The 72,089-nt window shown below is 31.2% G+C and overlaps 1 protein-coding gene, 2 long non-coding RNA genes and 1 pseudogene across 5 annotated transcripts; 1 reads left to right on the forward strand and 3 right to left on the reverse strand.

The window, feature by feature from the left end:
* Positions 1-5,371: 5,371 nt before the first annotated feature.
* LOC142222204 (uncharacterized) lies at positions 5,372-7,142 on the reverse strand. 2 transcript variants are annotated; one of them, XR_012718276.1, is made up of 5 exons: positions 7,087-7,142; positions 6,808-6,958; positions 6,328-6,742; positions 5,935-6,263; positions 5,372-5,870 (listed from the first exon to the last, which is right to left on the reverse strand). It is a non-coding gene; the product is annotated as an uncharacterized LOC142222204 (long non-coding RNA). The 2 variants fall into 2 exon arrangements; XR_012718275.1 differs by having other exon boundaries at positions 6,808-7,122.
* A 3,289-nt stretch (positions 7,143-10,431) lies between these two features.
* On the reverse strand, positions 10,432-24,228 carry bcd (bicoid). Of its 2 annotated transcripts, none has more exons than XM_075292219.1 (4): positions 23,637-24,228; positions 18,769-18,865; positions 17,692-18,695; positions 10,432-12,100 (listed from the first exon to the last, which is right to left on the reverse strand). In XM_075292219.1, exons 1-4 carry the CDS (start codon positions 23,751-23,753, stop codon positions 11,843-11,845), a joined length of 1,476 nt encoding a protein of 491 aa, XP_075148334.1. In that variant the 5' UTR covers positions 23,754-24,228; the 3' UTR covers positions 10,432-11,842. The 2 variants fall into 2 exon arrangements, with proteins under 2 accessions (XP_075148334.1, XP_075148335.1); XM_075292220.1 differs by having other exon boundaries at positions 18,769-18,844; positions 23,637-24,225.
* Positions 24,229-28,093: 3,865 nt separating this feature from the next.
* LOC142242929 (uncharacterized) lies at positions 28,094-28,459 on the forward strand. The gene is made up of 2 exons (XR_012724255.1): positions 28,094-28,188; positions 28,257-28,459. It is a non-coding gene; the product is annotated as an uncharacterized LOC142242929 (long non-coding RNA).
* A 12,504-nt stretch (positions 28,460-40,963) lies between these two features.
* LOC142233391 (large ribosomal subunit protein P1-like) lies at positions 40,964-42,605 on the reverse strand (annotated as a pseudogene).
* Between the last annotated feature and the right edge of the window lie 29,484 nt (positions 42,606-72,089).

A 72,089-nucleotide genomic window follows, 5' to 3' on the forward strand; every position in this document is an offset into this window, starting at 1 on the left:
TATATAAGTTAATTTAAAGACGATTTGTTTAAATGGAAAATGTTTGTTTTTACTATAAGGAAAATTTGGCTTACTTCAAAGACATACAACTTTAGCGAAGGGACGAACATTTCCAAGATTCGTGTCCTAAATTTAATGAAAAATGTTAATTAGTTTAAAGAAATTTGTCCTTAAAGGTGAGTCTTAAGTTCATACAACTTTAGCGAAGGGACGAACATTTCCAAGATTCGTGTCCTAAATTTAATGAAAAAAATGTTAATTAGTTTAAAGAAATTTGTCCTTAATGGTGAGTATTAAGTTCGAACTTTGTCACAAAAATTGCCAATTTTCACGGTTACTTTTCTTTAATAATTAATTTTAAATACATTTTTAAATTGTTGCTTTGGACGATTCTCAATCAAATTATAAAAAAAACTTGCCCAAAAAAGTTATAATTTTATCCTGCTTTTACAGATTAATTTTTGTGGCTAAACTCGAACTTAATAACCACCTTAATATTGTATAAGCTGAGTATTAAAAAATTTAGGTTGCATAAACTTTTTCAGTAGGCCAATATTATTTTCAGTGTATCTCCCTAAAAAATGTCTCTATTTTAAAGAAACAGCATCTTTGGATCGGCAACAATATCAAAATCCTTAAAGTAAAATTTTTTAAATTCAAATAAACTTTCTGTTTTGAATATGAGCGTGGGTCAGTAAACGTTTTCCATACACACACACAAATAATTGTTGAATTCAATAACTAAATTAATTAATTCAATTATTTTTTAATTGAAATCTCTTCACAGAAATGATGGTATCAATCACCGAAGTCAATTAAAAAAATAATGTGTCCAATTAAAAAAATTAATTCATACCATTTATTTTTGTTTTAATTAAAAAATTGAAATCAATTAAAAGTTTAATTGAATATTTTTGAAAATTCAATTACCAAATATTTTAATTGAAAATATTTTGGTGAAAATTTTTTCTGTGTAGGAAATTCGCGTAAGCGTGAGTGAAATTCAACTCAAGCGAAATCTTTAATTTGTATCCTAGTTTCAATTTAGATTTAAAATTAGACTGCTTCCATAACATATCTTTATTATTTTTCAGAAACAACGCCATGGTGGCTCGGAATAAATACCAAAATCCTTAAGTGAAGGTCTTCGTCTATAAGAAAAATTCCCATACGATTGGGCTAAACATGGTATCGAACATCACTAATTAGAATCCATAGCTTAAAATCAAATATTAATTTAATTTTTATTAATTCACTTATATCCAAAAAAACTGCCTAACAAGTGGGAAAACCCCCCTAACCAAATACACAATATAATTGCGGTAGTACTAATAAACTTCTTACTTCCTTTTTCCTATTGTCCTAAAAGTCAACATGGGCGTTTGTTTAGTATGAGTGACTTTGTATCCTTTTTAGTTGAACTCACTAAAAATCTAATTTTGGATTGGATTATCGTTGAGATTGTAGGACATCATTTCAATTCATACCACATCGGGAAATTCCCAATTTTATATCAAAGAAGAAAACCAATTGGCCTGAACGCACCATCAAGAGCAACACCATAAACTCTAGCCAATTTACACGAAAAGAACCCAGCCATGCACTTAACATTCGAACAAAAAATATCCTTCGACAAGCCTACCTAACTAGAGTATCAGCAATACAATAGGATACCATAACCGTTACAGGTACATATCGAGTTTGGGGGGATCATAAAAACAGATTTAAATACCAGTTTTAGTGGTATTATAAAACGATTTCTACTCGCGATTCGTAGAATTTGTACGCCAAACAGGTAGATTAGTTACAAAGAAATCCGCGAAACCTATTGAAAAAATTTTAAATTCATAAGATTTTCGGAAAACCCAGAATTCTCCATGAACGAACGAACAAAAGATGAACGTTTTTATGGCTGGGACTTTTATGCCTAGAACAAAATCACACGTGTTGTTGATGACGCTTGGAAATCTCAAGTAGGTTAACGTTTCTCTGCCATTTGAATATCCATCATAGTACATATGATGTGCATGGATGCATATGCGAAGATTGTTAATATGGTTTTTGGTATAATCAGGTATGGATTTTTAAACAATTCCACATGAAATTTTAGTTAAAAAAGTACAGTTATTGTGCGAAATATATTCCGAAAAATAAAATAAGTGAATGTCTTTAGGGATACACTGAAAGAAATATTGTGCATCACTTTGCCATTTTGTCAAAATTTTATTTCTATTGAAAATTTTGTTAAAATTTTATTTCTATTTCTGGATGATTATCGTTGACCTTTTTATTTATCTTTAAGAATTATTTTTTATATGAAAAATAATTCTTAAAAATTTTATTTCTATAGAAAATTTTGTCAAAATTTTATTTTTATAGAAACTTTTCTCAACATTTTATTTCTAAAGTAAATTTAGTCAAAATTTTATTTCTATCGAAAATTTTGTTAAAATTTTATTTCTTTAGAAATTTTATCGAAATTTTATTTCTTTAGAAAATTTTATCGAAATTTTATTTCTTGTTTTCCTTGATTTTCTTCGACCTTTTTTATGTTATAATAATAAATTAATGATTTTTTTCCTCCTCGAGACATCGAGCTTGAAAAAATCATTAATTTATTATTATGAAATTTTATTTCTATAGAAAATTTTGACAAAATTCTATTTCTTAGAAAATATTGTCAAAATTTTATTTCTATCAAAATGCTTGTCTAAATTTTATTTTTATAGATTTTTTTCAAAATTTTATTTCTATAGAAAATGTTGTCAAAATTTTATTTCTATAGAAAATTTGGTTAAAATTTTATTTCTTTAGAAAATTTTATTTCTATAGAAAATTTTGTCAACATTTTATTTCTATAGAAAATTTTGCCAAAATTTTATTTCTATAAAAAATTTTGTCAAAATTGTATTTGTATAGAAATATTGTCAAAATTTTATTTCTATAAAAATGTTTGCCTAAATTTTATTGCTATAGAATTTTTTTTTTTTTTAATTTATTTCTATAGAAAATTTTGTCAAAATTTTATTTCTATAGAAAATTTTGTCAAAATTTTATTTCTATAGAAAATTTTGTCAAAATTTTATTTCTATAGAAAATTTAGTCAAAATTTAATTTCTATAAAAAATTTTGTCAAAATTTTATTTCTATCGAAAATTTTGTCACAATTTTAGTTCTATAGAAAATTTTGTCAACATTTTATCGAAATTTTATTTCTATAGAAAATTTTGACAAAATTCTATTTCTTAGAAAATATTGTCAAAATTTTATTTCTATAAAAATGTTTGTCTAAATTTTATTTCTATGGATTTTTTTTCAAAATTTTATTTCTATAGAAAATTTGGTTAAAATTTTTTTTCTTTAGAAATTTTTGTTAAAATTTTATTTTCATGGAATATTTTGTCAAAATTTTATTTCTATAGAAAATTTTGTCAAAATTGTATTTGTATAGAAATATTGTCAAAATTTTATTTCTATAGAAAATTTTGTCAAAATTTTGTCAATATTTTATTTCTATAGAAAATTTTATCAAAATTTTATTTCTATAGCAAATATTTACAAAATTTTATTTCTATTGAAAATTTTGCCAAAATTTTATTTTTATAGAAAATTTTGTCAAAATTTTATTTCTATCGAAAATTTTGTCAAAATTTTAGTTCTATAGAAAATTTTATGTCTATAGAAAATTTTGTCAACATTTTTTTTCTTTATAGAATTTTATCGAAATTTTACTTCTATAGAAAATTTGGTTAAAATTTTATTTCTATAGAAAATTTGGTTAAAATTTTATTTCTTTAGAAAATTTGGTTAAAATTTTATTTCTTTAGAAAATTTAGTCAAAATTTTATTTCTATAGAAAATTTTGTTAAAATTTTATTTCTATAGAAAATTTTGTCAATATATTATTTCTGTAGAAAATTTTGTCGAAATTTTATTTCTATAGAAAATTTTGTCGCATTTTTTTCTATAGAAAATTTTCTAAAATTTCATTTCTATAGAAAATTTTGTCTTAATTTTATTTCTATAATAACTTTTGTCAAAATTTTATTTTTATAGAAAAATTTGTCAAAATTTTATTTCTGTAGAAAATTTTGTGAAAATTTTATTTATTATTGTTGTTTTTTTTTTTTTTTTTGTTTTTTGATCTCAGCTTAAAGCCATGCATTGACTAAACTACAAGTGTAGCTTAACCAACAGAGGAAAAGTATGCTTGTCAAATTTATTTGGGCAAAGCCCTATAGACTGCAAGATGGTTGGATGTACAGCTGTTTCGGAATTACCACATTCCTCATCAGCATCCTCTACTTGCAGCAAAACTATCAACCAATTATCAGAATAAATTCGGGTAATTCACTCAACCCAACGTGAACTACACTTGAACCTCCCGAAAAAGGGTTTGATAGTCGACTACTGCCTAAACAAATTTGCCAGCATATCTCTTTTCCTTTGCCAAACTCAAATCATCGATTTGTATGTATTTGGCTGGGTTTGTTTTTGAGCGTGCTTCCTCTATCTTCATTCGTTTTGTTTGTTATTGTTGGCTTCTCTTCAATCGTTATTGTTGTTTTTTTTTTTTGTTTTTTGATCTCAGCTTAAAGCCATGCATTGACTAAACTACAAGTGTAGCTTAACCAACAGAGGAAAAGTATGCTTGTCAAATTTATTTGGGCAAAGCCCTATAGACTGCAAGATGGTTGGATGTACAGCTGTTTCGGAATTACCACATTCCTCATCAGCATCCTCTACTTGCAGCAAAACTATCAACCAATTATCAGAATAAATTCGGGTAATTCACTCAACCCAACGTGAACTACACTTGAACCTCCCGAAAAAGGGTTTGATAGTCGACTACTGCCTAAACAAATTTGCCAGCATATCTCTTTTCCTTTGCCAAACTCAAATCATCGATTTGTATGTATTTGGCTGGGTTTGTTTTTGAGCGTGCTTCCTCTATCTTCATTCGTTTTGTTTGTTATTGTTGGCTTCTCTTCAATCGTTATTGTTGTTTTTTTTTTTTTTTGTTTTTTGATCTCAGCTTAAAGCCACCCAATAAACACAAACGTTTGAAAAATACTAAAATTCAATAATTTTTCAAACATTTTTTCAAAGGATTAGGGTAATATTCAAGTTGAGAAATTGTTGAGAAAATCGCGTTCTCAACAAAAAACAGACATTACCCTCAACAGTAAAATTCAACACAATAGCAATAATTTCTCAATTGTAATCCTCAAATTGAAATGCATCGCTACTCAATAATTTCTCAAACAGTTTTCAATGTGAGAAAAATAAAAAATTACCATTGTTGCGAATACTTTCCAACCACAATTTGTATGAAAGTCAATCCTAGTTCTAACTGAAAGTCAATACTAAATTTCTAGGGATTTTGTAAATTTTATTATTTTTTTCGTTAACAAATATAATAATCTTAAAAATAACATTAATAATATATAAAAATAATAATATAATACCAATCAAAATGTAATTATCTTATTAAAAGTATTAATAAATAAAACTATGAATACAACTTTAAATATCTTAAACATTTTTACATGTATAATTCCATTTCCTCCATAATGTTGGTGTCATTAATATGCTGGCAATTTGAAATAATTACTATCGAGGAACTTGCTGGCTTGTGTGTTAGAATAGATTCCAGCAAGAGGAAATCACAAAATATCAAACTGATGACGGGATGTAAATTGATGTAATGCACATTTTCATCCAGAAGTTCTTGATATAGGAATTGTTGCACTTTGGTTTAATTGATTGCACTTTGTAAGTTTTCTGAAAACTTTTCTTTGTTGTTCCCTTCATCGGTTTTTCATCGGCCAACATCTTCCAAGAATATACCATCCAATGATTTTAGTTTTCTGCAAAACAATCGAGTTTTGTGATTTCCATTATGTTTTCATTTCACTTTTTATTTTGACTTACCAATTTTTATTTCTTCCAACTGACCACGTACTTCGTGATTTCCTCAAGAACGTTGGTGTTACAAAATTGTTATTAAAATACTGGCAATTTTCAGGAACTTGATGACCAGATAATTTGAATAAATTTCCAGCAATTTCAATTCACAAAATAACAAATTAAACCGATGATGCACATTTTCATCCAGAAGTTCTTGATATAGGAATTGTTGCACTTTGGTTTAATTGATTGCACTTTGTAAGTTTTCTGAAAACTTTTCTTTATTGTTCCCTTCATCGGTTTTTCATCGGCCAACATCTTCCAAGAATATACCATCCAATGATTTTAGTTTTCTGCAAAACAATCGAGTTTTGTGATTTCCATTATGTTTTCATTTCACTTTTTATTTTGACTTACCAATTTTTATTTCTTCCAACTGACCACGTACTTCGTGATTTCCTCAAGAACGTTGGTGTTACAAAATTGTTGTTATTAAAATACTGGCAATTTTCAGGAACTTGATGTCCAGATAATTGGAATAAATTTCCAGCAATTTCAATTCACAAAATAACAAATTAAACCGATGATGCGATATAAATTAAACTATATCACATCGATAGTTTAATTTATATCGCATCATCGGTTTAATTTGTTATTTTGTGAATTGCGAATTATCATCCAGTAGTTGTTGATATGGAAAAGCATAAATACCAAGTTTTTTTTGGTTGCACTTTGATTTATGGAAACTTTCTCTTCTCGATAAGCCACTACCATTTTTCATCGGCCAGCCTCTTAATGTGTCCAAGAATCAGCATCCAAATATTTTAGTTGTCTGCAAAGAGATTTGAGTTTAGTGACTTCCTTAAAGTTTTCATTTCGTGTTTTAGTTTTACTTACCAATTATTATAAGCAATTTCAATTGATTATTAAAAATTTCCACATTTTTGTATTTCTTCCACGAACTTTGTTGTCCAAAGTAGTATTGAAAACCATGTGGTTTTTTCGTTGCATTTCAGGGTAGTGTTTTGTCAAAGTTTTCTCCAATTATCTTCAACACATTTTCAAAGTTTTCGTCAACATTTTGCCAAATTGGTTGTAATTCGCAAACAGTTTGAAGATTTATTGAAGATGAGCTATTTCAAGTCAAGTTGAATTTATGTTGAAAATTATATTTACCCTCAAACTGAAAAGTTTTTGCATTTGAAAAACGCTCATCCTGTGTTTATTGGGCATGCATTGACTAAACTACAAGTGTAGCTTAACCAACAGAGGAAAAGTATGCTTGTCAAATTTATTTGGGCAAAGCCCTATAGACTGCAAGATGGTTGGATGTACAGCTGTTTCGGAATTACCACATTCCTCATCAGCATCCTCTACTTGCAGCAAAACTATCAACCAATTATCAGAATAAATTCGGGTAATTCACTCAACCCAACGTGAACTACACTTGAACCTCCCGAAAAAGGGTTTGATAGTCGACTACTGCCTAAACAAAATATTTAGAATATTTTGTCAAAATTGTATTTATTTAGAAATTTTGTCAAAATTTTATTTCTACAGAAAAATTTTGTCGCAATTTTTTTTCTATAGAAAATTTTGTTAAAGTTTTATTTCTATAGGAAATTTTGTTAAAATTTTATTTCTATAGAAAATTTTGTCAACATTTACAAAATGTTATTTCTATTGAAAATTTTGTCTTAATTTTATTTCTATAGAAATTTTTGCTAAAATGTTATTTCTATAGAAAATTTTGTCAAAATTTTATTTTTATAGAAAATTTTATTTATTTAGCAAATTGTGGCAAAATTTTATTTATTTAGCAAATTGTGGCAAAATTTTATTTATTTAGAAAATTTTGTCAAAATTTTATTTCTATAGAAAATTTGGTCAAAATTTGAAAACTCTAAATTTTTATACCCACCACCATAGAATGGTGACGGGGGTATAATAAGTTTGTCATTCCGTTTGTAACACATCGAAATATCGATTTCCGACTATATAAAGTATATATATTCTTGATCAGGGAGAAATTCTAAGACGATATAACGATGTCCGTCTGTCCGTCTGTCTGTCTGTCTGTCTGTTGTAATCACGCTACAGTCTTCAATAATAAAGCAATCGTGTTGAAATTTTGCACAAACTCGTCTTTTGTCTGCAGGCAGGTCAAGTTCGAAGATGGGCTATATCGGTCCAGGTTTTGATATAGTCCCCATATAAACCGACCTCCCGATTTGGGGTCTTAGGCTTATAGAAATCGTAGTTTTTATCCAATTTGCCTGAAATTGGAAATCTAGAGGTATTGTAGGACCACAAACACGTGTGCCAAAAATTGTGAGTATCGATCCATATTTTGGTATAGCCCCCATATAGACCGATCTCCCGATTTTACTTCTTGGGCTTATAGAAACTGCAGTTTTTATCCAACTTGCCTGAAATTTGAAATCTAGAGGTATTTTATGACCATAAAGAGGTGTGCCAAAAATGGTGAGTATCGGTCCATGTTTTGGTATAGCCCCCATATAGACCGATCTCCCGATTTTACTTCTTGGGCTTATAGAAACCGCAGTTTTCATCCAATTTGCCTGAAATTTGAAATCTAGAGGTATTTTATGACCATAAAGAGGTGTGCCAAAAATGGTGAGTATCGGTCCATGTTTTGGTATAGCCCCCATATAGACCGATCTCCCGATTTTACTTCTTGGGCTTATAGAAACCGCAGTTTTCATCCAATTTGCCTGAAATTTGAAATCTAGAGGTATTTTATGACCATAAAAAGGTGTGCCAAAAATGGTGAGTATCGGTCCATGTTTTGGTATAGCCCCCATATAGACCGATCTCCCGATTTTACTTCTTGGGCTTATAGAAACCGCAGTTTTCATCCAATTTGCCTGAAATTTGAAATCTAGAGGTATTTTATGGCCATAAAGAGGTGTGCCAAAAATGGTGAGTATCGGTCCATGTTTTGGTATAGCCCCCATATAGACCGATCTCCCGATTTTACTTCTTGGGCTTATAGAAACCGCAGTTTTTATCCAATTTATCTGAATTTGGAAATCAAAAGGTACTTTAGAACCGTAAAGAGGTGTGCCAAAATTGGTGAGCATCGGTCCATGTTTTGGTATGGTGCCCATATAAACCGACCTCCCGATTTGGGGGCTTGGGCTTATAGAAACCGTAGATTATATCCAATTTGCCTGAAATTGGAAATCTAGATGTATTTTAGGAACATAAATAGGTGTGCCTAAAATGATGAGTATCGGTCCATATTTTGGTATAGCCCCCATATAGACCGATTTCCCAATTTTACTTCTTGGGCTTCTAGAATCCAAAGTTTTTATCCAATTTGCCTGAAATTGGAAATCTAGAGGTATTTTCGGGCCATAAAGAGGTGTGCCGAAAACGGTGAGTATCGGTCCATATTTTAGTATAGCCCCCATAAGAACGATTTCCAGATTTAAATCCTTGGGTTTCTAGAAACCGTAGTTTTTTTCTGATTTGCCTGAAATTCTAAATATTCTGGTATTTGAGGCTCACAAAAACGTGTACCGGATTAAGTTTTTATCGGTCCATTTGGTAATGCCTCCATATAGACCGACTTCACTTCGTGAGGGTGTAGAAGGCCAACTGATCATGAAAATTGCTTGAAACTCAATGTAAAATTTCCAAATTTTACTTCTCGGGTGAAAATCTACAGATTCAAGATTTCATCTCAAGACGTTATTTTATACTTTTCTTGTACACTTACAAGAGATGTTAATAATTCCTCTAAAACTAAAACAAAAATGGTTCTTATAAATCCAGAATCTGATATAGTCCTCATAGGTGAAATCTTTAAATTTATCTTCCGGAAGTGTCCTCAAGCCCTCCTGAAATTTCAAATGAAACTCTAATATTTGGTTCATGGTGGTGGGTATTTAAGATTCGGCCCGGCCGAACTTACTGCTGTATATACTTGTTTTTAGTTTTCATAGGACTGTTTGATATATGATTCATGTATTTAAGATTTGGCCCGGCGAAATATAAGGCTGTTTGTTCTTATTTTTCTTATTGGACGCAATGCATCCAGAACACCTCTTACACGTAGGAGTGAAATCTCACGAAAGCAATACCGTTACGACTAATTTTTTTGTTTTGCTTTCAAAAAGATCGTTTCGATATCGCATTTCTTTTGTTAGGTTAGCTTAGGTGGCAGCCCGATGTATCAGGCTCACTTAGACCATTCAGTCCATTGTGATACCACAGTGGTGTTTCTCTCTTATCACTGAGTGCTGCCCGATTCCACGTCAAGCTCAATGACAAGGGACCTCGTTTTTATAGCCAAGTTCGAACGGCGTTCCACATTGCAGTGAAACCACTTAGAAAAGCTTTGAAACACTCAGAAATGTCATCAGCATTACTGAGGTGGGATAAACCACCGCTGAAAAATTTTTGATGTTCGGGTGAAGCAGGAATCGAACCAACGACCTTGTGCATTAAATCACATGAAGATCTGATAAAGGGCGAAAAAATTAATTAAAATAATTATACAGTTAATACAAGCTTTATTAAAAATGCTTAAACTTTAGATATAAAATTATACTTAAAATAACACTGAAATATGCTGAAACAAAGTCATATCAATCGCAACAGTAGCAAACGCTAAAATGATAGCTTTAAGTGACATGTAGAAAAATGTTTTATGGAAAAACAAACTTTGGACAATAGACAATACACGATTTACCAAAAAAAAAAACAAGACACACGAACACAGGTTAAACAATTTTTGATATGCAAAATGTTTCGAAATAATCAAAATTTACTAATTGCCTTTATATGAATATGAATCTACCAAGCCAATTGGACATAAGGAAATTCAATCTAATAGAACATCTCACTAGGAGGTGACAAATTTTGGATTCTCTCAGGTCATCTCAAACCAAATTGAACCAATTTTAATTCACACCCCATTTGTCGAGTTGTAGATAAATAAAACTAAGATTCATCTAAAGCGCAAGATGACTAAAGAACTCCAGTTTGTCCCTATTTGGAGTTTGTATCCAAAGTAGATGCTTCAAAGAAATCGCTGTGATTTTCAAAAATACTCAGCAAATGAATATTTGTTGTCCAAATGTTGGCTCTTTTGTTAAAAACCAAGCAAAATATTCGTTTTTAGCGAGAGCAACATTTTACATTTTGTGGGTCTGTAACAGTTTCAGCATTTCTCCCATTAAAATTGAATGTCCGTCCCCCTTTTGGAGTCATCAAGGACATAGAGGAGTAAATCAATTCAATAAAAGCATTAAAAAAAAAATTAACATCATTAAAATTATGAAATTAAGACTTAAGGCTATGACTTATTGCAAACTATAGACGAGACAAGAATGGATTAAATGATCACAGTAGAAAAAAAAAAACTAACATAATTTAAATTCGAGCCCATACATTCATTCATGGGCAGTGGTGCAAATTCATGGGCTCTGGAATTTGCAGCTCTGCCGAATGAATAACGAATCTAAATTAGGCAAGTTTTTTGTTTAACTAGAGAATACTTAACTTAAATATAATCTTAAACTTATAAACTAAACATTGATTATTTATGAAACAAAGTGCACATCTTTGAAATTGTCTAAAACCATAAGAAGAATATAGTGACCTACTTATAAACATAACAGACAAAAAAAAAAAACACATTACAAACAAACTTATATACTTAAAAAATAATTATGTATATAATACGTGAAGGGGGGGGGTTAATTTTTTTAACAATACAAATTCTATATAACAATTTAAAATTTCTTTTGAACTTTGTACAATCAAGGAACAACAAGGAGTTAATAGCTCTCAATAATAGCACTTAAAATTGCCTTTAATTTTCAATCACAGTCCATCAATGGGTTAGCAGCCATTGGAAGCCAATCCATTCATTCGAGATCATCCATCCATTTATCATCGATTAATTAAAACAATAGGCGAATTGTTGATTATTAGCCGTCGTATTACGATGATTATTATACGCATGCATTATCGTATCCATCGTACACTGATAGTTGGGATCATTGGGATCAGCAGAGGTCATCTTTTGATATTTTGCAAATGCCCCTGTACACTCGTCTATGATGTTAATGGCCGGGGTGCCAGTGGTGTCATTGCCGATAGAATTGGTATTGTTACAACCATCGTCAGTACGGTTTGCATTACTGGATACAATAACCTGTAACGAGAATAGAAACAAAGTATGTTAGTTAGTGAAAATTCCATTTTGATCTATTAGGATGGAATTCAGCTGAAGTGTTTTGGCGACCACATAAACTTGTAGTTTACATTCTTTATGAAAGAAGCAATTAGCGCCTTTGTGGGACCGTGAATCAATGTCGCAGTGATTCAAGAAACTACCCTAAGGGAAATGGATCGACCCCAAGACTGGTACAGGATCAGTTCCTGGTGTGTATGAACCAGTCCCATTTCTAGTCAAAAGGTATAGAAGGGATCGGTCACTTTGACATAGGTTTGTTATTAACGGGAAAATTTACACTTTAAGACACCATATGGACTCATTCCAAAAGACACATCCTGGGATAATTTAGTAGCACCACCCGATCCCTTAAGATTTTAATATTCAGACAGTATTGAAATCAATAATTATATGAAAATTTTAAAATTGCGACAAATCGATGCTTCAGATACCAATCCTGTTATAGGTCCGTCAGTGGCAATTTGCATCAATTTCCCGTAGGGTAGGTTAGGTTACGTTAAAGTGGCAGTCCGATTAAGATTCAGGCTCACTTAGACTATTCAGTCCATTGTGATACCACATTAACTAAAAGTGCCTATTACATATGGGCACTTCTAGTTTTAACCGCTGAACCTTCTTGATTATTTTTCTTCGTTGAACCAACCAGATTGTTTCAAAAACATTAGCAGACTGCTTAAGTTAACGTTTTCCAGATCCGCCAGTAATCTGAAGCTATATGCTCCTAAAAGTTGCTTGCGCTTTACACAAAATGCAGGACACTCATACAAGAGTTGTTTAATTGATTCCTTTTCCTCCGCATCATGGCAGCTCATACAATAGTCAATATACTTCGCGCCAATAGTTTTTGCAAAATCGCCTATCAGGCAGCAACCCGTTATAGCAGATATCAGGAGTGATATCTGGCGTCTCGAGAACACTAGCATATCTAGTGTGCGGTTTATGTTTAAATGGCGCCATATTTGCTTGGTGTCGTTACAACCCTTGCAATTCTCCCATCGAACATTTGCCATCATAACAGCCTTCTCACGCAGCATGAGCTTGCAGATAGCTAGGGGCATATCAACAAATTCTAGTTCCCCTGGAATATGTAAGGTAGTCCCTAGCCTTGCCAACTCATCCGCTTTGCAGTTCCCCGGTATGTTCCTATGGCCATGCACCCATATTAGGTGAATATTGTACTGCTCAGCCATCTCATTGAGAGATTTGCGGCAGTCGATGGCCGTTTTCGAGTTGAGGAACACAGAGTCCAAGGATTTTATTGCAGGTTGACTGTCTGAGTATATATTAATGTCCACATTTTTTGGAACATTACTTCTCAGCCAATTCGCCACCTCTCTTATTGCTAATATTTCAGCCTGAAAAACACTACAGTGATTAGGTAATCTTTTCGCTATTCGAAGTTCCAGATCATTAGAATATACTCCGAACCCCACTTGTCCATCCAATTTGGAGCCATCAGTGTAGAAATCTATATATTCTTTATTCCCCGGGGTCTGTGTGCACCACGCCTCACTGTTGGGGATTAGAATCTCAAACTTTTTGTCGAAAAGTGGACTCTCCAAAGTGTAATCCGCCATCTGGCATTATTTTGAGGACCGAACTGTGACCGTAACTTTTTTCCGACCACAGCGATAGCTCGCGCAACCGCACAGCCGTTGTTGCAGCTGACTTGGCCCAAATGTCTAAAGGCAATAGATGAAGCATGACATTAAGGGCATTTGGTCCTGTCTTGCTGAATGCGCCTGAAATACACAAACACGCCATACGCTGAACTTTATCTAAACAAGTCGGTTTCTGAAGTGCCGGCCACCAGACTATAACACCATATAGCATTATAGGTCTAACCACTACCGTGTATAGCCAATGCACAATTTTTGGTTTTAGTCCCCACTTTTTTCCTATTGCTTTTTGCACGAGTACAAAGCTACCGTTGCCTTTCTCGCCCTTTCTTCAATACCCCCTAAGGAAATAGGCCTAACCGTGGGAGTTTTGCGATCTTTGCAGTACATGACTAATTCTGTCTTTGCAGGATTTACCCCAAGACCATTGTCTTTCGCCCATTTCTCAGTCATCCGGAGGACCCTCTGAATAATATCTCTGATTGTAGATGGGAATTTTCCCCTGACTGCCAGAGCCACATCATCTGCGTATGCCACCACTTTTATCCTTCCTTTTTCTAGAGTAACCAGAAGGCTATTTATAGCAACATTCCAAAGAAGAGGTGATAGAACTCCTCCTTGGGGAGTGCCTCTGTTCACATACCTTTGTATATTTGCTTGTCCTAGTGTGGCTGAAATACGTCTCTTCATTAGCAGTTCGTCTAACACCCTAAGTATACATGGATCAACATTCAGTAGGGTAAGTTGAATTCCACTTAAAACCTGCAGCATTGCTATGGAAAGAACCTGTCCCTAACTCCTGTTGGGGTTAGGTGCCCATATGTAATAGGTACTTTTAGTAAATGTGGTATCACAATGGACTGAATAGTCTAAGTGAGCCTGAAACTTAATCGGGCTGCCACTTTAACCTAACCTAACCCCTATTGGGAGCTGTGTTTTGGATAGGGATACAAGAGGAGAAAGTCGACTTTTCGACCATTTGACTATTTGAGAATAGCGTCAGATCGACTAATTGACTTTTAATGTTGAGCAAGTGGAATTTGAAACGAAAGGGAACGTCATTTGGATATTTTTAAGTCGAAAGTTTGGGACACTAAAAGTAGTGTGGGACATTATATAATTCCAAAATTTTGAGTTCGAGACTTGGGGATTTGATAGGGGAATTTCCATAAATTTTGGGAACGTTTTTCGAATTTGATTCAATATAAAATATCAGGATTTCATGAAATTCTTTTTATTTCTCTAAATCGTCAAAAATTTAAAAAAGGAAACTTTGGTCCTCTTTATTCCACGGCATAAAATAGGGTGCAAATGAAACATTTGGGCTGGAAGCGGACACATAGGATTTTATTATTGATGGCCCAAGTGCTAAGTTATAATTTTACTCAGCTTGGCTAAGACGATTTTATACAATTTGAGAAATCATTTCTTGAGGACTCGGGCCCTGCATAAGTTTTCCTTTTAGACAATGTATCCTATAAATGTAGAAATGATGAAGATGATGCAACCCAGGGATGATAAATGATGTTAACAAAAAAAGTACTGAAAATGTACTTTTAGAAGCCAAAAAGTGCTAAAATTACATAATATCAAATTTAAAGACTATTGTACAAGTATATGTGTATTTAAATCTAGGCCGATTTGGACAATGTTTTTTTTTTTTTGGAATTTAAAAAAAATCTTATTTATTTTTTTTTTCTATAGACATTTTTATTTTATTTCTAAAGAAAATTTTGTCAAATTGTTTTTCTATTGAAAATTTTGTCAAAATTTTATTGCTATAGAAAATTTTGTCAAATTTTTTTTCTATTGAAAATATTGTCAAAATTATATTTCTATAGGAAATATTGTCAAAATGTTATTTCTGTAGAAATTTTTTTGAAAATTTTATTTCTGTAGAAAATGTTGTCCAAATTTTATTTCTATAGAACATTTTCTCAAAATTTTATTTCTATAGAAAATTTTTTCAAAATTTTATTTCTGTAGAAAATTTTCTCAAAATTTTATTTCTATAGACAAGTAAATTTAGAAGTAAATTTTCCTTCATAAATGCATGGCGATCGGAATGCCATTTATATTTCTCGAGCATTTGGACGACCATCACCGCTCTCCTGGCTTTGTGTTTTGAAATCTTGATATTATTGCAGTCTAAATATTTTTTTCAATTTTAAATTATTACTGATTATCTACAGTCTATATTTTCCTTAAAAGCTTGTAAAAAATATTGGGGGGCGTTGGGGGTTGTGAAGAATTTTAATTTTAATTGGGGTTTTTTGGGGACGGAAAATACTGGCAACACTGGTCCGGTCTGAACCGCAATGAAACCACTTAGAGAAGCTTTGAAACACACAGAAATGTCACCAGCATTACTGTGAGTGGTTAAACCACCACTGAAAAGCTTTTTGGGTGTTCGGTAGAAAATGGGATTGAACCCATAACCATTTGTATACAAGGCTGGAATGGTATCCTTAACCTCTTCACTGCACTACCACCCTGTCATAACCATGGACTCGAAGAGGAACAGAGCTGATTCCATAATAAGGGATCTATATCATAAGATCAATGAGAGTCTTCACAATAGGAATGAATGCAAGGGGAAATAAATCGGTGTGAATAATCGTATTAGCGCCTAGGGATCTATAAATCGAAAATGGATTAATCGATTATTCGAATTTTGACATGAAAATCTAAAAAAGTCGAAATCGATTATTATCGATTTATTAATAATCGCAAAACCGATATTGGATTTTCAACTAAAATTTAATTTCGATTTTGGATTTTCAACTATTTTTTCAATTTTGACTATCAAAAATCGGTTTTAATGTTCTATTCATTGATTTCAATTAAATTAAAATGTACCCATTCTCTATTACCAATAAGAATAAAAATAAAAAATTGAACATTGTAAAAATATTTCAAAAACAATTAACATGTTTGGCCAGAACACTAATTTTTGACATTTCTTACCAACTTTTATTGATAGCACTCACAAAAAGGTAAATAGATTTCATAAAAACAAATATTTTTTAGAATCATTATTTCTATGAAATAATCGAAAATCGATTTTTGCTTAAAAGTCAATAATCGAAAAGTCGATAAATCGATTATTGGTTTGTACTACAGATATTAGCGCCATCTATATGTGAAAAAATGTTATATTCGAATATTTGAATAAATTGACCAAACGGTAAAATATGGAAAAGTCAAATTTTAACCAAAGGTTCCAGGTATATGGACGCAATTAGGAGCAATACCACCATTTTTTATAGGTCCTATATTGGGAATCCACATTTCTCTCGAGTATGTCCTACAAAAACCTGGGATTCCCAATGTAGGACATACATTGGGAATCCCAAACAAATTTTGCAATAACAGTTTTTTTTACGGATAGAGGACTATAATCTGGATACCAATATTTTTGCACTTGGCTACAGTGGACATATTTCTCTCTGTTTTGTATATGCTGCATTGCTGCGATTCAAAAGATTTTTGGCAAATGGTTTTTATACCAGTCGAAAACCATCATTTTAGAGAATGTTGTTCAAATATAGGTGGCGCTGAAACGATTATTCATATGCGAATTTATTTTCTCTTACATATGGAACGAGTGGTTAGAATCATGTAACATATGCTCAGGGATAGATAAGTTGTAAAGGATCTATCAAACATGGTAAAAGGAACGACAAAATGTAGGCTACCTGAAGGCGACTTATCCGAAGTGAGATAGGGTTGTCGGTGGCAGCCGTCACATTTCGGTCTTTTCATATTTGGGAAAAGTTTTGTTCGATGGAAATAGACGAGCTCACACCAAGAGTCGCATAGATTTCATTTTCCAACCACATATGGTTACAAAATTTTCTATTCATATATTCTATTAAAAAATGTAATTTTTTCTCCCTTCCAATATCCTCGATTGATATCTGTACTTACCCGTAATTTTGTCTTGGTTTCATCGAGATCGTCACCAACATCGACATTATTACCTCCGGCACCATTGCACATGCTGGAATTGTCATCATTTTTTGGTGTTAGTGGCTCATAGACTTCAGAATTCGGTGACATAGCACTAGATGGCTCCACCACCGTCGTCGTCGTCGTCGCTGGATTACCACCCCCAGTTCCTGGAGGCATACGCATATAATAGGAATTATTATAGTTATAATCTGGATCCTCTTTAATTGCTGTAGCCTGTGGTTTATGTTGCATCTGAAATTGATGAGGATGTGGACTGTGATACTGCTGTTGGTGTGATTGATGCTGATGATGTTGCAGTCTACCGGGTGGTGGTGGTGGAGGATAATACTGAGCTCCAGCTGCATTAGCTGTTCCCGCATATGGATGACTCAATGTAGCATGAGAATGATGTGATTGATGATGATGATGATGGTGGGGATGATGCGAGGGATGAGATGGATGCGATGCATGATGATTGTTATAATAGTAAGGATTAAATCCTGGTTCGCCATAATGGTCCATATGATTTGTTGTTGTTGGTGTTGTAGGTGTGGGCGATGGCGTCAAGGTATTTGGTGTTGTTGCGCCACTACCATTTAAATTCAATGACTGCAAGCTGGGTGGGCCACCCGAAGACGATGAGGATGTAGAACCATTACTGTTGTTGCTGCCACAGCTGCTAGCACTACCATGAGGTTCCGATTTGATTGAATTAGAAACGGATGGTGACATAGGCATACCGTCACAGGAGAATTCTTTCTGCTGATCCGATTGAATTTTGTGACGTCGTCTGCGATTTTTAAACCAAATCTTCACCTGAGCTGTACCCAATGCTAGCTTAGCCGAGAGTTCGGTTAGCCGTGATGATGTCAGATAACGTCCTTGCAGAAAATGTTGTTCCAACTCGGCTATCTGAACACTTGTAAACGTTGTACGGGTACGCCGTGGACGGCGCATAACCAGTGGATCGGAAAGATCATCTGAGGTAATAGAAAAACCAAAATCACAAGTAAGAAGACGTTAAAAGATAAGAAGCTCATTTGATATACTCACCTGGTTTGGGAAGTTGGTTGGGTATGTATGGACGTATATAATTGTAGTTGATTGCACCAGTACGTTCGTCAAAGAGCTGTAACAATAACCATGTTATCTTTAACATTAAAAACTATTTTAAAATTTGTTTGCCAATATGAAATATTAAAAAGAAACCCAAAAGGGATAGATATTGCCTAAATTGGGGCCATATAAAAATGGACTGATATAGGACATTATATGCATATCTCTTGACTTTTTTTTTGGAAATTTTTAGACTCAAAAAAAGTTTACTTGGATCCAAAGATTCTTAACAACAATTAAGGATTGTGGTATTGATTCGAATCCAAAGAGGTGACTTCTTAAAGAATAACATTTTTGGAGCTATCTAGCTTTAAATCTAGGCTCTTTAAAATGAAAATTATCGTTTAACGTTTATAAACCTTAGCCTACATTTGAATCTTTATTATTTTTAATGCAAATAAGCGATGTCCTAGTTTAGTAATGTTTTTCTTTACATTAAAGAAAATTTACCTTACTTTAGAGTATGGCTAAAATATCCTAATTTAATTTAAACATTAAATTGAAAAGGAAAAAAACTTTCTTTTCTCTCAATATTTTCTTCAGAGCAATGAAAGTATGTAAAATTTTGACAAAATTTTATTTCTATAGAAAATTTTGACAAAATTTTATTTCTATAGAAAATTTTGTTAAAATTTCATTTCTATAGAAAATTTTGACAAAATTTTATTTCTATAGAAAATTTTGTTAAAATTTCATTTCTATAGAAAATTTTGACAAAATTTTATTTCTATAGAAAATTTTGACAAAATTTTATTTCTATAGAAAATGTTGACAAAATTTTATTTCTATAGAAAATTTTGTCAAAATTTTATTTCTATAGAAAATTTTGACAAAATTTTATTTCTATATAAGAAAAGCGTAACCCGGCCCGCTTCGCTGCGCCTTCCCAAGCATACGTTAACTTAGTCAACCATATCCTCGAGCTGCGAACAAATTCGAAAAGGTTTAAATTCTTTCAACCAAATCGGACAACTTGCTTTTTCGTTGTCCGTCTTCATAAAAGTCGGAGAGAGGGTGTTCCTTTTCCACCAATTTTTTAAATTATGCTCTGTATTCAAGTCGTTGGCAATCTTCTACATTTATTGTGTGGTTTGTCAAGAAAAGATCCTTCTCCTCGATATACCGGAAAATTAAGCATCATACTTCAACAACAAAAAATAATCTATATTTCCCGTCCTTTACATCGGAAAAAGTAAAAGTACTTAAAAAATTTACCACACCGGAAAATGATGCACCTTCTACGTTGCCTGTCAATTTAATGTAAATTTAAGGTTTTACTTAAAAAAGTCTGGCAGAAGCCTGTACAAAAGTCATAAAATTATGTACGGAGTTCCCATTTACGGACAACCCTCTACTTTCAATTTTCAAAAATTTGCTCCACCCCGACCAGATATCGAAGAAAATCACGTATCTTATATTAATTTCACAAACTACGCAACGTTCCTTATAAATTCCAAGTAAATCGACGAAGTTTATTTCACTATTCCATTCCCCAACCAGATATCGAAAAGCCATGTAACCTGTATTAATTTAATCACCTTCTCTTATGTTCACTGTAAATTTCTAATAAATAGGAGAAGCTTAAATTTTGCTCTATTTTATTTAATGGGACGTCACTTTCCCCGATAAAATATCGACAAATACTGAAGTGGGTAGCATCCTTAACCTTCCCTGAAAATTCAAAGAAAATCTAGAAAATTTTCTTCAAGTGTGGGCAAGGAGAAGATTCCCTCCCCGCCCAAATACCGAAACAACAGGTACAACATATTGATTTCATAACCTTCCCCTACGGTCCTTGTAAATTTCAATAAAACTTTAGAATTTTAGTTTTTTTTCAGTTTTAGAGGAGGTTCCCCCTCACCGACCAAAAGTCGAAAAATGATGTAGTGTATCTTATGTAGACTTTCCAGAAAATGCCAAGCAAATTATAAGCCCAATTTTCAAAAAGCTGGGCAAGGGGAGGCACCCTTCCTCTCCAAATATCACAATATCAGGTATCCAATATTAATTTCATAACGTCTCCCCAAATATTAAAACATCAGGAACCTGATAGAAATTTAGTAACCTCACCCAGTTTTTCAATAAAATTTCAGTAAGAGAACTTTAGTGTGTTGTTTTTTTTTCATTGTACTCAAACGAAGTCGGACAAAGGGGAGGTCCAACTTCTCGACCAGATATCGAAAACTAAAGTAGCTGTTCTGTGTCTAGACGCCCCCCTTCAAACTTTCCTGAAAATTTCAAGCAAATCGGATTGTTTTGTTCGAATTTTCAAAAAGTCGGGAAGCCCCCTTCCCCGTCCAAAAATTGAACACATCAGGTACCCCATAGTAATTTCGTAACCTCACCGCACGTTCTCTGTAAATCTCAAGTAAATCAGAGAATTTTAGTTTATTCACTGTACTGTAAAAAAAGTCGGACAAAGGGGAGGTCCCCCTCCGCGACCAAATATCGAAAAATAAACTAGCGGATCTTTGTCTGGATGCCAACGCCAATCTTCACTGACAATTTCAAGCAAATCGGTCAACTTTGGTCGAATTTTCAAAAAGTCGGGCAAAGGAGAGGTGACCCTCCGCGACCAGGTATCAAAAACTGATGTACTCTATTTTCACCGCATGAGCGCCCTCTACGATCTCTGAAAGTTTCACGATATACGTGAAACTTTCAGCCATTTCCGAACTTACCCGGAACATACAAACAAACAGACAAATAAACAAATATGCTTTGAATTTTATATATATAGATTTTGTCAAAATTTTATTTCTATAGAAAATTTTGTGAACATTTTATTTCTATAGAAAATTTAGTGAAAATTGTATTTCTATAGAAAATTTTGTGAAAATGTTATTTCTATAAAAATTTTGTGAAAATTTTATTTCTATAGAAAATGTTATTTCTATATAAAATTTTGTCAAAATTTTATTTCTATAGAAAATTTAGTGAAAATTGTATTTCTATAGAAAATTTTGTCAAAATTTTATTTCTATATAAAATTTTGTCAAACTTTTATTTCTATATAAAATTTTGTGAAAATTTTATTTCTATAAAAATTTTGTGAAAATTTTATTTCTATAGAAAATGTTATTTCTATATAAAATTTTGTCAAAATTTTATTTCTGTAGAAAATTTTGTGAAAATTTTATTTCTATAAAAATTTTGTGAAAATTTTATTTCTATAGAAAATTTTGTAAAAATTTTATTTCTAAAGAAAGTTTTGTGAAAATTTTATTTCTAAAGAAAATTTTGTGAAAAATTTATTTCTATATAAAATTTTGTCAAAATTTTATTTCTATATAAAATTTTGTCAAAATGTTATTTCTGTAGAAAATTTTGTGAAAATTTTATTTCTATAGAAAATTTTATTTCTATATAAAATTTTGTCAAAATTTTATTTCTATATAAAATTTTATTTCTGTAGAAAATTTTGTGAAAATTGTATTTCTATAGAAAATTTTGTGAAAATTTTATTGCTATATAAAATTTTGTTAAAATTTTATTGCAATATAAAATTTTGTAAACATTTTATTTCTACAAAAAATACTTGATTAAAAAATTTATTGATTTCATCAACAACTAAAAATTTAATTGATGTGATTTGCAAAACTCAATTAATTTTTTAAGTAAAAATTAATAATTTCCATCACTTTTTTAACTGACTTAAACTTCCGAGTTTAATTAAAAAGTTAAATGTATCAACTAATTATTTAATTAAAAATTTTCAATCATTGACATAATTAACTTAATGTTTCTATCTTAATTAAAAAGTTATTTGTATCAATTGATTTATTAATTGAAATGTTTTTCAACTTCAAACAACTTTTTAATTGGAAATATTTTGGTGATATATCTTTCTCTTCAATATATCTGGATTTATTTTTATTCGCGAGCTTACGTGTATTATGAGCTTGTTTATGTAGTTATAAAATCGACAAATGTAGTCTTTCAAATGTATAGAGTTAATGTAATAGTTACGTTCGAATAATCTACACGAAGAGAAGGAATATGATCACCTAAAACATGTTTCAAGAGCAAAATGTTATTTTTGTATGGTGACCATGTAAAATGTTTGTCACTAAAATGTTATTTTCTCGTCAAATATAACCTGCTTGCCGAAATCAGATACATGATTTCCGAGAAAATTACATGGTTGCGAAAACCATGTTACATGGTCACCACCCAAAAATAACATTTTGCTCTTAAAACATGTTTGAGGTGATCATATTCCTTCTCTGGGTGTAGAGGAGGCTTAGCTACGCCCCTGACCCTAAGTAAAAATATATTGGTTCTATTTTCAACACTGCGCGCTTCTATTCTAATGAAGTGTAAACTTAAATTCAAATAAAAAAGTATTTGTAGTGACGGTAAGTGCTTCAAAATTTGAATTTATCTTCACTCACATCATAGTCGCTGGACATGTGTTTGGAGTTAAGAGGAGACTATGTTTAAAACATTTCACAACTTTTTCTACGTACTTATCGGGTCCACTTTGAAATATCTTTCATTTTATTGCCATATATGTTTGAGTTTTTTAATGACCTGAGGGCTCTTACTGGCTCGTAAACAATCCTTTCACTTAAATCAGAAAATCCCTATTTATACATTTTCAATTATAAGTAAATTAAAGGTTTTTTGATTGACTGAAAAGTTCAAAACCCCAAGCTGCTCCCTTAGATTGGATTTTTGTCTATTTTTAATCCATATGAAACTTAAAATCACAATGGTGCACACACTACTACCATTTTTCCCCCAAGTTCAACAAAAAGCTAATAGGAAAAATATCACATAGGATTTAAAACAAAAACACATACCAAATCAAATGGATTCCGAAACTGTGGTGGCAATTGCAACTGTGGATGAGGATGTGGATGCGCATGCGGATGCGGGTGAGGATGATAAAAATTTTGATCAGGTGGCGGTTGCGCCATTTTTATATTGTCGTCGTTACGACTGTTCTCTCCTCCAACTTGTGAGTTTCTTTTTTTGTTTTCTTCTTCTTTGTGCTAAGTTTTATCGTATCATTTATATTTAAGACCTTCGTTAATAAACAATATCGGTATGAATAACCACAAAGTTATCAAGGTTTATTTTCACTTTTCATTCCTGTTTACATATTTGTAACACTTGCGATAATAAACTTCGGGCATTGGCAAACAGCGAATAGCGAACCGAGAAAATTGATTTGATATGAAATCAAATGTCCATGTAAATAAATAGATAATAAATTTACTGTCCTTTTCTCACGGGCTTCGCTTTGCTTTATGCTACTTATAGTTTTTTTTTTGTTATTGCGATATGACAAAAAGAAAAAAAACTCTACGATATACGCAAAAGCTCTCATCCAAGAAATTGTCAAGTTCACGCACAACAAATACTAATAGAGTTAGGTTAGAGTGAGTGTTATGTAGCTGCCGTTACGAGAGAATAGAATATGTCACAACAACAACAACCACATGTGAACATCATGTTCAATGTGAAAGAAGATGTGTGATATTAACTGAACGAGAAAGCAATTCGAAATAAAATGCAATGACAGTTGATCTTAAGAAGAGATTCACATTACGGGTATTATTTGTACCACAAATCGACAATTAATAAAAGAGTTTAAAAATGAATATGGGCGTGTAATTCAATTTATCAAAATTTTATTTCTATAGAAAATTTTGTCAAAATTTTATTTCTATAGAAAATTTTGTCAAAATTTTATTTCTAAAGAAAATTTCGCCAAAATTTTATTTCTATAGTAAAATTTTGTAAAAATTTTACTTCTATAGAAAATTTTGTAAAAATTTTATTTCTATAGAAAATTTTGTCAAAATTTTATTTCTATAGAAAATGTTGTAAAAATTTTATTTCTATAGAAAATTTTGTAAAAATTTTATTTCTTAGAAAATTTTTTAAAAATTTTATTTCTATAGAAAATTTTGTCAAAATTTTCTCAAAATTTTATTTCTATAGAAAATTTTATCAAAATTTTATTTCTATAGAAAATTTTATCAAAATTTTATTTCTATAGAAAATTTTGTCAAAATTTTTTTTCTATAAAAAATTTGTCAAAATTTTATTTCTATAGAAAATTTTGTCAAAATTTTATTTCTATAGAAAATGTTGACAAACTTTTATTTCTATAGAAAATTTTGTCAAAATTTTATTTCTATAGAAAATTTTATCAAAATTTTATTTCTATAGAAAAATTATCTCAAAATTTCGTTTCTATAGAAAAATTTGTCAATATTTTATTTCTATAGAAAATTTTATCAAAATGTTATTTCTATAGAAAATTTTGTCAAAATTTTATTTCTATAGAAAATTTTGTCAAAATTTTATTTCTATAGAAAATTTTGTCAAAATTTTATTTCTATAGTAAAATTTTGTCAAAATTTTATTTCTATAGTAAAATTTTGTAAAAATTTTATTCCTATAGAAAATTTTGCCAACGTTTTGTTTCTATAGAAATTTTGTCAAAATTGTATTTCTATAGAAAATTTTATCAAAATTTTATTTCCATAGAAAAATTTGTCAATTATTTATTTCCATAGAAAAATTTGTCAATATTTTATTTCCGTAGAAAAATTGATCAAAATTTTATTTCTATAAAAAATTTTGACAAAATTTTATTTCTATAAAAAATATTGTCAAAATTTTATTTCTATAGAAAATTTTGTCAAAATTTTATTTCTATAGAAAATTGTTTCAAAATTTTATTTCTATAGTAAAATTTTGTCAAAATTTTGTGAAGTACCCTTTAATTGGAGGGGAATGTTTTACAAAATCTACCAAAGCATCAAGAATTCTACAAATCAACCAAACAATAACAAATCTACCATTTCCAATTGTGACAAATATGATTGACATCAGGAGGTTTTAAATGTATTTCAATGAACAAGTTAGGCGTTGTTGCTGTCCTGAAAAATCCTTTCCTCCAATTTTTTGTGAAAATTGTGTTCGTGGGCTTGAATGTAGGAAAAATATGACGACACAATTAAAGCCCCGTATGTACCTCTAACGAAATACCCGATACCCATAAGAAATGCAATAGTGCCTTTTATACCGAGAATTCAGTGAATCGTTATTATCGATTTTCTACATTTTGCTACAATAAGAAAACATGGTAAAACTATGTTATTGCAAAAGGAATTTTCGTTAGCAAAAGTGTCTATGAAAAATCCATCCATACCCTGCCAACATTTTTTGAATTTGGGGGCGCTTCTGACAATCCCCACTACGTCGAAAACAGCGGTATACGATATCCAAAACTCCTCGGAAAAGCGCCGTCACTATTGAGAAATTACTACAAAAACGTTCGCATGAGTGCAATTATTAAGTGCCCTTCTGGATACATTTAGAAAGACACCAATAAGAGCCCCTTCAAACAATCCGAGAAAGTGCATTTTAAGATAGTTGTAAAAGAATTGTGGTCAAGTAAAACACGATTGTTTATACGATTATTAATTTTATTAAACATTTATAAATTCTCATAAATATAATATTTATACGACTATCACATCACATTTAATATATTTTTATGCATTACTAAAAGATTGGTGTTGAGTTTGAAGTTGCAAGTTACATGTTGTAGCGTCTATCAGCCAGTGCTTTTATTTCCAATGCAGGCAGCGTGTCTGGAAAAATATTTGAAAAACTATCATTTTATTCCATTTGGAAAGTCAAAAATTGTTCACCAATATACCTTTCACAATTTTAAGCGAAATAACTATGTTTTCAGCACTTCATTATCGTTTTTATTTAAATAAATTATAAGAAGCTAGTTGGGCTTGGTGTTTCACAAAATATAAAATGACTCTTGTAACAATAGCGATGGCAAAATACTTTCATGCGAATACCCTGCCAACATTTTTTGAATTTGGGGACTCTTTTGAGAATCCCCACTACGTCGAAAACAATCATATACGACATCAAAAACTCGTCGTAAAAGCGCCGTCACTATTGAGAAGTTGTACCACGCCAAGTTACTACAAAAATGTTTCGCATGAGTGCAATTATTAGGTGCCTTTATAGATCAATTTAGAACGACGCCAATAAGGGACCCTCCAAACAATCAGAAAAAGTGCATTTTAAGATAGTTGTAAAATAATCATTGTGGTCGAGTAAAACACGTTTGTTTAGATATTTATTAATTTGATTAAACATTTACAAATTCTTAAAAATATAACATTTATACCACTATCACATTACATTTAACATAATTTTTGGCATTAATGATGATGTTGAGTTACAAGTAGTGAGTTACATGTTGCTGCGTCTATCAACCAGTGTTTTTATTCCATGGAGGCAGCGTGTCTGTAAAATATCTGAAAAACAATCACTTTATTCCATTTGGAAAATCACCAAATTGTTCACCAATATACCTTTCACAATTTTAAGCGTATAATCTATGTTTTCAGAACATTATTTTCGTTTTTATTTAATTAAAATATAACAAGCTGGTTGCGCTTGGCGTTTCACAAAAAAAAATGGCTTTTTTAACAGTAGGGATGGCAAATTACTTGCATGTACTTTTTGATGTACCTTTTCATGATGGTTGAAGTGACATTTACGAGTCTGTGGTAACGATGAGGTTGAAATGGAACTTTGAAATGCTGGCAGGGTAGTGATGGCAAAATACTGTCACAGTTGGCAATTGTTGCAGTGTCACTTACGAGTCTGTGGTAGCGATGAGGATGAAATGGAACTTTGGTGCTGGCAGGGTAAATCCCAGTGTAGACCTCTAGCAGAAATTTCTGCTACCCATAAGAAATGCCTATAGGCACCCTTACTAATGCGCCATGCAGACTATAAGTTTATCCGGACGACAGTGGTCGTGTCGAACATATCCTATGTATTGGCCCTATTATAAGCTAAGTCCGAAGACATAATCGATACTGCTGCATGTTTATGGGATCGATAACACATTTACCGATTATTTAGTCATCAACGAATTGTACCGATTGGACACACTCTGAGATTCTTTACAAACACAGACATTCCGTCCGGAAAAACTTATAGTCTGTAAGGCGCATAACGAAATTTTATAAAGATATTATCAATTGTTTACATTATTTTCCCATAAGAAATAAGGGTGGTTAAAATTTCAAGGGCCGATCTTGATTTTGAATAAAATACAAACTATTTAGGAAATTATTGTAATTTTATTTTATTATTAGTACCCTGCCAGCATTTCAAAGTTCCATTTCAACCTCATCGTTACCACAGACTCGTAAATGTCACTTCAACCATCATGAAAAGGTACATCAAAAAGTACATGCAAGAAACGCCAAGCGCAACCAGCTTGTTATATTTTAATTAAATAAAAACGAAAATAAAGTTCTGAAAACATAGATTATACGCTTAAAATTGTGAAAGGTATATTGGTGAACAATTTTGTGATTTTCCAAATGGAATAAAGTGATTGTTTTTCAGATATTTTACAGACACGCTGCCTCCATGGAATAAAAACACTGGTTGATAGACGCAGCAACATGTAACTCGCTACTTGTAACTCAACATCATCATTAATGCCAAAAATTATGTTAAATGTAATGTGATAGTGGTATAAATGTTATATTTTTAAGAATTTGTAAATGTTTAATCAAATTAATAAATATCTAAACAAACGTGTTTTACTCGACCACAATGATTCTTTTACAACTATCTTAAAATGCACTTTTTCTGATTGTTTGGAGGGTCCCTTATTGGCGTCGTTCTAAATTGATCTATAAAGGCACCTAATAATTGCACTCATGCGAAACATTTTTGTAGTAACTTGGCGTGGTACAACTTCTCAATAGTGACGGCGCTTTTCCGACGAGTTTTTGATGTCGTATATGATTGTTTTCGACGTAGTGGGGATTCTCAAAAGAGTCCCCAAATTCAAAAAATGTTGGCAGGGTATTACTCAATTATGTATGGAACTAAATATCGGCGAAATGGGCGCGACCTCGGTGGCACACCTTCATCCGATGGTCCAAATTTCCGATGACGCTGAGGCATAATGGAGGTTATATGCCGTTAATGTGCCGAATTATCCCATCCTTTAGCTCTTGAATTGTTGCTGGCTTATCGACGTACACCTTTTCTTTCAAATAACCCCAAAGAAAAAAGTTCAACGGTGTCAAATCACATGATCTTGGCGGCCAATTGACATCGCCATTACGTGAGATAACACGGCCATTGAATTTTTTGCGCAAAAGAGCCATTGTTTCGTTAGCTGTGTGGAAAGGCACCGTCCTGCTGAAACCACATATCGTCCACATCCATATCTTCCAATTCGGGCCATAAAAAGTTCGTTATCATCTCATGATAGCGAACACCATTTACAGTAACTACCAGACCGACCTCATTTTGGAAAAAAATACGGCCCGATGATGCCGCCATCGCATAAACCGCACCAAACAGTCACTCTTTATGGATGCATTGGTTTTTCGACAATCACTCTTGGATTCTCATTCGCCCAAATGCGGCAATTCTGTTCATTGACGAATCCACTGAGGTGAAAATGTTCCTCATCACTGAAGATGATTTTCTTCGAAAATTGATGATCCACTGTTGCCATTTCTTGGAACCATTTAACACGTTGTTGGATTGTGTATCTCTCCATGGTTCAAATTGAGTATGTCTGAAATAGACAAATGTCAAATAAAATTCGGAAAAAACTTGGCGTTTAGGTGTGGTTCACATTCAACATACGCCCTTACTATTTAACCACCCTTTACATACATGTCAACACTGGAAAAATGTTGGTGATAATTTTTTGTGTGTATATAGTTAACATGAAAGAAAATTTTACAGTGTATAATCACATTTGCTCATGAGTGTTGAATTCTTAAATAGTTCTTTTGTACTCCAAGCGGCACGTAGCCCTACTAATAACAGAGTAGATAATACCGTTTCCAGTATAGCTGTATAGGAACTTCCTATTTAATGCAACAACAAAATAGCAATAATCCTATTATCTATATTTTCCCTCAATTACAATGCAAAAAACCAGTATTTACCAAAGACACGAACCTATAGGAGCCTTATTAACATTCATATTTGACTCGGTATTACCTACTCTGCATTATTAACATTTATACTTGCTCGGTATTACCTACTCTGCTATTAGTTGGGCTACGTGCCGCTTGGAGTACAAACGAATCATTTAAGAATTTAACGCTCACGAGCAAATGATAAGATTATACACTGAAAATTTTCTTTCATGTTAACTATATACAGAAAAAATTATCACCAACATTTTTCCAATTGTTTTAGCTCTTTACTTGGCCAACAAAAATGCTGAATATATTAAGTCGGAAAATTTTCATCTTCATGCTAAAAACTGCAAAAATGTCGATAAAATTACTACTTTTATCACCGATTTTTTCGGTTTTTCGACTATAGCTCCTAAACTGTAGAAAATTTTACCAAATGGTCGGTGGAAGAAATGTATCCTATAAAATTATGAACAACTTGGTAGTACATGCAAAACTCATATCACCACTCCATGAACCTTATCGGACCACTGTTAAATATAGCCTCCATAAAGACCGAAATCATAGACATAGAGTCAGAACAGTGCTTGGTATAAACGTAATGGATTGTGAATTTGAATAAAACGTGCATGTACACGCAAAAACACGTTTGGAAAATGGGTGTCGAAAACGTTGTTCTTTTGTTACAGTTTTTTTGAATTTCTTCAAAAAGTTATTGTTGTTTTGATTTTAAAAACTGAAAAGTTCAAATTTTTATTGCCAACAAAATTCTTATTTTTGTTATAGAAATTAATTTTTGTTCCGTACTCACTGTCCATTTTGTGTATATCAAGCACTGTTCTTTTCTGACTTTAATAAGACATATTAAAAATTTAGACGCCGGACATCTTCTCGAACTCTTGCGAACATTTTATGAACACATGTAAAATTACACAAAGAAAAACCGTTTACCGAATACATTTTTCGTTTGTTAGAGTTTTTTGAATTTCTTCAAAAATTTTAAACTTTATCACTTTTTATTACAAAATTTCTATTTTTGCAATAAAAAGTGAAGTGTCATAGTAAAAATTTAATATAATATGTCGAACATCTTTTCGGAAATTTCCGAACATTTTTCGAAAATATGTAAAAGAAAACCTTTTGGTGTTCGGTCGAAGCAGTGATTAAACCCATAGGAGTGATTTCTGGCGACAAATTAATTAATTAACTACTTCGTGCAATCAGTGAGAATCCCCAGTCACTTCATGGTCACTTATATGGTGGACGTTTTGCACACCAAAGGCAAACTCGGATAGGCGACTGACTTAGACTTTGGAAAAAACACTTGCATCTACACGCAAAGAAAAAAAAACGTTTGGAAAACGTGTACCGAAAACGTTTTTCTTTTGTTAGAGTTTTTTGAATTGCTTCGAAAATTTTAAACTTTTATCACCAAAAAAATTCGTTTGTTACAAAATTTTTATTTTTTCAATAAAAAAAATATTTTTGAAACAACAACACAGTCCATTTCGTTTATATCAAACACTGTTCTTTTGTGACTTTAAGTCTTTAATAAGACACATTTTACAGTTCAAAATTTAATATAGTAGAATGTAATGTTCAACATTTTTTCGGAATCTTCCGAACGTATCTAGAATATATGTAAAAAAAAAAACTTTGGTCGAAGCAGGGATCGAACCCACGACCCTTGGCATGCAAGTCAGACGTAGCAACCACTGCTCCACGGTGCCAAACTAACTGTTTGTTTCTGTAAAATAAACTTTGTTTATTCGGCTCGTGGGCGCCGCAAGCTATGCTATATAAATATAACTTATATGGATATTTATCTATTGATGACCATAACAGGTACATAGCTCAGTGGTTAGTGTGTTGGCTTACAAAGTGCATGGTCCGCGGTTCGAAACTCCACCCAGGCGAAAGGTAAAAAAAAATTTAAAAAATTTATAAAATCGTATAATTTCTTCTACATTGTTGGTATTACAGGAAAAGGTGTTAAGAACTAAAAAACCCCGTGGATGTGAGAAAGATGTGAGGGAAAATACAATTAGCAAGAAAACAATGTTTTTTTTTGAGTTTGTCTTTCTGAAATTGTTTTTACATCCTGGAAAAGAATAAAAGTTTATCACAAAAAGTATATACTTTTCTTCCAAATACACTTCCTTACAGCGAAAAGCAAATGAGAAACGAACTTTGTTTGTCTAAAATTTCGTTTGGGAGGAAAGAATTATTTTTTTGCGTGTATTGTATACAGCTAGGTGCGGATCGTGCTACGAGTGGCCGATTGCACATCGTTCCACTCGAAGTGCGGTAATATTTTTTTTGCGTCGTCTGAGGAATACATTCCCAGACGCGAAATAAATATTACTCAGAGACCTTCGGGCCTACTGTTCCGCCACAGAGACCTTCGGGCCGACTTTTCTACCACGAAGACCTTCGGGCCTACTTTTCCACCACAGAGACCTTCGGGCCTATTGTTCCACCACAGATATATTCGGGCCTGCTGTTCGCTCGTAGATTAGCTGTAGCCGTAGTAGTAATAGTTTGCATGATAGCCATCAGCAGGGCTGCCAATTTTGCCGATTTATCGGCATTTTGACGAATTTTTACTCAAAAAATAGCAAATGTCGATTTTCCGATTTTTGCCCCAAAAATGACGATATTAGCTCGGTTCAAAAATTTGGACTAGAAGCAGTTCGTTTACACATTTAGAGCCAGCAAAAGAGAGAATACATTTGACAATAGTCAGATAGAGAAATTGCAAGTTTTTGCTAGAGATTTCATACATATAGGAGCTATACCTAATTTTACATCTACAGTACAGTTCTGGATGAGCTCCTTGAATAGTGGACTGTTAAACGATTGCAGTTTAAGAGTCTCCAGGAATTGTAAAATACCAAAAAGTGAAAATAAAAAGAAAAGGCAAGATTTCATGTTTTGTCTGGAACTTTATTGGGATGGCAGCTTACTAAGCGTGGTCACGGTTGCCACTCGTGCCAAAAATAATCTATCAAAATTTGAAGAAAATTTTTATCAAAAATCTATCAAATTACAAAAATATCTTGAAGTTGTTGATCAAATGTTTGTGGTTAGTATATACAAAAATTTTGTTTTATTCGAAAGAAATATTTTAAATGGAATTTATGGAAAATTTTGTTAAAATTTTATTTCTACAGAAAAAGTTGTCAAAATGTTATTTCTATAGAAAATTTCGGCAAAAATTTATTTCTATAAAAAATTTTGTCAAAATTTTATTTCTACAGAAAATTTCGGCAAAACTTTATTTCTATAGAAAATTTTGTCAAAATTGTATTTCTATAGAAAAATTTGTCAATAGTAGTTCTATAGAAAATTTCGGGAAAATTTTATTTCTATAGAAAATTTTGTCAAAATTTTATTTCTATAGAAAATTTTGTCAAAATTTCATTTCTATAGAAAATTTTATTTCTACAGAAAAAGTTGTCAAAATGTTATTTCTATAGAAAATTTCGGCAAAAATTTATTTCTATAGAAAATTTTGTCAACATTTTATTTATATAGAAAATGTTGTCAAAATTTTATTTATATAGAAAATTTTGTCAAAATTTTATTTATATAGAAAATTTTGTCAACATTTTATTTCTACAGAAAATTTTGTCAAAATTGTATTTCTATAGAAAATTTTGTCGAAATTTTATTTCTATAGAAAATTTCGGCAAAATTTTATTTCTACAGAAAATTTTGCCAAAATTGTATTTCTATAGAAAATTTTGTCAAAATTGTATTTCTATAGAAAATGTCGGCAAAACTTTATCTCTTAGAAAATTTCGGCAAAATTTGTCAAAATTTTATTTATATAGAAAATTTTGTCAACATTGTATTTCTACAGAAAATTTTGTCACAATTGTATTTCTATAGAAAATTTTGTCGAAATTTTATTTCTATAGAAAATTTCGGCAAAATTTTATTTCTATAGAAAATTTTGTCAAAATTTTATTTCTATAGAAAATTTTGTCAAAATTTTATTTCTATAGAAAATTTTGTTAAAATTTTATTTCTATAGAAAATTTTGTCAAAATTGTATTTCTATAGAAAATGTCGGCAAAACTTTATTTCTATAGAAAATTTTGTCAAAATTTCATTTATATAGAAAATTTTGTCAAAATTTTATTTATATAGAAAATTTTGTCAAAATTTTATTTCTACAGAAAATTTTGTCGAAATTTCTATAGGAAATTTCGTCGAAATTGTATTTCTATAGAAAATTTCGGCAAAAATTTTATTTCTATAGAAAATTTTGTCAAAATTGTATTTCTGTAGAAAATTTGGTCGAAATTTTATTTCTATAGAAAATTTCGGCAAAATTTTATTTCTATAGAAAATTTTGTCAAAATTATATTTATATAGAAAATTTTGTCAAAATTGTATTTCTATAAAAAATTTGTCAAAATTGTATTTCTATAGAAAATGTCGGCAAAACTTTATTTCTATAAAAAATTTCGGCAAAACTTTATTTCTATAGAAAATTTCGGCAAAATTTTATTACTACAGAAAATTTTGTCAAAATTGTATTCCTATAGAAACTTTTGTTAAAATTTTATTTCTATAGAAAATTTTGTCAAAATTTTATTTCTATAGAAAATTTTGTGAAAATTTTATTTCTACAGAAAAAGTTGTCAAAATGTTATTTCTATAGAAAATTTCGGCAAAAATTTATTTCTATAGAAAATTTTGTCAAAATTTTATTTATATAGAAAATTTTGTCAAAATTTTATTTATATAGAAAATTTTGTCGAAATTGTATTTCTATAGAAAATTTTGTCGAAATTTAATTTCTATAGAAAATTTCGGCAAAATTTTATTTCTACAGAAAATTTTGTCAAAATTGTATTTCTATAGAAAATTTCGGCAAAATTTTATTTCTACAGAAAATTTTGTCGAAATTGTATTTCTATAGAAAATTTTGTCAAAATTGTATTTATATAGAAAATTTTGTCAAAATTATATTTATATAGAAAATTTTGTCAAAATTGTATTTCTATAAAAAAATTTGTCAACATTTTATTTCTATAGAGAATTTTGTCAAAATTGTATTTCTATAGAAAACATTATCAAGCTTTTATATCTGTAGAAATTTTTGGCACATTTATATTTCTATATGTTAGAATATTTTTGCAAAAATTTATATCTGTAGAACATTTTTGGCAATTTTTTCTATTGTAAATTCGTACAAAATTGTATTTCTATGAACATTTTTGCAAATTTGTATTCTAAGAAAATTTTGCAAAATTTTATTTTTAATAAAATTTTTCAAATTGTCAAATTTTGGAAAATCGGGCAAGATATATGTAAATATTAAAGATCTTTATTTTTATTTTTAAATAAAAAACTTACTGATGTAAAACTATATATTAAAAAAATATTTTTTATATTATTTTTTGAATTGCATAGCTTTGCATAATTTTTTTTTTTAATTTTATTTTTATACAAGACTAAATTCATTATGATTTTGTTGTTGAAATGCATAGTTGTGTTAATTTTCTGTTCTTTATATGAAATAAATATTTTTGTTTTTAACCAAAAAATTTGTTTGGGTTTAATATTATTAACATTGCAGATTTTTTGACGGTTTTTAAAATGGAAGTGACGATTATGACGATTTTTTCGGAAAAAAGTGACGAATATTCTTGAAATTTTATTGGTAGCCTTGGTCATCAGTACTACTAAACACCGACCTTGACCGATTACCGACCCGAAGGTGATCCCGACTTCCACGCCATTGCCACACCGCCTCTACAACAATCATCGACAAATCGATGAATGCCGAACATCCCGAACCAAGCATCCACGTCTCAACGAATTCAATAGTCTCCGATTGTCAATTAATCATCGACTGCCCAGCATAGACGAACCGATATTATCCTCCACTACCGATTCCAAACGAACTGAAACTCCCCACCAACTACCGAATAGAGCTCGACTGTAGCAGATTCTTTTTGGACGAAGCCGAAACCGATGTTCGGCAAAAAACAAAAATCGGCCAAAGCCGATTATTTTCCTCAAATTTGTAATTAAAGAAATTTGGGTGTTTACGAGTAGTACAATATCAGCATATTTTTTCAACAACGGCATAAAGAACAACAATAAAACATAATTTAGTCCATATCTTATAATATTCTTTTAGAACTAATAGACTTTATAGTATTCAAAATTCAATAGTTTTATATTATAATAAAAAAAGGATATTTTATAATTTTTTTTTACGTTTTATTTGTGCTGGGTGTTTTGACTGAGACAAATTCAACACTGGGACAATTATTATTTATTTATTGTTTATTTTAATCATACAGTAAATGTATGATAAAAAAAGAAAAGTAGCATTAGCTGCTAAGGCCATCAGCTATTGGGACAATTCAATATGAAATAAATTATTTAAAACTTCGGCTTCGGTTAATCGCTCTCTTGACGCCGAAGGCCGCTTCGTGGCCGATTTTCGATTTTGACCGATTGCCGAAGCTGATGCTTCGGTCGAGCTCTACTACCGAACATCGATAAACCGACGTTCTCATCACTACAGATAATCAATAAACCCAATTTATCGCCTACAATCAATTATCTGCGAATCGAATACCTCATCAATTACTGAAGCTCTACGAGCCGACGTCCTCATACATCATTGTTCATCAACAAGCCGGGTAATCAACAACCACCGACCATCGAGAAACCGACACACTCATCAACGCACCGAATATCTCATCAACTTCCGATCATCAAGCAACCGAAGAATCGAAGTACTTACGATTATCTACGAATGGAATTACTTCTTCATCTCCCGAAGACACCAGTTGTCGTATAGACGACATCCCGAATGCCTGCTCCCATCAAATCCTATTCATATTAAAGAGATTGTCAAATCACACAAGTAGATTGTAAAATATATTTTTTTTAATCAATAAAACCGATTACTCGAAAGAGGTAAACACTTGTGTTCTTATTCCGAAAGGTTTAGTGGGACCTTACGGAGAACCTGGAGGCGAATGAGCTTACCTCAGCCGAGAGGTAACATTAAAAAAATATAAAATCAACTAATTTCTTCTACATGTTTGTATTACAGATAAAGAAACTAAAAATTAAATTAACCTCGTGGAAGTGAGAAAGATGTGGGGGAAGATGCGATTAAGTAGAAAAATAAAAAATGAGTTAGTCTTCATGAAATTGTTTTTATATCCTGTAAAAGTGTCAACGTTTATCACGAAATGTATATATTTTTCTTCCTACCAAACTTCCTTACAGCGAAAAGCAAATGGGAAACGATATTTGTTTGTCTAAAATTTCGTTAGGGAGGAAAGAATTATTTTTTGCGTGTACATTATAACATTATATTAAGTTGCATTTTTAAGAAAGTGACCAACTAAAGCTATGTTTCTGTTAAATAAAGTTTTTTTACATCGGCTCGTGGGCGTCGACACTCTAAAAATATAACTGATCGACTGTATACATTGCGTTAATGGCTATAGCGATAATTGGCTGTTAATGACAATAACAGGTACGTAGTCCAGTGGATAGTGTGTTGGCTTACAAACTGTATGGTCCGCGTTTCGACTCTCCATCCAATCGAAAGGTAGCACCCAAGGCCGTAGCCAAGATTTTAAAGGGGGGGGGGGGGGGGCTGTTCAACTTTAAAAAAAATATTCATATAATCTCATGTGTAGAAAATTTTATTTATGCATAGGTATGTATACAATATTTTTATAATATTAAATTGAGCCGACGGGCTTTTTGGGCAGCAAATAAATTAATGACTTCTTCAGTCGGCACATTTATTCGGCGATGAACCGACATTAATGTCAATCCATTGAGTCTACTCTCGCTAGTCGAATTTCTAAGATACGTCTTTAAACTCTTCATTGTTGAAAATGAACGTTCGGATTAGCACGTAGTAACTGCAGGGATGGAAAATGCAGTACTATAGTACTTTTTTCAATACTTTTTCACCCCGGTCAGTACCGTAGTACCCCCGCGAAGGATTTAGTACCTTTTGTGTAGAAATTTTTGAGTCGATATCAGATTTATGGTACAATAGCGTTGACAAAATATTTTAATATTTTGAGAAAGTCTTTATCAACCTTATTAGCTAATAGTCAAATATGGCAAAACAGACATGTTCATGTGGGAAGAAAATCTCGATTTTGTAAAAGACATAGTCAAAAACAGGATTTTATTGAACTTCAAGAATGTTTTAGTCGAAAAAAGAATGCGATTCTATATTATCGATTTTTTATTTCGGTAGAAAATGTTGTCAAAATTTTATTTCTATGTAGAATTTTTGCAAAATTTTATTTTTATAGAAAATTTTGTCAAAATTTTATTTCAATTGAAAATTTTGTAAAAATTTTATTTCTACAGGAAATTTTTGCAAAATTTTATTTCTACAGAAAAAATTTTGCAATTTTTTATACCACTACTGTGGTACAGGGTATAATAAGTTTGTGCATTTGTATGTAACGCCAAGAAGGAAAAGTCTGAGACCCACCGTTTAGTATACCGATCGTCTTAGAATTAAATTCTGAGTCGATTTAGCGTCTGTCTGTCTGTCTGTTGATGTATTTTTGTGTGCAAAGTACAGCTCGCAGTTTTAGTCCGATTGTCCTAAAATTTGGTATAGGGTCCTGTTTTGGCTCAAAGACGATCCCTATTGATTTTGGAAAAAAATCGGTTCAGATTTAGATATAGCTGCCATATATATTTTTCACCGATCTGGTCATAATTGGCGTGTATATCAACCGATCTTCCTCAAATTCCGTACATCCGAATATTTTATGAGTCTCGAAAAACTTGCAAAATATCAACCAAATCGGTTCAGATTTAGATATAGCTCCCATATATAGCTTTCGCCCGATTTACACTCATTTGCCCACAGAGGCCAATTTTTTGCTTCGATTTAGTTGAAATTTTGCACAGGGAGTAGAATTAGCATTGTAACTATGCGTGCCAAATTTGGTTGAAATCGGTTCAGATTTAGATTTAGCTCCCATATATATGTTTTTCTGATTTCGACCAACATTTTCCTTGTAAAATCGCCACTGCTTAGTCGAAAATTTGAAAATATGACTCTAATTTTCCTAAACTTCTAACACATATATATCGAGCGATAAATCATAAATAAACTTTTGCGAAGTTTCCTTAAAATTGCTTCAGATTTAAATGTTTCCCATATTTTTTACTAAAATTGTGTTCCACCCTAGTGCATTAGCCAACTTAAATTTTGAGTCTATAGATTTTGTAGAAGTCTATCAAATTCTGTCCAGATCGAGTGATATTTAAATGTATATATTTGGGACAAACCTTTATATATAGCCCCCAACACATTTGACGGATGTGATATGGTATCGAAAATTTAGATCTACAAAGTGGTGCAGGGTATAATATAGTCGGCCCCGCCCGACTTTAGACTTTCCTTACTTGTTTTTTCTGTAGAATTTTTTTGCAAAATTTTATTTCTATAGAAAATGTTTGCAAAATTTTATTTATATAGAAAATTTTGTCAAAATTTTATTTTATTTAAAATTCAGTCTCTTGACAATAATCTTCCAGTGAAATTTTTGTTTAAATTTAGTAAAAAGTACCTTTCCGCTCAAAAAATACCTTTTTTGTACTTTCCTAAAAATTGTATTTTCCATCCCTGAGTAACTGGAAAAGTGACCAACATTTTTAAAAGAATATGCACGTTTGGAAATATCTCTTTATTGCACTCTCCAAGTGCTTCCATCGCTGAATTAGGCAGGTTCTTTTCGCATGTTTTGCGCCATTTAATTTACAAATGTGTGTTTGGCTGTTTCGTTGTTGTTGCTATGGCCAAACAAAGCGAGTCATGTTCACAAAAAGAACAACAAACACACATAAAAAGCAGAAAGACATTTTCCAAAAATGAAATTTGTGGTGCGAGAACAAAAACAATTTGTTTTTTTTTCGACCGTCGCACATTGGGGTTTTTGATACCAAAAATGGGAATTAATTGAAAAATGAAATTTAGGAGAACCGAAAAAATGTTTATAGTCGGTAAAAGTACACAAAATTCCACATCACTAGTGCAAAAAATTGTGTCTTTGACAAGTACCCTTGTGTCACTATATATGTTTGAAGTTGGAGTTATTTTACGTTTTCCTTGCGTGCGATATAAATGTAAATTATTGGTGTCTTAAAAATTAGTTTTTAGTGTTTTCTAAAGCGATAATTAAAAAAATAATAATGGAACCTTCATCATCAGGTTAATAAGATTATTTTTGTGTTTTTTGTTTTTATGAGTGACTTGTGTTATTATTTGCAATTTAGTTTCGCTCGTAAGTCTTTAAATTAGAGGATTTCGAGAAATATGTCGACAAATAGTTGTGAATAAAGTTAAATTAAGTAAAAAAGTTTTTTTTTTCTAAAACAATAAACTCTTTTGAAAGCATAGATGAAAAAGTTGTCTGCACTTTTTTGCACATTTTGAAATTAAATGGAAATAGGATTTTCAACCCCTGGTACTATATGTCCCCAACTGTGCACAAATATTTATTACATGGAGCGGAAATAATTAACCACACTTTACTTCCAATTGGACAGTTGTCGGAAGAAGCGCAAGAAGCTCGAAACAAAGATTTTAGAAATTTTAGAGAGCATTTTTTGCGAAAATGTTCTAGGGAAAAGTCAAATGAAGACATATTTAAAATACTGTTAATTACTTCGGATCCAGTTATATCAGAAATAAGAAAATTAAAAGAGAAGAAACCGCACAATTTGCCTATGGAAGCAATTCAAATGTTGATATTTGAGTCAAATCTTGATGGTGATCAGATCAAAAAGCAGATATTCATTCTCTTTTTTTTTTTTTGTTGCAAATTAACTAATGGAAAACAAATAAAATGTGGACTAAAAAATATTTAAAATTTGATTGTTTTATGTCTTTTAGTGAATTTGACCGAAAAAATTAAAACTATAAACAGGGAAAGCTACCTCGAATTAATTCCCACTTTTGACATCAAAAACCCCACTGTGCGTCGTTTGACGGACTTTTCAACTAGTATTCTATGAATTGTGCAAGTTTTATAGGTAAGCGTTTTTCAAATTAAAACCTACAGCTTTTCTTCAACATCTTCGATAAGATTTTTCTATGCAGCTAAAAATATTTATATATATTTATATAAAAACATTCATTCATTTTGGGAGGGGGGCGGTGTTTGATCCCCCTCATCCCCCCCCCCTAATACGGCCTTGGTAGCACCACCAGCGGGACCAGTACTGACACCGGAGCCAATGTGGGTGATAAATTCCTTAACATTGACATCTTCCAAAGCCTTGGCGAACAAACCGGGCCAGTAGCAGGTTGGCTGATAAGTCCCCGGTCTGACACATAGATGGCGTCGCTAGTATTAAATGCATATTATTTTTATATAGTACCAACCTTCAAATGATTCGTGTCAAAATTTGCAAGTCAATTAGTTTGTGAGATAGAGCATCTTTTGTGAAGCAACTTTTGTTATTGTGAAAAAAAATGGAAAAAAAGGAATTTCGTGTTTTGATAAAATACTGTTTTCTGAAGGGAAAATATACAGTGGAAGCAAAAACTTGGCTTGATAATGAGTTTTCGGACTCTGCCCCAGGGAAATCAACAATAATTGATTGGTATGCAAAATTCAAGCATGGTGAAATGAGCACGGAGGACGGTGAACGCAGTGGACGCCCGAAAGAGGTGGTTACCGGCGAAAACATCAAAAAACTCCACAAAATGATTTTGAATGACCGTAAAATGAAGTTGATCGAGATAGCAGAGGCCTTAAAGATATCAATGGAACGAGTTGGTCATATCATTCATCAATATTTCGATATGCGGAAGCTCTGTGCAAAATGGGTGCCGCGCGAGCTCACATTTGACCAAAAACAACAACGTGTTGATGATTCTGAGCGGTGTTTGCAGCTGTTAACTCGTAATACACCCGAGTTTTTCCGTCGATATGTGACAATGGATGAAACATGGCTCCATCACTACACTCCTGAGTTCAATCGACAGTCAGCGTCGGAGTGGACAGTAACCGGTGAACCGTTCCCGAAGCCTGGAAAGACTCAAAAGTCCGCTGGCAAATTAATGGCCTCTGTTTTTTTGGGATGTGCATGGAATAATTTTTATCGATTATCTTGAGAAGGGAAAAACCATCAACAGTGACTATTATATGGCGTTATTGGAGCGTTTGAAGGTCGAAATCGCGGCAAAACGGCCCCATATGAAGAAGACAACGCACCGTGCCACAAGTCATTGAGAACGATGGCAAAAATTCATGAATTGGGCTTCGAATTGCTTCCCCACCCACCGTATTCTCCATATCTGGCCCCCAGCGACTTTTTCTTGTTCTCAGACCTCAAAAGGATGCTCGCAGGGAAAAAATTTGGCTGCAATGAAGAGGTGATCGCCGAAACTGAGGCCTATTTTGAGGCAAAACCGAAGGAGTACTACCAAAATGGTATCAAAAAATTGGAAGGTCGTTGTAATCGTTGTATCGCTCTTGAAGGGAATTATGTTGAATAATAAAAACGAATTTTGACAAAAAAAATTTGATTTTCTCTGTTAGACCGGGGACTTATCAGCCAACCTGTTAAGGTTCAACTTCAACATTGGCGGCCTTCAAGACGGTTGAGATTTTTTCACCAGTGACGGCAATATCATCATCAACCAAGATGAGGGAGGCGTAGACGCAAGCGAGTTCAGCTTTGTTAGACATAATTATGTTTGTTTTTATTTAATAATTGGTGCAAGTTGCCAAAAATTAAATTTGTTTTTTAATAAAATTTGGCCTTATCACGAAATGTATATACAAAATTCCTTACAGTGAAAAGCAACTGGTAAACGATATTTGGTTGTCTAAAATTTAGTTTAAAGAAGTCCCATCTTTTCCTCGCAGTCTATGACAAAATCTTTAAGGTAAGGTTTAAATCTATAGATCCAAGTAAACAATTTTTTTGAGTGTATTCTCTACCAATGCGATTGATATTTGAAAAAAAATATGCAAACAAATTTTTTACAGCCAACTCCCAAAGGAGTCGATAAACAATAACCACTGGTGTCATATGTGAACTAACATATGAACTCACTATTGTCTTTTTCCAAAACACGGAGTAAAAATTCTAACAGCTGCTAGACGATGACTTTATCATTTCATAGATCCCAGCAATGGATTCAAATCCGATGATTGATGGATGATGATGGTTGTTGGGTTGATTCTTTCACCAACTGATTAATGATTCAATTCAATGAAAGTCGGTATGAATGTTCAGAACTCAAAGTACAGACCGCATCTTTTCTCCTTTGCATCATCCACGTCATCTTCGTCGTCGGCATTCAAACAGTTAGGATTGTATGCTGAGTTTTTCCTCAGACCAATGACACCGAGGTAATAAGAAAACAAATATCGATTAAAATCGCACTTATAGATCTAAGTTTGCTAATGAAAGAAAATATCATAGGTTATTGAGAGATACTAATACGGTGCGGGGATCTTCATCTCCAAAAACAAGTTTCGAATCACGAATTGGTATTGCTTCCCTTCTATGAGAATGGACCAAAATACTGCATTTTTATATAGCTCTATATCGATCTATGGATTTAGCTTCGTGCCCGGATATTCAGGGCGGCTTATATGTAATGCAACAAGCTAACAATATTTTTTTAAATTTTATTTTTCAAAAGCAAGAAATGTCGGCTAGAAAATCAAATCTACATCAGTTTAGATTTAAAAGTGGTTGCGTACAGCGAGTGATGGCTTTGTTGACAGTCTAAGGTATAGTAATCTCGTGCCAAGGATAACCAATTCGAACAAATCTAAACTTTTTCTCATATTTGATGTTGTAGCCGAAATTTTTTGCTTGTGAACAATAAAATTAAACAAAATAGTTAGTTTGTTGAATCAGCAACCCTCTATATCCGATAACGAAGACTCATATAAAGCATGATTAGATTATCTCTTTACATCCCAGCAAAAAAATTTGGAAGTTCTTCCAAAGGCACAACTTTAAAACCACTTCCTGAAGATGCACTCCCAATGATGTTCTTTATTTTAACTACCCAAGAAGTTCTTTTAATTAAATTTTTTACAACTTGGTTTTTTCATACTTTTAATGGGAAATTTTAACTTTTTTTCTTTCAAAGAGGTTAAAAACATAGTAATAATTCATAAAATGGTACAAATCATTTAAATTTTGTCGGAAAAAATACTAAATCCAATCTGAAAAAATTTTGAATTTTTGAAAATATTTGAGGTCTAATGTTTCCGACAAGCGTTAGAATCTATTAAAAATTATAAAAAATATTTTTTTGACAAAATATCACAGAATTTTTTAATTTACATCCAAAATATTGAATTCGGATCACACCTAAAGAAGTGATGCAAATTCAGTGCAACGGCTGTTGAAATGGAGGACTTCCGTCCTATGACAAGCCCATGTTAAATTCATCGCATCTGCGTCAATTTTGCACCACTTCCGGATCAAAAAAGAACATTTTCATTACTTTTTTGGCGACCTTTTTTTTGCTGAGATGTTACAAATAACTTTAGATACCAAATATCGGTCAAATCGAATGAAAATTTACACTCGCATGCGTTCTGGAATTAAAATTAGGAGGTCGGGATAATTGAAATAAAATGTTGGCAACATTTTCCATTGAAAAATTTTGACAAATTTTTTTATAGAAATAAAATGTTAAAAAAAATTTCTACAGAAATAAATTTTTGAAAAAAAAAACAATTTCTTTAGAAATTAAATTTTGAAAAAAAAATTTCATTAAAAATGGAATTTTGAAAAAAAAATCTATAGAAATAAAATGGCAACATACATTTTCTATAAAAAAAATTGGACAAAATTTTCTATAGAAATAACATTTTGACAAAATTTCCTTACAAATAAAATTTTGAAAAAAAAAATGTCTTTATAAATGGAAGTTTGAAAAAATTTTTCTTTAGAAATGAAAGTTTTAAAAAATTTTCTTTAGAAATGAAATTTTGAAAAAATTTTCTTTAGAAGTGAAACTTTGACAATATTTTCTATAGAAATAAAATTTTGACAAAATTTTCTATAGAAAGAAAATTTTGACAAAATTTTTTATTGAAATAAAATTTTGACAAAATTTTCTATAGAAATAAAATTTTGAAAAAATTTTTCGGGATCGGGATAATCCCAAAATACTCACTGAGGTATACAACTTTTGTGGGTCTAAACTAAAAATGCCTATTTCTGGCAAATGGGAACGATTTTGAAAAAAAAAATTGTCTAAAAATAAAATTTTGAAAAAATTTTCTTTAGAAATAAAATTTTGACAAAATTTTCTTTAGAAATAAAATTTTCACAAAATTTTTTATAGAAGTAAATATTTGACAAGATTCTTCATAGAAATAAATTTTTGACAATATTCTCTATAAAAATAAAATTTTGTCAAAATGTTCTATAGAAATAAAATTTTCTTAAGAAAATAATTTCTATAGAAGTAAAGTTTTTTGGTTTAACAAATTTTGTATAGAAATAAAATGTTGGCAAAATTTTCCATAGAAATAAAATTTTGACAATTTTTTTTATAGAAATAAAATGTTGACAAAATTGTTTATAGAAATAAATTTAAAAAAAAAAATCTTTAGGAATTACATTTTGAGAAAATTTTCTTTAAAAATGGAATTTTGAAAAAAAATCTTTAGTAATAAAATTTTCTATAGAAATAAAATTTATTTTTTTCATTCGTTTTGTTTTGTTATTGTTGGTTTTGTTCTTTAAGCATCGTTGTTGTTTTTTGATTTCAGCTTAAAACCATGCATTGACTAAACTACAAGTGTAGCTTAACCAACAGAGGAAAAGAATGTTTGTCAAATTTATTTGGGCAAAGCCCTATAGACTGCAAGATGGTTGGATGGACGCACGTTTCGGAATTACCACATTCCTCATCAGCATCCTCTACTTGCAGCAAAACTATCAACCAATTATCAGAATAAATTCAGGCAGTTCATTAAACCCAACAAAGAACCACACTTGAACCTTCCGAAAAAAGGTTTGTTAGTCGGCTGCTGCCTAAACATATTTACAAGCAAAACTCAAATCATCGATTTGAATGTATGTTAGTTGGGTGGGTTTGTTTTTGAGCGTGCTTCCTCTATCTTCATTTGTTTTGTTTGTTATTATTGGTTTCTCTTCAATCATTATTGTTGTTTTTGATTTCAGCTTAAAACCAACAAAATTTTCTATCGAAATAAAATTTTCTACAGAAATAAAATTTTGACAAAATTTTCTATAGAAATAAAATTTTGACAAAATTTTAAATAGAAATAAAATTTTGACAAATTTTTCTATAGTAATAAAATTTTGCAATTTTTTCTATAGAAAGAAAAATAAACAAAATTTGCTATAGAAATAAAATTTTGACAAAATGTTCTATAGAAATAAAATTTTGACCAAATTTTCTATAGAAATAAAATTTTCTATAAAAATAAAATTTTCGAAATTTTTCTATAAAAATAAAATTTTCAAAAATTTTCTAAAGAAATAAAATTTGAACAAAATTTTCTATAGAAATAAAATGTTGACAAAATTTTCTATAGAAATAAAATTTGGACAAAATTTTCTGTAGAATTAAAATTTGGACAAAATTTTCAATAGGAATGAAATATTGACAAAATTTTCTATAGAAATAAAATGTTGACAAAATTTTCTATAGAAATAAAATTTTGACAATATTTTCTATAGAAATTAAATTTTGACAAAATTTTCTATAGAAATAAAATTTTTCGGGATCAGGTAATCCCAAAATACTCACTGAGGTATACAACTTTTGTGGGTCTAAACTAAAAATGTAAATTTCTGGCAAATGGGACCGATTTTGAACAAAAAAAAAAGTCTCTACAAAGTTTGAAAAAAAATTCTTTAGAAATGAAATTTTGAAAATGTTGACAAAATTTTCTATAGAAATAAAATTTTCTTAAGAAAATAATTTCTATAGAAGTAAAAAGTTTTTTGTTTTAACAAATTTTGTATAGAAACAAAATGTTGGAAAAATTTGCCATAGAAATAAAATTTTGACAAATTTTTTTATAGAAATAAAATGTTGACAAAATTTTCTATAGAAATAAATTAAACAAAAAATCTTGAAAAAAAATTTCTTTAAAAATGGAATTTTGAAAAAAAAAAATTCTTTAGTAATAAAATTTTCATCAAATTTTCTATACAAGCAAAATTTTGACAAAATCTATAGAACAAAAATTTTGACAAAATTTTCTATAGAAATAAAATTTTGACAAAATTTTCTATAGAAATAAAATTTTGACAAAATTTTCTATAGAAATAAAATTTTGACAAAATTTTCTATAGAAATAAAATTTTGACAAAATTTTCTATAGAAATTAAATTTTGACAAAGTTTTCTATAGAAATAAAATATTGAAAAAAATATTTATTAATTAAATTTTCTACAGAAATAAAATTTTTTTATACAAATAAAATTTTGACAAAGTTTTTTATACAAATAAGATTTTGAAAAAAAAATGTTAGAAAATATTCTTTAGGAATAAAATGTTGAAAAAATTTTCTTAGAGATAAAATTGTGAAAACAATTTTCCTTAGACTTATACCTCTAATAAATATCTATAGACCGATAAATCATAAATACACTTTTGCGAAATTGTATAAAAATGGCTTTAGATTTCAATATTCCCCATATTTTTTACTAAAATTTTACTCCGTCCCGCCGATTTAAATTTTAAGTCTACGCAAAAAAAAAAAAATCCGTAGTTAAACACTAACGCTAAATTTAACTTATTTTTATTCTAAAAAAATTATTTGTTTGTAGTTAAATTGTATAGTTTTTTTTTTATGCCAACTCATGACCATGGTTAAAATGATTATGATTTGGCGCCAATAATTTCCTTCTTTATTTTTAGTTAATAATTTTCATTCTATGAGAGGGTGTAATTTCGTGAACTGCAGTTAAAAAGTAAAAAAGGACATAATATTTTCCTGGTTTTAATAACGCTTTGTTGAAATCTCAAAATATGGAAAAGAATTTAGCCCAATTTTCGCACGAGTTCGTTTATTCTTCCTATAAAACAGTTACCTTTTTTCGGTGTAGAGATTTGATAGAAGTCTAAAAACTTTGTCCAAATTGCTTAAATCTGAACCAATCGCTACAGTTTCATAATTAAATTATTTAAATCAGAAATTTCTTTTGTGGAATATATTTTCAAAATTCTTGGCATTCTTCAGAACAACACAAAAATTTAAATTGATAAGGGCTGTTACTTTTACTGTAATTGGCATACTTTAGTTATTAATGGCGTCAGGAGAAGAAGAAGAAAAACACCACCTTTTTGCATATGGCACACTAAGCAAGGATTCAATAAGGATGTGTCAAAAACACAACCGTGCTTGTTGGTTGGTTATTGACAATGTCGATGTATGGAATGTGTGTGTGCCTGTATGGAGAGATTTATGTTCTACATTGAAATCATGAGATTGATGACATGACCAATCAAACAAATCGTTTTAACAGCCCCTTAAAAATGTCAACTACTCATATCGATGGAATTTCGTCAATGGATAGAGTCAGTGGTTTCTTTAGTGAAACAATTCTGGCAACGCTGGATAGAGTATTATGGAATTCCTTTCTCTTTAGCATGAAAATATTGAATATTTTGCTATTCGACGGGTATAGAAGAAAATATTTTATTTTGTGCGCGAAATCGAAAGGATACTCTGGGATAAATTTTCCAGCTGAATTCCCACAAAAAATGGGATCCCACCATGAACGAAAATGTCAACTATAATAAATATAGAAACGTTCTTAGCGCCATACAAAGTTCAAGGCGTACACAATTAAGGTAAAAAAATATCCGCTTTTTTGGCTCAGAATCAATACCAAAATCGTTAGTTTCTGTAGAAGATTTTGTTAAAATGCTATTTTTATAGAAAATTTTGTCACAATTTTATTTCTACAGAAGATTTTGCCAAAATTTTATTCCTATAGAAAATCTTGTCAAAATTTGACGGTGGCAAAGGAAAAGAGATATGTTTGTACGAATTTATTTCGACATAAGCCGGCTATCATGTAAAACCTTTTTTCGGAAGGTTCAAGTGTGGTTTATTTTTGGATTTAGTGAACTGCCAGAATTTATTCTGATAATTGGTTGATAGTTTTGCTGCAAGTAGAGGATGCTGACGAGGAGTGTGGTAATTCCGAAACGTACATCCATCCAACCATCTTGTGTTTTATAGAAAATGTTGTCCAAGATTAATTTCTACAGAAAATTTTTTACCAAAATATTATTTCTGTAGAAAATTTTGTCCAAATTTTATACCTATAGAAAATATTGTCAAAATTTTATTTCTATAGAAAATTTTGTCCAAGTTTTATACCTACAGAAAATTTTGTCAAAATTTTATTTCTATAGAAAAATTTATCAAAATTTTATTTCTTTAGGACATTTTTACCAAAAGTTCTTTCTATAGAAAACATCAAAATTGTATTTCTTTGAAAATTTTGTTAAAATTTTATTTCTATAGAAAATTTTGTCAAAAGTTTATTTTTTTTATTGTTGGTATGTACTTCAACCACATTTGTTGTTTTGATCTCAGCTTTAAAATCATTGCGTTGACTAAACTACAAGAGTAGCTTAGCCAACAGAGGAAAAGAATGTTTGTCAAATTTATTTGGGCAAAGCCTTAGACTGCAAGATGGTTGAATGGACGCACGTTTCGGAATTACCACATTCCTCATCAGCATCCTCTACTTGCAGCAAAAGTATCAAGTAGAGGGTGCTGATGAGGAATGTGGTAATATATAAAGAAAGTTTTATTTCTATAGAATATTTTTACCAAAATTTTCTTTCTATAGAAATTTTTTTTCAAGTTTTATTCCTACAGAAAATTTTGTCAAAATGTTATTTTTATAGAAAAATGTGTCATAATTTTATTTCTATAGAACATTTCTACGAAAATTTTATTTCTTAGAAACTTTTGTAAAAATTTTATTTCTATAGAAAAATTTGTCAAAATTTTATTTCTATAGAACATTTTTGCCAAAATTTTATTTTATAGAAAATTTTGTCAATATTTTATTTCTATAAAAAAATGTTGTCAAATTTTTATTTCTATAGAAAATTTTGTCCGAATTTTATTTCTATAGAATTTTAATTTTTTCAATTTTTTTTTTAATTTTGTCAAAATTTTATACCTCTAGAAAATTTTGTCAAAATTTTATTTTTATAGAACATTTTTAACAAAATTTTTTCTATAATTTTTTTTTATTTTGTCATATTTACTTTTTGCCATATTTTCTCTATAAAAATTTTTCTTAACATTTTATTTCTATAGAAAATTTTGTCAACATTTTATTTCTATAGAAAATTTGTCAAAAGTTTAGTTATTTTTTTTTATTGTTGGTTTGTACTTCAAACGTATTTGTTGTTTTTATCACAGCTTTAAAACCATTGCGTTGACTAAAATACAAGAGTAGCAACAGAGGAAAAGAATTTATTTGGGCAAAGCCCTATAGACTGCAAGATGGTTGGATGGACGCACGTTTCGGAATTACCACATTCCTCATCAGCATCCTCTACTTGCAGCAAAACTACCAAGCAGAGGATGCTGATGAAGAATGTGGTAATATATAAAGAAAGTTTTATTACTATAGAAAATTTTTACCATTTTTTTTTTGTATAGAAAATTTTTTCCAAGTTTTATACCTACAGAAAATTTTGTCAAAATTTTATTTCTATAGAAAATGTGTCAAAATTTTATTTCTATAGAACATTTCTACCAAAATTTTATTTCTTACAAAATTTTACCAACATTTTATTTCTATAGAAAATTTTGTTAAAATTGTATTTCTATAGAAAATTTTGTCAAAATTTTATTTCTATAGAAAATTTTGTGAAAATTTTATTTTTATAGAAAATTTTGTCAAAATTTTATTTCTATAGAAAATTTTGTCAAAATTTTATTTCTACAGAAAACTTTGTCAAAATGTTATTTCTACAGAAAACATTGTCAAAATTTTATTTCTATAGAAAATTTTGTCAAAATTTTATTTCAATAGAAATTTTTGTCAAAATTTTATTTCTATAGAAAATTTTGTCATAATTTTATTTCTATAGAAATTTTTGTCAAAATTTTATTTCTATAGAAATTTTTGTCAAAATTTTATTTCTATAGAAAATTTTGTCAAAATTTTATTTCTATAGAAAATTTTGTCAAAATTTTATTTCTATAGAAAATTTTGTCAAAATTTTATACCTATAGAAAATGTTGTTCGAATTTTATTTCTTAGAAAAATTTGTCCAAGTTTTGTACCTACAGAAAATTTTTTCAAAATTTTATTTGTATAGAAAAATTTGTCAAAATTTTATTTATTAGAAAATTTTATCAAAATTTTATTTCTATAGAAAATTTTGTGAAAATTTTATTTTTATAGAAAATTTTGTCAAAATTTTATTTCTATAGAAAATTTTGTCAAAATTTTATTTCAATAGAAATTTTTGTCAAAATTTTATTTCTATAGAAAATTTTGTCAATATTTTATTTCTATAGAAAATTTTGTCAAAATTTTATTTCTATAGAAAATTTTGTCAAAATTTTATTTCTACAGAAAACTTTGTCAAAATTTTATTTCTATAGAAAATTTTGTCATAATTTTATTTCTATAGAAATTTTTGTCAAAATTTTATTTCTATAGAAATTTTTGTCAAAATTTTATTTCTATAGAAAATTTTGTCAAAATTTTATTTCTATAGAAAATTTTGTCAAAATTTTATACCTATAGAAAATGTTGTTCGAATTTTATTTCTTAGAAAAATTTGTCCAAGTTTTGTACCTACAGAAAATTTTTTCAAAATTTTATTTGTATAGAAAAATTTGTCAAAATTTTATTTATTAGAAAATTTTATCAAAATTTTATTTCTATAGAAAATTTTGTGAAAATTTTATTTTTATAGAAAATTTTGTCAAAATTTTATTTCTATAGAAAATTTTGTCAAAATTTTATTTCTACAGAAAACTTTGTCAAAATGTTATTTCTACAGAAAACATTGTCAAAATTTTATTTCTATAGAAAATTTTGTCAAAATTTTATTTCTATAGAAATTTTTGTCAAAATTTTATTTCTATAGAAAATTTTGTCAATATTTTATTTCTATAGAAAATTTTGCCAACATTTTATTTCTATAGAAAATTTTGTCAAAATTTTATTTCTACAGAAAACTTTGTCAAAATTTTATTTCTATAGAAAATTTTGTCATAATTTTATTTCTATAGAAATTTTTGTCAAAATTTTATTTCTATAGAAATTTTTGTCAAAATTTTATTTCTATAGAAAATTTTGTCAAAATTTTATTTCTATAGAAAATTTTTTAAAAATTTTATTTCTATAGAAAATTTTGTCAAAATTGTATTTCTATAGAAAATTTTTACCACTTTTTTGTCATTTTTTTTTTTTTAATTTTGTCAAAATTTTATTTCTATAGGCAAATTTGTCCAAATTTTATACCTATAGAAAATTTTGTCAAAATTTTATTTCTATAGAAAATTGTGTAAATGTTTTTGTTTTTGTCAAAATTTTATTTCTATAGAAAATGTTGTCAAAATTTTATTGTGTAATTTTGTCAAAATTTTATTTCTTTAGAAAATTTTTACCAAATTGTTTTTCTATACAAAATTTTGTCATTTTTTTTTAATTTTGTCAAAATTTTATTTCTATAGAAAATTGGGTCAAAATTTTATTTCTATAGGCAATGTTGTCTAAATTTTATATCTATAGAAAATTTTGTCAAATTTTTTTTAATTTTGTCAAAATTTTATTTCTATAGAAAATGTTGTCAATTTTTTTTAATTTTGTCAAAATTTTATTTCTATAGAAAATGTTGTCAAAATTTTATTTCTGTAGACAATTTTGTCCAAATTTTATACCTACAGAAAATTTTGTCCGAATTTTATTTCTGTAGAAAATTTTGTAATTTTTTTTTTAATTTTGTCAAAATTGTATTTCTATAGAAAAAATTTGTCAACATTTTATTTCTATAGAAAATTTTGTCAAAATTTTATTTCTATAGAAAATTTTGTCAAAATTTTATTTCTATAGAAAATTTTTTCAAAATTTTATTTCTACAGAAAATTTTGTCAAAATTTTATTTCTATAGAAAAATTGTGAAGTACCTCTTAGTTGGAAAGTAATATTGTGCAAAAACACCGCTACATTGACCACACTGTTATTGATGTATTGGTGGAGTATGTATATTGTTCAAGCCAAGTATCCGTTTGAATCTTGAACAAAAGTATAAAGACGCAAGCCTCCACTTGCACTATATAGAAATCCTAATTTTCCATTTTCTTGATATTTTCATTATTTTTTTTGCTTTTATTTTATTTTGTGATAAAGTAACTCAACAGCAGCTATGCGAAATAATTGCAATGTATGGGTGATATATTTTCCAATAAAAGAAATAATAAATTAAATGTTACGAGTACAAAAAATGACAAAAACAAAAACCAAACAGACTACCATGTACTACAAAAAATCTATATATTAGCAAAAGAGAGATATATGTGTACATATACATAGTAAAAACGATGAATGCCATATCCTTGACTATTATGTTAGTTTCATTCTCAACATCACATCCACCAAGTCATCCTATCGCCAATATTGTACATGGGCAAGTTATTTGTACCGTTTGTCGCTTATTTCTGGGTAATCTCATCATGGACTTGCCATGCATTAAAGTGCATGCATTGAATTGCAATTGGAGCATTTTGCTCACTTTATTGGGAATAAGGATACCAACCAATGAAATAAAACAAATTGAAATGCAATAAAATGAAATGGAAGGACCACAACTGTGCGTGTGTGTGTCCAATTTCTGGCATTTGTACAAATTCCAGAAGTAAGGCTATATCGGACCCAAAGACTACTCGCTCTTTCTCTCTGTGTCGCAGGACTCTAGTCAATAGTAATAGTAGATGTGTGACAGTAACTTGGCCAAATAGTCAACCGATTCGAGGAAACCAGCAGTGACCATGGCAGCAGGAGCAAAAAGCAAATGGTCACAGTGCGAGCTAGCTATTCACCATGGTATCCGTTATACCAGCAGTTGGTCCAGCCACCAATTTCTTCCACAGCATGAGATCGTTTTCCGTAGTATCACACTGTTATGCTATCCTTGGGCCCACTCATATACACACAGAGGAAAATTTTCGTAGTTTTATTTCTGTATAGGGATATAGCACACATTGGCGCTTTGGCATTGCCACAGTATTTCAAACTCGAAGGAAAAGAGAATACGATGGTGGTTCGCTAAGTAAATTCTTTTGGAAGATAAATAGCCTTACCCATAATCCACCAATTTACTGTCCGGTATGGATGTTCTCGAAATTTACGATTTTTTTTACATCTTCTGGAAACATCTCAGATTAAAAATAAAATGGCGAAAAGAGAAATATACGGAAGGGCTGATTTATTGATGACGTTTGAGATTATCGACACTCTGCTCTTTTTTAGTACAGACTTTAATCCACAAAATGTCCCAGGAGCAAAAGTTGAAGTGCGTGAGATCCGGAGATTTTTGAGGCCATTGCTTGATAGAAATGAGAAAGGAACCTCCTTTTAAGCTATTCGTAGTTAATGGACTATTTGTATAGGAATGCCCCTTGTCAGAGGCCGAAATGTTAATGTAAAGATAATATTCGGCATTTATTTTGACCTTATATTCGATGAATATGAGTGGGAATATGAGCGATCATCGGCCGTTACAGCGAGAGACACCATTATCTTCAGCAGCACTTGAGTTCTGGTTTGTTCACAAACTGCTCAATTTGACTTCTCATCGGAGAAAACCAAATTTTGCCAGTTACCAAATTTGGTTTTCTCGCCAAAGCTTACTTACACGGCGCGATTTATCTCCCGATTCATCCTACAATGTGGCTGATATGTAATGCAACCAACTTCAGGTTGTTATCATTTCTAAACCGCTCGTCTGACCGCTGACAGATTTAATCCAGAGATAGTTTATTTTATTGTGTACAAGCATTCAAAAGCATTTTAAGCAAGATTGTTTTATTGTTTTATATTTGGCTGAAGAACTACGAATGACTATCGTCAGAGCTCTCCAGCGTTTAAAAGTGAATAAATCTTTGGCCAATGCCGTAATACAGGCAGTTTTGCATCGTGTCAAAAAAGTGGACGAAAAATTGGTAACGACACTAAAAATGATCCAAAAAGTGAAGCCCACTTTTAAACGAAATCCACGCCGCAGTGATAGAAAACATGAACTGAACATATCGCGAGAATCGATGCAATGCATATTGAAAAATGAGCTTGGAAGAGTAACCCCCAACTTGTGAGGAAAAGTGTACCCTCAAGTTGTGAAGACAGTTTGAAACTTGTTCTAAGAAGAACTTTGGGAGGGCTTTCCTTGTTGTAGAAGAGATTTCCTTATATAACTCCTAGGAAGTTCACTGCGGTGTAAAAGCCTCCCACTGTACTTCTCAGAACAAGTTGTTGCTTCGCTTGCACGAGAATATTCAATTACTCAATTTGGTTTCCTCCAATCTGAACGGTTTATGAACAAACAATTTGATCGAGTTTACTTGCCAAAGAGGTCAGCTGAAAATTAATTCATTGGATAAATCGTTGGTGGCTTGGATCGATCAGTACATCGGTTCGTGTCTACAGCTTCGTCGGTAGTGCGGTTCGGGTGCTGTCTTCGGTGGTTTAAAAGTTGTCCATTACATGTGGACAACTTTTATATAATATAATAGGAGAACGTACTCCCAATATAATAGGAGAACGTACTCCCAACGTGTGAGGAGATTTGTCCTCAGCTTGTGAGGAAGAATTACCCTCAACTTGTGAAGGCAGTTTGAAACTTGTTCGGAGAAGAACTTTGGGAGGGCTTTCCTTATATGTCTCATAGGAAGTACACTGCGGTGGAAAGCCTCCCACTGGTCTCCTCAGAACCAGAAGTTTCAAACCGTCCTCACAAATTGTTGAGAGTAAAATCATCCATCCAAAAACCACCGATGCAAAAAAGTTAGACTGGAAAGAGCCAAGGAGTTGCTTTGCAAAATTCACACCTTCGATTGGCCATCAGAACTCAAGCGCCGACTATACTTCCGGTTCGTATTTATCGTGTAGTATTGAAGCACTGGGCAGAAAAACACAATGGACTCAGCACTCACCGCCACGCGTCCTCGCTTCATTCATACCCCACAATGGGCATCAAAATCAACGGATCTCAATGTGGGGCATTTTGAATAGAATAGTTAACACTGAGAAATATCGATCATCTCAAGACGACGCTTCGCCGGGATTGCACCAAACTACCACAGAGCCGGTGGGTAAATCGTTAGTGGCTTGGAACGATCAGTACCTCGGTTCGTGTCTACAGCTTCGTCGGTAGTGCGGTTCGGGTGCTGGCTTCGGTGGTATAAAAGTTGTCTATTACTTGTGGGATACAATGGGAGAACGTAATATCAACGTGTGAGGAAGATTTCACCCTCCACTTGTGAGGAGGAGTTACCCTCAACTTGTGAGGAAGACCTTACCCTCCACTTGTGACAACAGTTTGAAACTTGTTCTGAGAATAACTTTGGGAGGGCTTTCCTTATATGTTTCATAGGAAGTACACTGCGGTGGAAAAGCCTCCCACTGGTCTTATCAAAACCAGAAGTTTCAAACAGTCCTCACAAGTTGTTGAGAGTAAAATCATCCATCCAAAAATCACCGATGCAAAAAAAATTAGACTGGAAAGAGCCAAGGAGTTGCTTTGCTTACACGAAAGTGATCAAATACTAAATATGCTTATCTCCGATGAGAAACCATTCCAATCTGAGCAGTTTGTGAACAACCAAATCGAGTTTACTTGCAAAATGCACACCTTCGATTGGCCATCAGAACTCAAGCGCCGACTATACTTCCCGAATATTATCGGAAAAATATCCTAAATGTAGTATTGAAGCCCTGGACAGAAAAACGCAATGGTCTCAGCACTCACCACCACGCGTCACCCAAGAATGGCTTAAAAACGAGTTTATTCGCTCGAACATCTCAAGACGACGCTTGGCCGGGATTGGACCAAAATACCACAGAGCCGGTGGGTAAATCGTTGGTGGCTTGGATCGATCAGTACCTCGGTTCGTGTCTACAGCTTCGTCGGTAGTGCGGTTCGGGTGCTGGCTTCGGTGGTTTAAAAGTTGTCCATTACTAGTGGGATATAATGGGAGAACGTAATCTCGACGTGTGAGGAAGATTTCACCCTCCACTTGTGAGGAAGATTGCACCCTCCACTTGTGAGGCAGACCTTAACCTCCAATTTTGAGGACAGTTTGAAATTGTTCTGAGAAGAACTTTGGGAGGGCTTTTCTTATATGACTCCTAGGAAGTACACTGCGGTGGAAAAACCTTGTGAGGAAAATTTTACCCTCAACTTGTGAGGAAAGTTTGAAACTTGTTCTGAGGAGGGCTGTGGAAGGGATTTCCTTAAATGACTCCTAGGAAGTTCACTGTGAGGAAGATTTCACCCTCCACTTGTGAGGAAGACCTTAACCTCCACTTGTGAGGACAGTTTGAAATTGTTCTGAGAAGAACTTTGGGAGGGCTTTTCTTAACATATATCACTCCTAGGAAGTATACTGAGGTGGAAAAACCTTGTGAGGAAAATTTTAGCCTCAACTTGTGAGGAAAGTTTGAAACTTGTTCAGAGGAGGGCTGTGGAAGGGATTTCCTTAAATGACACCTAGGAAGTTCACTGCGGTGGAAAAGCCTCCCACTGTGCTTCTCAGAACAAGTTGTTGAGAGTAAAATCATCCATTGAAGTTCCAATGTTAGACTGGAAAGAGCCAAGGAGTTGCTTCGCTTGCACGAGAGTAGTCAATTACTCAATTTGGTTTCCTCCAATATGAACGGTTTATGAACAAACAATTTGATCGAGTTTAATTGCCAAAGAGGTCAGCTAAAAATTCACCTCTTGATTGGCTACCAGAATTCAAGCGCCGAATATAGAAATAATGCAAGCCTCCATAACAGCAGATGATCGCTTTCCGTTCGTATTCATCGTCTGTGGGGCCGAATATTATCGGGAAAATGTCCTAAAGATAGTATTGAAGCCATGGGCAGAAAAACAATTGACTCAGCAGTCACCACCACGCGTCACCCAAGAATGGCTTAAAAACGAGTTTCCTCGCTCCATTTATACCGTACAATGGCCATCAAAATCTACGGATCTCAATCCGTTGAACTTTTGCGCATGGGGAATTTTGGAGAGCATGGTTGACACAGAAAAATATCGATCATCTCAAAATGGTGCTTCACGGGATTTGGCCAAAGTACCACAGAGCCGGTGGGTAAATCGTTGGTGGCTTGGATCGATCGCTACCTTGGTTTGTGTCTACAGCTTCTTCGGTAGTGCGGTTCGGGTGCTGGCTTCGTACCCTCAAGTTATGAGGAGATTTGTTTTCAACTTGTGAGGAATATTTTACCCTCCATTTGTGAGGACATTTTGAAATTTGTTCTGAGAAGAACTTTGGGAGGGCTTTCCTTATATGACTCATAGGAAGTACACTGCGGTGGAAAAACCTTGTTAGGAATATTTTACCCTCCACTTGTGAGGATAGTAAAATCATCCACTGAAGTTCCAAAAATCACCAATGCAACAAAAGTTAGATTGGAAAAAGCCAAGGAGGTGCTTCGCTTGCACGAAAGTGACCACTTATCGAATTTGTTTTTCTCCTATACGAAACCATTCCAATCTGAACAGTTTATGAACAAACAAATTGATTGAGTTTACTTGCAAAAGAGGTCAGCAGGAAATTCACAGCTTCGATTGGCCATCAGAAGTCAAGTGCCGACTATAGTATGATGCAGGCTACCGTAACATCCGATGGTCGCTCCCGCCCGTGGGGTCAAAATATTTGTCGAATATTATCGGAAAATGTCCTAAAGACAGTATTGAGGACTCAGGCAGACAAATATTTCGGTCAAAGACAATGGACATTCCCACAGGAGTCAGCACTCACCACGCGTCACCCAATAATAGCTTAAGAACAAGTTTCTTCGCTTCATTTCTACCACACAATGGACACTAAAATCTATGTTTTCAAAAAGTTTTTCAGCGGTGGATTATCCCACCTCAGTTATACTGGTGACATTTCTCTAAGTGGTTTCACTGCAATGTGGAACGCCGTTCGGACTCGACTATAAAAAGGAGGTCCCTTGTCATTGAGCCTAATACATCGGGCTGCCACCTACCCCAACCTAACCTAACACTAAGGAATACCAATGCCGGAGCTTCCCCGGGATTGGGCTAAAATACCACAGAGCATGATTAAAGTCGGAACGTTAGTAAAATCTTAACATATTAGGAGTGACTAAAATTTCAAGTGAATTGAAGTCGTGAGAGTGATTCTGTTCGAGGATATATTTTTCGGAAATTTTGTTATGCACCCACGAAATGTACAGATTTCCTTGAAACACAGAAAAAGATTCCCTTAATGTCATGTTGCATCTATTGCCTTTAGATATATAGCCCAAACTCTGGTCGCAAAAAGAAGCACAATCACAATTCATACCTCAAAATATTGCCACATCTGCCAAACGCCGCGGATTACACTCTGGTGAAGCCTCTTTTCTTATAGACCACAACGAAGATGTTTGACGATGAAGCAAAACACGAAACGTGCCTGAGCTGATTTAGCCAGTGTTGCCTAAAATATAATAACTAAAAATTCACCCTTTACTTGTGTAAAAATTCAAGTCAATAGCTTGTTTCGCTCGGAAGATAGTGTAATTTCAAAAGACGGACGAACGGATTTCCCTAGATTCACTTAGAATTTCACCATGAGAGGTCTGAGACCAATATTTCTATGTGTTACAAACGAAATGTCATAGTTAATATACCCCCATTCTATTGTGGAGGGTATCAAAAAAAAAATATTCGTGTAGGTACTTACAGCAGCAACTAAAATCGTAAAGTCCCATTCTAAGTGCCAAGGTGGAACCATTGGTCCCACCAACTTCCTTCACATGTTTTTTGTCATTTTCATTTGATTTCCCAATACTGTCCCGCAGCATCTTAACTTAACTCACGATGATTTGGTTGTCCATTGAAAGTTTTGTGTTGGACATTTAATGGTCTCAACGCATCTAGTCATGAATATCCGAATGAATCCTTAAACGAGAATAGCGATGCTGGCACTGGACATTTGACGATACCATGAACTACCAGTGCTTGCTATTAAATCTGCTGAAGTTATGCTCTTATTTTCCATGCTTTTTTTGTTTTTGGTTTGTTGCAGTTACACCATGGTCATGGGAAAATGCGCTCAGTGGCTGCTAACTTCCAAAAGCGGATCTGAAACAGAAAATGTCAAATTTTTTAATTTATTGCTTGAATCCTGTTTTCTGTTAGTGACTTTAGTCGTATTGTGTTCGTTCGTCCCTCTATTTGTTTGCAATTCACCCTGAGTGTGTGTACGCGTGTGTCTGTAGTATCCATTTGTTTGTATTTTTCATCAGGGTGTGTGTGTTTGTGAAGGATATGCTTGGAAAGTTAGTTTATGTGATTGCATACGTATGTATCCTTCGTAAATGTTCTTCCATGTACTTTTGAACCAGTACAACCATATATGCATCTGTAGTTGGTATCTTCATGTAATCTATGTGCATATACTCTATAACACTATTCTGAGAGAATTGTGTGCATTTGAGTGTATGTGTGTGCGTTATGTTTCAGAGTATTTAAGGAGATTTCTATTAAAAGATTTCTTATTATTATGTTAAGTTGATATTAGAGAAGTAGTATAATTTGAAGTATCCAAGAGGGATATATAAAGGCCTAGAGGGCACGGTTGCCACTCTATATAAAAACTTTGTCATGATTTTATTTCTAGAGAAAATTTTGTCAAAATGTTATTTCTGTATAAAAATTTTGTCAAGATTTTATTTTTGTAGAAAATTTTGACAAAATTTTATTTTTATACAAAATTTCGACAAAATTTTATTTCTATAGAAAATATTGACATAATTTTTATTTCTATAGAAAATTTTGTCAAAACTTTTATTTCTACTGAAAATTTTGACAAAATTTTATTTCTGTAGAAAACTTTGTCACAAAAAATGTTGTCAATTTTTTTTCTATATAAAAATTTTGTCAAGATTTTATTTTTATCGAAATTTTTTTTAAATTTTTATTTCTATTGAAAATTTAGCCAAAATTGTACTTCTATAGAAAATTTTGACAAAATATTGTTTCTATAGAAAATGGTGACAAAATTTGTATTTCTATAGAAACATTTTTATTGAAATAGAGAACTTTGACAAATATTTTATTTCTATAGAAAATGTTGTCAAGATTTTATTTCTATGGAAGATTTTGTCAAAATTTTATTTCTATAGAAAATTTTGTCAAAAATTTATTTCTATAAACAATTTTGTCAAAATTTTATTTCTATAGACAATTTTGTCAAAATTTCATTTCAACAATTTTGTCAAAATTTTATTTCCACAGAAAATTTTGTCAAAATTTTATTTCCATAGAAAATTTTGTTTCCATAGAAAATTTTGTGAAAATTTTATTTCTATAAAAAATTTTGTCAAAATTTTATTTCTATAGAAAATTTCGTCAAAATTTTATTCCTATAGAGAATTTTGTCAAAATTTTATTTCCATAGAAAATTTAGTCAAAATTTTATTTCTATAGAAAATTTTGTCAAAATTTTATTTCTCTATTTTGTCAAAACTTTATTTCTATAAAAAATGTTGTCAACATTTTATTTCTAAAGAAAATGTTGTCAACATTTTATTTCCATAGAAAATTTTGTCAAAATTTTATTTCCATAGAAAATTTTGTTAAAATTTTATTTCTATAGAAAATTTTGTCAAAATTTTATTTCTATAGAAAATTTTGTCAAAATTTTATTTCTATAGAAAATTTTGTCAAAATTTTATTTCTATAGAAAATTTTGTCAAAATTTTATTTCTATAGAAAATTTTGTCAAAATTTTATTTCTATAGAGAATTTTGTCAAAATTTTTTCTATAGAGAATTTTGTCAAAATTTTATTTCTATAGAAAATGTCAACATTTTATTTCTATAGAAAATTTTGTCAAAATTTTATTTCTATAGAAAATTTTGTCAAAATTTTATTTCTATAGAAAATTTTGTCAAAATTTTATTTCTATAGAAAATTTTGTCAAAATGTTATTTCTATAGAAAATTTTGTCAAAATTTTATTTCTATAGAACATTTTGTCGAAATCTTATTTCTATAAAAAAATGTCAACATTTTATTTCTATAGAAAATTTTGTCAAAATTTTATTTCTATAAAAAATGTTGTCAAAATTTTATTTCCATAGAAGATTTTGTCAAAATTTTATTTCCATAGAAAATGTTGTCGAAATTTTATTTCCATAGAAAATTTTGTCGAAATTTTATTTTGACAAAATATTTTATTTCTATAGAATATTTTGTCAAAATTTTATTTCTATAGATAATTTTGTCAAATTTTTAATTCGATAGAAAATTTTGTCAAAATTTTATTTCTATAGAAAATTTTATCAAAATTTTATTTCTGTAGAAAATTTTATTTCTATAGAAAATTTTGTTAAAATTTTATATCTATAGAAAATTTTGTCATAAATTTATTTCTATAGAAAATATTGTCGAAATCTTATTTCTATAAAAAATGTTAACATTTTATTTCTATAGAGAATTTTGTCAAAATTGTTTCTATAGAAAATTTTGTCAAAATTTTATTTCCATAGAAAATTTTGTCAAAATTTTATTTCTATAGAAAATTTTGTCGAAATTTTATTTCTATAGAAAATTTTGTCGAAATCTTATTTCTATAGAAAATTTTGTCGAAATCTTATTTCTACAAAAAAATGTTGTCAACATTTTATTTCTATAGAACATTTTGTCAAAATTTTATTTCTATAGAGAATTTTGTCAACATTTTTTCTATAGAAAATTTTGTCGAAATTTTTTTTCCATAGAAAATTTTGTCAAAATTTTTTTTTCTATAGAAAATGTTGTCAAAGTTTTACTTCTATAGAAAATTTTGTCAAAATTTTATTTCTATAGAATTTCTATACAATTTTGTCAAAATTTTATTTATATAGGCAATTTTGTCAAAATTTTATTTATATAGACAATTTTGTCAAAATTTTATTTCCATAGAAAATTTTGTCAAAATTTTATTTCCATAGAAAATTTTGTCAAAATTTTATTTCTATAGAAAATATCGTCAAAATTTTATTTCTATAGAAAATTTTGTCGAAATCTTATTTCTGTAGAAAATTTTATTTCTATAGAAAATTTTTTCAAAATTTGTTTTCTATAGAAAATTTTGTCAAAATTTGTTTTTTATAGAAAATTTTGTCAAATGTTTATTTCTATAGAAAATTTTGTCAAAATTGTTACTTCTATAGAAAATTTTCTCAAAATTTTATTTCTATAGAAAATATTTTCAAAATTTTTACTTCTATAGAAAATTTTATTTCTATAGTAAATGTTGTCAAAATTTCATTTCTATATAGAATTTTGTCAAAGTTTTATTTCCATAGAAAATGTTGTCAAAATGTTATTTCTATAGATAATTTCGTCAAAATTTTATTTCTAAAGAAAATTTTGTCAAAATTTTATTTCTATAGAAAATTTTGTCAAAATTTTATTTCTATAGAAAATTTTGTTAAAATTTTATTTCTATAGAAAATTTTTCATAAATTTATTTCTATAGAAAATATTGTCGAAATCTTATTTCTATAAAAAATGTTGTCAACATTATATTTCTATAGAAAATGTTGTCAACATTTTATTTCTATAGCAAATTTTTTCAAAATTTTATTTCTATACAAAATTTTTTCAAAATTTGTTTTCTATAGAAAATTTTGTCCAAATTTGTTTTTTATAGAAAATTTTGTCAAAATTTTATTTCTATAGAAAATTTTGTCAAAATTTCATTTCTATAGATTTTTTTTTTTTAAATAGAACATTTTGTCAAAGTTTTATTTCTATAGAATATTTTGTCAAAATTTTTAATTCTAAAGAATATTTTCTCAAAATTTTATTTATATAGAAAATTTTGTCGAAATTATATTTCTATAGAAAATTTTTTCACATAACAAAACAAAACGGATGGAAAATTTTATTTCTATAGAAAATTTCGTCAAAATTTTATGTCTATAGAAAATTTTCTCAACATTTTAGTTCTATAAAAAATTTTATCAAAATTTTATTTCTATAGAAAATTTCGTCAAGATTATATTTCTATAGAATTTTTTTTTTCAAAATTTTATTTCTATACAAAATTTTGTCAAAATTTTATTTCCATAGAAAATTTTGGCAAAATTTTATTGAAAATTGAACCAAAGAAGTTAATATGGGTTACCTGTTTTTTTTTATTATTTTTGATCACCTGATTTGTTTTCTTGATATTTCATCGGTCCTTTAAAAATGTGTTAACGACAGCTTAAATATCCAAATTCAGACTCAACTTCAAATGCAAATTATGCTATGGTGCAAGTAAAAAAGACTTTAAAGTAAAGTGTTGAAAAGCATCTAGAAGCTTTCTTGCTTTGTAATCCAGATACAAAAAGTTAAAAAATCTAAACACAATTTTAAGAGTTTTTCAGAATTAAATAAGTTATATTGGCCTTAGGTTTTTCTTCATGTAAACATACCCATTTTTAAGTTAAATCACTTAACTATAATGACAAAATGACTTCATTAAAAAGTGTATCGACATTTGGACAAGAAAAAAACTTTATATCGGAGAATTGCTTTCTCTATGATAACCAAAATACGCATTCGTATTTTAAGGACATGACATTGGCCTCGCGACAAAATGTTTTTCAGTGTACGTTACATCCTTCTTTCAGATTAGTTTTATTTAGGAAGGAATGACCAATCAAATGCCTTTTTATCCACAAAGGCCTTCTGAAGAAACTCTGTTTACCCAATTTCGACAAGTCTCGCTCTCTGTCATAGCTATATAACCGGATGTGTAGAGATGTGAGAGAGTATTTATATAAGGAGTGACTTTTAGTTTGCACAGCAGTTAACATGTCACATGCATACACACACACACACACACACACACACAAAATCCACACTTAATCCAAAATCTAAAAGTCAAATAGACAATGATCCTCATCGTCATCATCATCCGCCTTTGGGCTTCCCCGTTGTGAGAAAGGCAGCTCTCTACAACATGCAGCATTATTGGTGAGTCTTCATCATGACCTTCGGAACAATTAAGTATGCCTTAAACCACATTTATGGCAGCAAATGTTAGAGATGTTATCCTTTACTTATGGATGCTATATGCCAAAGAGAAGTAGAGGGAGAGGGGTAATGATGGCCAAAGTCTCAAAAGACAAATATAAATTTTCAAAGATTTTAAGATTTGTACATAAATATTTAATGACTTGAATTACGATTATAAAGCTTAGATATTTACACACATACACACTCGCACGCACACGTCCTAACTCGTATACTTATGGATTCCCAGGCATCTGTGAATGATAGTGCAAATTTGCCTAAAATTAAAAGTTTTAATGAATATAAAGCACCTGACTTGTTCATGTCAATGTGACAAAGTTCTGTAGTAATTTCCATATAATCTTGACATGAAATTTTAAGATATCCTGATTAAAAATCATGCAAGGAGTTTGCCCCTTTTTTGTTTTATAACAATTACTAAAGTTTGATTATGTTCATGCAAAACTCGGTGGCGATTCATTTAATAGATGTTGTTTAAAATCGGAAGAACGAATTTTCCTCTTTTTCTCCAAAAAAAAAATTAATGTTTAAAAATAATTAATAATTAATTATTGATAATTAAAAATAAAAATAAAAATAATTAATAATTAATCAAAAATCATGCACAAAAGATTTCAAAGCAAAAATTTTAAATTCTTTTATGATTAGTTGTACGTTTTTTGGCGTTGTTACTGTTTTCGTCAAGTTTTTAACGCGATGCAACACTGGCTATGGGGCATGAGGAATTATGGCATGAGGGCTGCCAATAAAATTTCAAGAAAAATCGTCACTTTTTTCCGAAGAAATCGTCATAATCGTCATTTCTATTTTAAAAATCGTCAAAAAATCTCTAATGCAAATAATTTTAAAACAAACCAATTTTTTCCTTAAAAACAAAAGTATTAATTTCATATAAAGAACAGAACAGAAAAGCATAATGAATTCAGTTTTGTATAAAAATAACATAAAAAAAAACATTTTTATGATTAGATTTAAGTTTTTATTTAAAAATAAAGATATTCAATATTTACTTATGTATTCGGGCAACGATTTTCCAAAATGTGATCATAAAAATCTTATTTATTGACTCTCTAATTAAGAGGTACAATTTTCTATAGAAATAAAATTTTGACAAATTTTCTATAGAAATAAAATTTTGACAAATTTTCTATAGAAATAAAATTTTGACAAATTATCTATAGAAATAAAATTTTGAAAAAATTTTCTATAGAAACAAAATTTTGAGAAAATTTTCTATAGAAACAAACTTTGGAGAACATTTTCTATAGACATAAAATTTTGACAAAAATTTCTATAGAAATAAAATTTTGACAAAATTTTCTATAGAAATAAAAATTTGACAAAATTTTCTATAGAAATAAAATTTTCATAAAATTTTCTATAGAAATAAAATTTTGACAACATTTTCTATAGAAATAAAATATTGACAAAATTTTTTATAAATTCAAAAACAACAAGTATATACGGCCGTAAGTTCGGCCAGGCCGAATCTTATGTACCCTCCACCATGGATTGCGTAGAAACTTCTATGAAAGACTGTCATCCACAAATTTCAACTCACATGGTTGTTAAATATCATATAATACCAACACGTACCAAATTTCAACCAGATCGGATGAATTTTGCTTCTCCAAAAGGCACCGGAGGTCAAATCTGGGGATCGGTTTATATGGGAGCTATATATTATTATGGACTGATAGGAACCAATTCCGGCATGGTTGTTGGATACCCTATACTAACATCACGTACCAAATTTCAACCGAATGGGAAGAATTTTGCTCTTCCAAGGTGCTCCGGAGGTCAAATCTGGGGATCGGTTTATATGGGGCCTATATATTATTATGGACTGATAGGAACCAATTCCTGCATGGTTGTTGGATACCCTATACTAACATCACGTACCAAATTTCAACCGAATGGGAAGAATTTTGCTCTTCCAAGGTGCTCCGGAGGTCAAATCTGGGGATCGGTTTATATGGGGCCTATATATAATTATGGACCGATATCGACCAATGTTTGCATGACTGTTTGAGGCCATATATTAACATCACGTACCAAATTTCAACTGAATCAGATAAATTTTGGTCTTCCAAGAGGCTCCGGAGGTCAAATCTGGTGGTCGGTTTATATGGGGGCTATATATAATTATGGACCCATATGTACCAATTTTTGCATGGTTGTTAGAGACCATATATTAACACCATGCACCAAATTTCAGCCGGATCGGATGAAATTTTTTTCTCTTAGAGGCTCTGCAAGCCAAATCGGGGGATCGGTTTATATGCAGGCTATATATAATTATGGACCGATATGGACCAATTTTTTCATAGTTGTTAGAGACCATATACTTACACCATGTACCAAATTTCAGCCGGATCGGATGAAATTTGCTTTTCTTAGAGGCTCCGCAAGCCAAATCGGGGGATCGGTTTATATTGGGGCTATATATAATTATGGACCGATATGTACCTTTTTTTGCATTGTTGTTAGAGACCATATACTAACACCATGTACCAAATTTCAGCCGGATTGGATGAAATTTGCTCCTCTTAGAGGCTCCGCAAGCCAAATCGGGGGATCGGTTTATATGGGGGCTATATATAATTATGGACCGATATGGACCAATTTTTGCATGGTTGTTAGAGACCATATACTAACACCAGGCACCAAATTTCAGCCGGATCGGATGAAAATTATTTCTCTTAGAGGCTCTGCAAGCCAATGGGGGGATCGGTTTATATGGGGTCTATATATAATTATGGACCGATGTGAACCAATTTTTGCATGGTTGTTAGAGACCATATACTAACACCATGTACCAAATTTCAGCCGGATCGGATGAAAATTTTTTCTCTTAGAGGCTCTGCAAGCCAAATCGGGGGATCGGTTTATATGGAGGCTATATATAATTATGGACCAATATGGACCAATTTTTTCGTAGTTGTTAGAGACCATATACTAACACCATGTACCAAATTTCAGCCGGATCGGATGAAATTTGCTTTTCTTAGAGGCTCCGAAAGCCAAATCGGGGGATGGGTTTATATGGGGGCTATATATAAGTATGGACCGATATGTACCAATTTTTGCATGGCTGTTAGAGACCATATACTAACACCATGTACAAAATTTCAGCCGGATTGGATGAAATTTGCTTCTCTTAGAGGCTCCGCAAGCCAAATCGGGGGATCAGTTTATATGGGGGCTATATATAATTATGGACCGATATGGACCAATGTTTGCACGATTGTTAGATACCATATACTTACACCATGTACCAAATTTCAGCCGGATCGGATGAAATTTGCTTTTCTTAGAGGCTCCGCAAGCCAAATCGGGGGATCGGTTTATATTGGGGCTATATATAATTATAGACCGATATGTACCAATTTTTGCATGGCTGTTAGAGACCCTATACTAACACCATGTACAAAATTTCAGCCGGATTGGATGAAATTTGCTTCTCTTAGAGGCTCCGCAAGCCAAATCGGGGGATCGGTTTATATGGGGGCTATATATAATTATGGACCGATATGGACCAATTTTTGCATGGTTGTTAGAGACCATATACTAACACCAGGCACCAAATTTCAGCCGGATCGGATGAAAATTGTTTCTCTTAGAGGCTCCGCAAGCCAATGGGGGGATCGGTTTATATGGGGGCTATATATAATTATGGACCGATGTGAACCAATTATTGCATGGTTGTTAGAGACCATATACTAACACCATGTACCAAATTTCAGCCGGATCGGATGAAATTTGCTTCTCTTAGAGGCCTCGCATGCCAAATTTAGGGGTCCGTTTATATGGGGGCTATACGTAAAAGTGGACCGATATGGCCCATTTGCAATACCATCCGACCTACATCAATAACAACTAATTGTGCCAAGTTTCAAGTCGATAGCTTGTTTCGTTCGGAAGTTAGCGTGATTTCAACAGACGGACGGACGGACGGACGGACGGACATGCTCAGATCGACTCAGAATTTCACCACGACCCAGAATATATATACTCTATGGGGTCTTAGAGCAATATTTCGATGTGTTACAAACGGAATGACAAAGTTAATATACCCCCCATCCTATGGTGGAGATTATAAAAACATTTATTTGGAATAAAACAACATTTTTTATATACTAACCACAACAATTTAATCAACAATATTTTATACCCACCACCATAGAATGGTGACGGGGGTATAATAGGTTTGTCATTCCGTTTGTAACACATCGAAATATCGATTTCCGACTATATAAATTCTAAGACGATATAACGATGTCCGTCTGTCTGGCTGTCTGTCTGTTGTAATCACGCTACAGTCTTCAATAATGAAGCAATCGTGCTGAAATTTTGCACAAACTCGTCTTTTGTCTGCAGACAGATCAAGTTCGTAGATGGGCTATATCGGTCCAGGTTTTAATATAGTCCCCATATAAACCGACCTCCCGATTTGGGGTCATGGGCTTATAGAAATCGTAGTTTTTATCCAATTTGCCTGAAATTTGAAATCTAGAGGTATTTTATGAGGTGTGCCAAAAATGGTGAGTATCGGTCCATGTTTTGGTATAGTCCCCATATAGACCGATCTCCCGATTTTACTTCTTGGGCTTATAGAAACCGCAGTTTTTATTCAATTTACCTGAAATTGGAAATCTAGAGGTATTGTAAGACCACAAATACGTGCGCCAAATATTGTGTGTATCGGTCCATATTTTGGTATAGCCCCCATATAGACCGATCACCCGATTTTACTTCTTGGGCTTATAGAAACCGTAGTTTTTATCCAATTTGCCTGAAATTGAAAATCTAGAGGTACTTGAGAACCATCAAAAGGTGTGCCGAAAATGGTCCGTATCGTTCCATGTTTTTTCGTATAGCCCCCATATAGACCGATCTCCCGATTTTACATCTTGGGTTTATAGAATCCGTAGTTTATATACAATTTGCCTGAAATTGGAAATTTATAGGTATTTTAGAACCATAAAGAGGTGTGCCACAAATGGTGAGTATCGGTCCATGTTTCGGTATAGCCCCCATATAGACCGATATCCCGATTTTACTTCTTGGGATTCTAGAATCCGAAGTTTTTTGTGCAATTTGCCTGAAATTGGAAATCTAGAGGTATTTTCGGGCCATAAAGAGGTGTGCCGAAAACGGTGAGTATCGGTCCATATTTTAGTATAGCCCCCATAAGAACGATCTCCCGATTTAACTCCTTGGGTTTCTAGAAACCGTAGTTTTTATCCGATTTGACTGAAATTGTAAATTTTCTGATATTTTAGGCTCACAAAAACGTGTATCGGATTAAGTTTTTATCGGTCCATTTGGTAATGCCTTCATATAGACCGACTTCACTTCTTGAGGGTATAGAAGGCGCACTGATCATGAAAATTACTTGAAACTCAGTGTAAAATTTCCAGATTTTACTTCTCGGATAAAAATCTACAGATTTAAGATTTCAAATCAAGACGTTATTTCATAATTTTCTTGCATACTCACAAGAGATGTTAATGATTCCTCTAAAACTCAAACAAAAATGGTTCTTATAAATCCAGAATCTGATATAGTCCTCATAGGTGAAATCTTTAAATTTATCTTCGGGAAGTGTCCTCAAGTCCTCAAGCCCTCCTGAAATTTCAAAGGAAACCCTAATATTTGGTTCATGGTGGTGGGTATTTAAGATTCGGCCCGGGCGAACTTACTGCTGTATATACTTGTTTTTAATTAGGTAGATTTTTGGTAAAATTTTCATTTTTGGCACGAGTGGCCACCGTGATACTAATACTGTGGACGTAAAATGAGGTATAGCAAAAACTCTCGTTTGGTGGTTCTAAACATGTAAACGAACTGTTTTTATTCAAAATTTTTGAAAGGATTTTGAACGTCAATTTTGGGGTCAAAAATCGAAAAATCGGCATTTGCTATTTTTGGAGTAAAAAATCGTCAAAATTGGCAGCCCTGTTTGAGAGTCATTGGGAGCAAAAGAGTGAGCTGAATCAATGAGCATTATACGATTGTATTTCCTATACATATACTGAGAAAAATATGGCGACGGTAACATTTTTTACGAGTGAAAATATCAGTTAGTCTGCGTTAATTATGGAAAATTTGCAAAGTAAAGCTTATTTTCTTTAAATTAATTCAAAGAAATATATTACTTTGTATTAATTGCTAATGCGATAGGGATACTGGTATGTGGTTGTTGCAACACAGCCATAGGGGGTAGAAGTGTTGTGGTTATTAGGTAATATACGAGTTCATAGTTTTACGACCAAAAGGCCAGCAAACACATCTTGTTATAAGAAATTCAAAAATCTGCTACAAAGAACAAGGTTTGCGATACCCGTTTTTAATGGTTATTAGAAACACGAAAAAAAACAAAATTATCCTACTAATTAATAGATTAATAAATAAACAATATATTTGTGTAACCTGTTCAGCACTTCCTGCCGTTCCTCTAACACTCTTTTGCTTCAATGAATTTTGACTTTTTATTCTGTGATCTAATCCCTGTTTTTACACCATGAATAAATTACGCAGTTTAACTTGTGTCACCTATTGCACAAACTGCACAACATCTTTCAATTTAGACCTTCGTTAACATGCAAGAAAAGTTAAGCCAATTTTGTAAATTACATCCGTTCATCTCTCTCCCCCCTTGCCAGATGCATTATCATCGACTATTCATTCTACTTGGAATTCCAACATCAAAGTTGGAAATTGGTTCCTACTGGGCTAGCAAATCGATAAAAATAAGCAAATGTCATGAAACAAACCATCTGTGTATACCACCACCATTATGGATGATGGCCAAGGATTTTTCTCATAAAAACTTTATGCTAGACAACAATGAATGTTCACGTTCTACCTAGGACGACATCTTTGAAGAGAGTAGACAAAACAACACGAATGAAAACACGGTCGGTCAGACATTTGGACGCAGCAGCAGCAGCAGGGGCTCAAACAACAATGCGAAGGGTTGGTCAT

This window comes from Haematobia irritans, chromosome 1, assembly GCF_050003625.1.
Source record: "Haematobia irritans isolate KBUSLIRL chromosome 1, ASM5000362v1, whole genome shotgun sequence".
In the NCBI taxonomy this organism is placed as follows: domain Eukaryota; kingdom Metazoa; phylum Arthropoda; class Insecta; order Diptera; family Muscidae; genus Haematobia; species Haematobia irritans.

Coding starts and splice junctions, on each gene's coding strand:
- bcd (XM_075292219.1), bottom strand. CDS start 23,753: ATGGCGCAACCGCCACCTGATCAAAATTTTTATCATCCTCACCCGCAT. Junction 18,866..23,636: donor TTCGGAATCCATTTGATTTG/GTATGTGTTTTT, acceptor TTAATGTTAAAG/ATAACATGGTTATTGTTACA. Junction 18,696..18,768: donor CAACCAACTTCCCAAACCAG/GTGAGTATATCA, acceptor CTATTACCTCAG/ATGATCTTTCCGATCCACTG.